The sequence below is a fragment of the Capricornis sumatraensis genome, chromosome 8 (assembly GCF_032405125.1).
Source record: "Capricornis sumatraensis isolate serow.1 chromosome 8, serow.2, whole genome shotgun sequence".
Lineage (NCBI taxonomy): Eukaryota > Metazoa > Chordata > Mammalia > Artiodactyla > Bovidae > Capricornis > Capricornis sumatraensis.
The window spans coordinates 11,623,208-11,689,137 of NC_091076.1; the positions used below are offsets into that span (position 1 = coordinate 11,623,208).

Here is a 65,930-nt window from a genome sequence, read left to right on the forward strand (position 1 = left end):
GAAAAGAAGAAGAAGGAGAAGAAAGAAGAAGAAGAAAAAAACGAAGCCATAAGAATTATTAAACAACAACAACAACCACAAAAAGAGTATATATTGTGTTTGCCTAAAAAATAGTCTTTTTTTTGAAAAGTAATAGTAAGTTATAAAAATAAAAATTAAAGGAGAAATAGAGGACTTAAAAATTTAACACGGTTACAAAAAAGAAGAGGAAAAAGCAAAGAAAAAACAATCACACAACAATATATACATATAAAAGAATGATCATAAAAATAGTAAAGATATATCTGGCCCTTTCTCTGGTTTGTGGGCAGTGTGGGGTCACTTCCAAGGCAGTTCCCTCTGTTTAAGTTCTTCTGTTTGCTGGTCTCTTCAGTGTCTGATTTCTGCCCTGTCACGGGGCGGGGGGAGGAGGGGGAACGGTGGTGGATATATATATATATATATATATATATTTTAGGCTCAGTTGTTCAGTCACGCTGTGGGGAGGGAGGGATGCTGCAAACAGGTAACACTGGCGTGTGCTTGCAGTGTCTCAGCCCTGCTGGGCCTGCCCCTGCTCACTGTGCACACTGCTCAGGCTCTACGTTGCTCCGCTGGGAACCGTCTGAGGCCGGCCCTAGGCGCATGCACCTCCCCGGTCTAAGCCACTCAGGCTTGGCGCTCAGGTAGCCCTCAGAGGCGCAGATTCTGTTGGGCCTGCATTTTGTGTCCTTTCCAGGTCCGAGTAGCTTAGGTGTTTGGTGAATGCAGTCGCTACGACTTATCACCTTTCCCATCTCTGCTGCTCAGTTTTCTGGGCATATCACTGGTGTCCCTTCTCTGGTGGCTGATGACTGTCCAAAACCCCCAGAAGTCTTAGTTAGCCAAGAATCCTGCTTGCATTTTGGTAGGTAATGTCTTTCTTGGGCTGCGATTGCCCCCTTCAGCCCTTACAGCTCTGGCTGCCAGTCACGGGAGGGGGATGGTCTGCAGCCGGCTATTTCTGTTCCATCCTTTGTTCTGTGTGCAGTCCTGGTGGTGTGTTATGCTCGAGCTTTTCACGTGGTAGCTATCCCACAGTCTGGTTTGCTAGCCCGTTAGTTTGCTCTGGTTATGCTAGGGGCGTTCCGGCCCAAATCTTACAAAGCTCTACAGCCCGTGCCTTCCGCGCCTCCCAGCCCAGCCCCCACTTGCTAGTGGTGTCTGTGCTGCTTCTCTGCTGGGGGAGTTACTGCTGGGCTTGTAATCTGTTGGTTTAAATTATTTACTTATTTTTCCTTCCTGTTATGTTGCCCTCTGTGCTTCCAAGGCTCACCACAGACTCGGCAGCGAGAATGTTTCCTGGTATTTGGAAACCTCTCTTCTTAAGATTCCCTTCCCAGGACGGAGCTCCCTCCCTACCTCCTTTGTCTCCTTTTTCATCTTTTATATTTTTCCTACCCTGGTTTTGAAGACAATGACCTGCTTTTCTGGGCGCCTGATGTCCTCTGCCAGCATTCAAAAATTGTTTTGTGAAATTTACTCAGTGTTGAAATGTTCTTTTGATGAATTTGTGAGGGAGAAAGTGGTCTCCCCATCTTATTCCTCCACCATCTTAGGACCGCCCCCAGTGCAGAAGCTTTTAATTTTAATTAGGTCCCACTTGTTTATTTTTGCTTTTATTTCCAGTATTCTGGGAGGCGGGTCATAGAGGATTCTGCTGTGATTTATGTCGGAGAGTGTTTTGCCTATGTTCTCTTCTAGGAGTTTTATAGTTTCTGGTCTTACATTTAGATCTTTAATCCATTTTGAGTTTATTTTTGTGTGTAGTCTTAGAAAGTGATCTAGTTTCATTTTCTTACAAGTGGTTGACCAGTTTTCCCAGCACCACTTGTTAAAGAGATTGTCTTTTCTCCATTGTATATTCTTGCCTCCTTTGTCAAAGATAAGGTATCCATAAGTGTGTGGATTAATCTCTGGGCTTTCTATTTTGTTCCACTGATCTATATTTCTGTCTTTGTGCCAGTACCATACTGTATTGATGAATGTGGCTTTGAAGTAGGGCCTGTAGTCAGGCCGGCTGATTCCTCCAGTTCCATTCTTCTTTCTCAAGATTGCTTTGGGTATTTGAGTTTTTTCTTTTGTTTTTTTTTTGTATTTCCATGCAAATTATGAAATTATTTGTTCTAGCTCTGTGATAAATACCATTGGTAGCTTTATAGGGATTGCATTGAAACTATAGATTGGTTTGGGTGTTATACGCATTTTCACTATATTGATTTTCTGATCCATGAACCTGGTATATTTCTCCATCTATTAGTGTCTTCTTTGATTTCTTTCACCAGTGTTTGATAGTTTTCTATATATAAGTCTTTAGTTTATTTGGTATATATGTTCCTAAGTATTTTATTCTTTTTGTTGCAATGGTGAATGGAATTTTTTCCTTAATTTGTCTTTCTATTTTCTCTTTATTAGTGTATAGTGTATACTATACATTATTAGTGTATAGGAATGCAAGACATTTCTCTGTGTTGATTTTATATCATGCAATTTTACTATATTCATTGATTAGCTCTAGTAATTTTCTGGTGGAGTCTTTAAGGTTTTCTATGTAGAGGATCATGTCATCTGCAAACAGTGAGACTTTACTTCTTCTTTTCCAATTTGGATTGCTTTTATTTCTTTTTCTCCTCTGATTGCTGTGGCCAATGCTTCCAAAACTATGTTGAATAGTAGTTGTGAAATTGGACATCCACGTCTTGTTCCTGACTTTAGGGGAAATGCTTTCAATGTTTGCTGTGGGTTTGTCATGTATAGCTTTTATTATGTTGAGGTATGTTCCTTCTCTTCCTGTTTTCTGGAGAGTTTTTTGTCATAAATGGATGTTGAATATTGTCAAAGGCTTTCTCTGCATCTATTGAGATAATCATATGACTTTTATTTTTCAATTTTTTAATGTGGTATATTACATTGATTGATTTGCAGATATTGAAGAATCTTTGCATCCCTGGGGTAAAGCCTACTTGGTCATGGTGTATGATCTTTTTCATGTGTTGTTGGATTCTGATTGCTAGAATTTTGTAAAGGATTTTTGCATGTATGTTCATCAGTGTATTGGCCTGTAGTTCTCTTTTTTTGTGTGGCAGCTTTGTCAGGTTTTGGTATTAGGGTGATGGTGGCCTCATAGAATGAGTTTGGAAGTTTACCTTCCTCTGCAATTTTCTGGAAGAGTTTGAGTAGGATAGGTGTTAGCTCTTCTCTAAATTTTTGGTAGAATTCAGCTATGAAGCCATCAGGACCTGGGTTTTTGTTTGCTGGAAGATTTCTGATTACAGTTTCAATACCTGTGCTTGTGATGGGTGTGTTAAGATTTTCTATTTCTTCCTGGTTCAGTTTTGGAAAGTTGTACTTTTCTAAGAATTAGTCCATTTCCTCCACGTTGTCCATTGTATTGGCATATAATTGCTGATGGTAGTCTCTTATGATCATTTGTATTTCTGTGTTGTCTGTTGTGATCTCTCCATTTTCATTTCTGATTTTATTGATTTGATTTTTCTCCTTTTGTTTCTTGATGAGTCTGGCTAATGGTGTGTCAATTTTATTTACCACGTCATAGAACCAGCTTTTGGGTTTGTTGATTTTTTGTATGGTCTCCTTTGTTTCTTGTGCATTTATTTCGGCCCTAATTTTGAAGATTTCTTTCCTTCTACTCACCCTGGGGTTCTTGATTTCTTCCTTTTCTAGTTGCTTTAGGTGTAGAGTTATGTTATTTGTTTGCCTTTTTTCTTGTTTCTTGAGATATGCCTGCATTGCTGTGAACTTTCCCCTTAGCACTGATTTACAGTGTCCCACAGGTTTGGGGTTGCTGTGTTTCCATTTTCATTTGTTTCTATGGATATTTTGATTTCTTTTTTTTTTTAAATTTCTTCTGTGATTTGTTGGTTATTCAGCAGCATGTTGTTCAGTGTCCATATGTTGGAATTTTTAATAATTTTTCTCCTGTGATTGAGATCTAATCTTACTGCATTGTGGTCAGAAAAGAAACTTGGAATCATTTCAATTTTTTTGAATTTACCAAGGCTAGATTTATGGCCCAGGATGTAATCTATCCTGGAGAAGATTCCGTGTTTGTTTCAGAACAAGGTGAAATTCATTGTTTTGGGGTGAAATGTCTTATAGGTATCAATTAGGTCTAACTGGTCTATTACATCATTTAAAGTTTGTGTTTCCTTGTTAATTTTCTGTTTAGTTGATCTATCCATACGTGTGAGTGTGGTATTAAAATCTCCCACTATTATTGTGTTATTGTTAATTTCCCCTTTCATACTTGTTAGCATTTGTCTTACATTTTATGGTGCTCCTATGTTGGTTGAACATATATTTATAATTGTTATATCTTCTTCTTGGGTTGATCCTTTGATCATTATGTAGTGTCTTTCTTTGGCTCTTTTTCACAGCCTTTGTTTTAACATCTATTTTATCTGATATGAGTATTGCTACTCCTGCTTTCTTTTGGTCTCTATTTGCATAGAATATCTTTTTCAAGCCCTTCACTTTCAGTCTGAATGTGTCCCTTGTTTTGAGGTGGGTCTCTTGTAGACAACATATATAGGGGTCTAGTTTTTATATCCATTCAGCCAGTCTTTGTCTTTTGGTTGGGGCATTCAACCCATTTACATTTAAGGGAATTATTGATAAGTATTATAACATTGCCATTTGCTTTATTGTTTGGGGTTTGAGTTTATACACCCTTTGTGTGTTTCCTGTCTAGATAATATCCTTTAACATTTGTTGGAGAGCTGTTTTGGTGGCGCTGAATTCTCTCAACTTTTGCCTGTCTGTAAAGCTTTTGATTTCTCCTTCACATTTGAATGAGATCCTTGCTGGGTTTCCCTATCCATCACCAACTCCCGGAGCTTGCTCAAGCTCATGTCCATTGACTTGGTGATGCTATCCAAGCATCTCATCCTTTGTCTTCTGCTTCTCCTCCTGCCTTCCATCTTTCCTAATATCAGGGTCTTTTCCAATGAGTCAGCATGTTTAGTGTGCATTCAGTCTCTTTTTAAATCAACCGACATGAATTAAATTTCTCTCTGTCTCTACTACACTCCCAACTGTAGACCAGAAACAAAAAATTGCAGAGAGTGAAGGCTGATTCCAGCACATCACTCTGGAGATTTCATTCCCACTATTTTTTCAGGAAAAGAAAATTAGTTGTGAACATTAAAATCAGTAGATTGTACATAAATATCCAGACTTTGATTCTCTTGAAAACATGGCCAACTTGCCTGCTTTCCAGCATGGCTGAAGTGGAGAAAAGGCTGCTCCCAGAGATAAGGCCTGTGCTGCCCAGATTCCAACATGATCACCTAGTCCTAGTATCATATCTCCTGCCCCCTGGGGCCATGAGCTTGCGAGAACTACACTTCTTGCTCACTTAAGATAAAGACTTTTTTTGTTGTTTTGATCAACTTTGACTTTGAAGCCTTTAACCCAGAACCTAACACAGTTCTTCCTTGTACAGTTGTTGGATGATAGTACTGCTCTGCCCTAAATCTTTGATGCAGACTGGCATCATAGGTGCCACTGATGTCTGCCATTAGACCCACTACCTAAAGCCAGTTGTATGTTCCTGGGCTGTTCCTGAAGTCTTCACTTTGCCATTTGACAACTTATCCTCTTAGCAATCTCCCCTCCAATGAAGACAGCAATGCATATCTCATGAAGTGGCTAGGAAGATGACATGAAACCATGAATGTCGAGCATGGCCCCTAGTATCCATTTTCATGGTGTTCTTAGCAGGTTTTTCTCCATGTAGGCAACGTTCTCTGTCTTCTTAGATGTCCATGCAGATCAGTTTGATTTTCCAGCCAAGCTTCAAGGTAGAGATTACAGTTCAATTCTCTGTATTTTGAGAAGCTTCAAAGGCCACTGACCAAGTACACTGATCAAAGTAAAGATTTAATCAAAAGCTTTGTGTTTTTTTTTTTCTTCAGATCTTTTAGTGGCTTAAAGGGGAAAACTTGGGTAGGTCAGAGCATATATAACTAGGGGTTCCTGGTCACCACTACATGCTAAGAACCCAAACTTCCCTGAGTACGTGAATGCAGGAAAGAAGCATGAAGTGGCTTGTGCTCCTCGGGCTAGTGTCCATCTCAGAGTGCATAGTCAAGTAAGTATGGGGACTGTAAGTCTCATCATATTCCTTTCTCGAATTTTTCTTTGCATCTGATTATTTTTCCACCCATCAGGTTCAGAAGGGAATTAAATATATCCCTAAGAGTCTTAAAGCTCCACTCTTACTTATTGATACGTAACTTGCTATAGGAACTGTGGATCCCAAGGTCTTGGCTGGGTTGCACAAATCTTGGGGTCCAGTCATGTCATGACCTCTTCAAAATGCAACTCCTTGTAACAGTTCAGTGCACAGTCTATGCAGATGTCAATGTGGTCCTGAGGAAGAGCACTTTCTACATTTTATTCAACATGCCCTCTTTTTTCCCTGTCTACTTCAGTGTATATATGCTTAGGTCTGCATCTTTGTATCACTGTCATTTATCTCTCCATCTCTTTGGAAGTCACAGGGAGTGTATTTCACTTTGTGTTATTTTCTTTTTATTTTTCGTTTGACTCGTCCTTCCTTCTCAAACCTTTGAATTTCCCTTACTTGTTTCCTATATCTTGGATTGTTCCTTCAATTCTCTCTTCTTTGTCAACTTGGAGAAAGATGCACTGTTCTATATATACTGTTTTATATCTGACAAGCAGTGTGACCACAGCCAACTCAGAAACCTCCTCCATTTCAAATTGCTACTTTGTAAAAGAGATGAGCCCCCCTTCTACCTACATCCTTGAGGATTTATGAGAAAGAATGAGTGAGATAGCAACACTAATGATAATGGCTGTCATTGTTGTGACTGGAAAATCCCCTGGAGAAACAAATGGCAATCCACTCCAGTATTCTTGCCTGGAAAATCCCATGGATGGAGGTGCCTGGTAGGCTACAGTCCATGTGGTCACAAGGAGTTGGACACGACTGAATGACTCCACTTTCACTTTATATACATCACTTCTCTTATCCCCAAGATATCCTATTTGGAGTGTTTGTATTGTTACATTCTACATTTTTACGGAAGGGGAGACTGAGACATCACATGGTCATATGGCTTACCCAAGATTGCAGAACAGAACCAGTATTGAAATCTATGTCTTTGCCACAGTATATGCATAAAATTCTGATAATAATGTGCCTCATAAAAGTGGTTAGAAAATACACTGGGCCAATACAATGACAGTTATATCTTAACACTGACATCTAATTGTAGCATCTTCTTTGTTTTCTTTGTCAAATGCTCGGTGAAAGAATACCTCTAAGGAGAGTGAAGACCATGAGAAAAACCCTCAGTGAAAAAAACATGCTGAACAATTTCCTGAAGGAGCATGCTTACAGACTGTCCCAGATTTCTTTTCGTGGCTCAAATCTAACTATTCACCCACTGAGAAACACCAAGGATGTAAGTATTTTGGGAGGATGGTGCTCCAAAACGCCCCCTGGTGCTCTAGCCTAGCACTGAGGCTCATCTGGAGGTGCCAGGTGGGATGATGGGGATGGGTTTCCTGCAGGAGGCAGGGACACTGGAAAACAGGGACCCCCAACCAGAGGAGAAGGCAGTCTCATCCTCAACTGTTGGTCTTTGTGACTGGGCCTGGAAATTACCAGGTGGCAGGTAAATATCCATTTCTGTGTCAAAGATGTGTCATTTGTTTGAGGGTGATTGTTCCTTCTGAACTAAGGGAGCTCCTCAGTTACAGATGAAGAGTGAACCATCACTGATCAAAAGGTAGAACCAACTGCAGAGCAATTGTGACTCCCCAGGCAAAGAAATTCAGTTTCCACAGATGCAAGAACGATAGCACTAAAAAGTTACTGAACCTGTATTCCATGTATGGCCATAAGAATCACTGTGGTTACTGTTTTTAGATTAGACAAATGGCTTATTTTGTCTTCAAGAATGCCCATGCCAGCCTGAGAGATAGGCAAAGAGTAAATACATGTCAAATGAAAGGGTCACCTGTGTGGTGTTGACTGGATGTGGTCTGAGTTTGGAGGGAGTGGCTGGGGTTGATCAAGAAGGACCTCCTGGAGAAGCGGGTGCTAAAGCTGGGTTTGAAGAGACTACAGAGCTTCTCAAATGAAGGCACCAGGACTTCCCTGGGTGTCCAGTGGTCCTGGAGGCCCGGTGTTTTTGCCTATGGGATTCCCATGAAGGAAGAACCACAGCAACACCTAGGCATAGAGTCAACATCCTGCATATAATGTAGCATAGGAAAAATATATCAAATGCAGATACCTCTGTGGCCAAAGTCTGTGAGCTGCATGGTGATTAGAAAGTAATCTCAAGAGATATGTGACACCCAGAGGGAGGCAGCAGTTTGGGAATAGAGGGCAGCCAGTTCTGCACTAACCCACTCCCTGCATTTCCCTATAGTTGGTCTACCTGGGTAACATCACCATTGGAACACCCCCTCAGGAATTCCAGGTTGTCTTTGACACAGGCTCATCTGACTTGTGGGTGCCCTCCAACTTTTGTGCCATTGAAGCCTGTTGTGAGTACAGATACCTTGTACCCGGACCATCCTTCACTTGCCCTGCCACTCTGTTTCCATCCTTGGCACCAGATGACACTCATCTCTTGTGTCTACAGCTCTACACACTAGGTTCAGACATCTTCAGTCTTCCACCTTCCGGCCTACCAATAAGACCTTCAGCATCACCTATGGATGTGGAAGAATGAAAGGAATTGTTGTTCATGACACAGTTCGGGTAACAGTGTAACATATGCTGAGTTAGGACTGCCTATGGAGTGACCACTGCTTGCAAAACAGATGCAGGACCATCTGGCAGGACCCTTCCAAGCCTATCTCCCATAGATATTGGCCATCTTATCCACAGGATCATGTCTCTGGGGAGGCAGTGCCTGTGATGACACACAAACAGATTAGCTAACCCAGAGAGTGGTTTGAGGTGTGGGCTTGCAGCTCCTCTGCCCATGAGCAATTCAAGGTTCATTTTGCTGGGAGCAAAAAAAAAAAAAAAAAGGATAAAAGCACCCATTTTTATATTCACAGACTGTTTCAGGCACTTTCAGGTGATAACTGGTTTAATCCTGCAACAACCCCACACAGCAGTTACTCTGATTAGCTCATGAGACATATGAGGAAACTGAGATGTAGGCAGCAAGGTCCTTGCTGAGGGCACACACGTGGTTAAAGGTGGAGTTAGGATGGCTTTTCAAGACTGAATATGCTGTGGGGTGTTTGTAGACAGGATAAAACTGATCTGAGGACCTTGGGAGCAGTCAAGGTATCCAGAGTGGGAAACTGGTCACCTGAGAAGTCAAGGGGACTGATAAATGATTTCTCACTCAAGAGGACCCTTGAGAGTCTAATAAACCTATGGCCTGCCTCCCGCAAATACTTGAGTAGTTCCTCTCTCACTTTTCTCTCATACACACTCACAGGAATATACACATATCCCCAAAAGTGATTTCCATAGGCAGTAATTTCATAGATCCCTGCAAGCAAGATTGTGTTTTTGACTTCTGTCTTCCTGGAGAGATGCAGAATCCACAGTACCTTACAGAGAATGCAGTCCATTCCTGTCATGAGGTCACAGTGATGCCAAAGAGAAGACTATCTTGCTCTTGATTGCTTTGTCTATAAGGTGGCACCAATGGGACCTGGCCTGACTCTTGGTTGCCCCACCTGTACAGAAGCCACGAGGCCAAAATGTCTCACTCAGGTGGTGTTTTTCAGAGGGGCAGAGGTTATAAAATTCACAGCCTCTTTCAAATCGAACCCAAATTCTCCTCCCAGCTTGATTTCACTGTCTGTCGGCCACCAAAAACAGAACCCAGCCTCAATTCTTCTCTGAGGATCTAATGGCAATGCATCCAGCCCAGTCCTAGCCCCACTTCACGTATCTGTAAGTGGGAACACTCTTATTTCCCACAGATTGGGGACCTTGTGAGCACTGACCAGCCGTTCGGTCTAAGCACGGCAGAATACGGGTTTAGGCGTATACCTTTTGATGGCGTCTTGGGCTTGAACTACCCCAACATATCCTCTTCTGGAGCAATCCCCATCTTTGACAAGCTGAAGAATGAAGGTGCCATTTCTGAGCCTGTTTTTGCCTTCTACTTGAGCAAGTAAGTCTGAGATGGACAATCCCTTTCACCAAATTAGCTGTAAGATGCTTTCAGTTACACAAAAATTATAGAACACTTCATAAAGAAGTATCCTGAGAGATAATCTAACCCAGGATAACTATGGACCCAGGACCCCACCTGGCTTCACCCCTGGCTTTTAGAAATAAAAGTTTATTGGAACACAAGCCTACTCCTGGGCTCAAGACCAGTAATTTGTCTAGGGAGGTGAGGAGGAAGGCTAATGGAAGGCCACAGGAAACAAGTTGAAGCATTAGGATTTGCTTATGAATTTGATAAGGAAGGAAGGAGAAGGATGGTGGATATCTTTCCTTCCTCATTAGCATTTCACTGGGAGCCCAGGACCAGCTACCCAATTTGTAGGAGCCAGTGAGAAATGAAAGAGTAGGACACAAAAGTGTGGGACCCCTTGTTTAAGAATATGAGGCATTTCAAGACAGGGAGAGCAGAGGTTGGGTCCCTTCTGAGTGTGGGGCCCTTTTGGCAGTAGAGGTCACAGGCCAGTGAAGCCAAATCTGGGTGACCTGAACCAATACCCTTAGAACTCCCAGGCCTTGATTTTCCTGAAAAATGACAAGGTGGACAAGGGGAAAGTCCAAACACTTCAGCACCCTGTCCTCTGAGGGTGTCTGAGCACTCAGGTGGCTGGAGGTCCAGGATGTCTTCAGAAGACATAGTGGGTGGAGCCCATCCAAGTGGGTTCAGCTTCTAACCTCTGTGCCACTCATTAGCCAGTAACAGACCTCAGTCTGGATCTCAATCTCTCCTAGCCTCGATTTCTGCATCTGTACATGGGGACCTTATTAGGGCCTTGATGGGTGGACAAGCACAGCTCTCAGACAGTGCTGTTGTTACTGTCCTCCAAGGATCACCCCCTCATTTCTGTCTACAGAGATGGGCAGGAGGGCAGTGTGGTGATGTTTGGTGGGGTGGACCACCGCTACTACAAGGGAGAGCTCAACTGGGTACCATTGATCCCAGAGGGCAACTGGATTGTACACATGGACCGGTAAGCCTCTCCCTCTGAGGGTCAGCCCAAGTGATGCTCCCACTACTGTACATGGACACAGGCAGACACACACAAATGCATTCTCAGACACACAGTCACAGAGACATATACACCACTCACAACGACATAGACAGACACACAGAAACATGGAAACACACAAGCAGACACATAAAAACATACACAGCAACACATAAAAACATGCATAGCTAGTCAGGGACACACAAGCACACATAAAGAAACATGCAAATACAGATAGAAACAAACACACAAGCACAGAGATACACAAAGAACCCCGGAGTTCATAATCCCCAGGCCTTCTGAGCATAGCTCTGATCAGGGTCCTAAAAGGCACCAGAGAGGTCTGTGTAGCTGGGAGAAGACTGCACCCACTGCGCTTTGAGTTGGGGAGCATGGTTAGAGGACTCCACAGTGTGGTGAACAGAGGATCAGGGAGAATTTCACCAGCCTGAACAGAGTTATGATAAGATGACCGACTGTCCAGGGCTACCTAGGACATAGGAAATTCTCAGTCCAGATAAATGTCTGTTTAAAAACAGGGACAGTCCTGATAAAATGGGGACAACTTGTCTTCTCAGGGAGCAGCTACCCAGCAGTGGAGAGAAGTTGCCTGCAGTCTTAAGACATGAAAGCAACTAATAGAAAAGACATGCCAAGTTCTTGGGCACACGTGCGACAGGGGCTATTACAGAGGATCAGGAAGGTGGGATCCAGCAGTGACCTGAGGACAAGAGGCATAATTGAAAGGATTCTGTGTGATACCCTCAGGCAAATGTTGACCTGTCCTTTGGAGTTTCTATGGGCTAGTCACGTATTTCCTGGCCAGGGTCTCAGGGTCTGAGCTGGTTGTAGGAGCAGTGCTGAGAGACACCCTCTCCCAGGGAAGCCCCTCTCTCCCCCTACTATGAGAATCTGCTGTCCCTGCGAATTTCCATCTTCACTCTGTGTGCTAGTTGTTATTTGTTCCCCACCAGATACAGCTCTCTGGAGGTTACTTATTGTTTTCTTAGTTTTCATACACTCATTGAACAGACAATATTGGGCATCCACTGTGTGCGAGGCACTTTAGGGAGGCAAGGAGCATAAAACTCCCCCTCACATCTAAGAAGGCAGATGTACATGAAGTGACTTGCCCACATAGTGAATTGTGACTTTGGTACATGCTAGACATGAGGAGGAGAAGGCAATGGCAACTCACTCCAGTACTCTTGCCTGGACAATCCCAGGGATGGCAGAGTCTGGTGGGCTGCCCTCTATGAGGTCACACAGAGTCAGATATGACTGAAGTGAGTTAGCAGCTGTAGCAGCAGCAGACATGAAGAAGGTTCTACAGAGAGTGACTAAGACAGGAGACTCATAAATACCAGGGGAAAGACTTCCCAAAAACAATAAAATTAAGCTGGAATCTGGAAGATGAGAAGAAATTTGCTAGTCAAAATGGAGTGGCGTCTTCTAGGAAGGAAGACCAGATTGGGTCAAGGTACAAAAGATCCTGGTATATTCAAGTACTGGATTCAAGGATGTCAAGAAAGGTACTGTGTCGAGAGCAAAGGAAAAGAAGGAAAGAGACCAAGGGCTGTTTCGGAGACAGACGGGAAGAGGACAACTCTGGGGAGGCTCAGAGTGACCTTGATGCCCACTTTCTTCCTTTGTCTCTCAGCATCTCCATTGAAAGAAAGGTTATTGCTTGTTCTGCTGGCTGCAAGGCCGTTGTTGACACCGGGGCACCATTCATCGAAGGCCCCAAATCACAGGTTGATAACATGCAGAAGCTCATCGGCGCCAGGCCACGGGGTTCCAAGGTGAAGGGTCATGCCCCAGGGTCACTCCCAGTCTCCACACACAACAAGGATCACCAGTGTCAACCTCTCACCCTCTCTCTCTAACAGTACTACGTTCCATGTTCTTCAGTCAATACCCTGCCCTCTATTATCTTCACCATCAACAGCATCGACTACCCAGTGCCAGGTCGAGCCTACATCATCAAGGTGAGGCGACAATATTGAGCACTGGTTCTCAAGCTGGAGCTTGCAGAAATCCTTGGGTTGCTGCTAGGAGGAGGCCGCCCTCTGGAGGTCATGTCAAAGCATTGCAGATGCTGCTGAGCCCTGTGGCTGGGTCAGTGACTCCCACAAAACCAATCACTTGAGAGTAAAGGGCCGTGTGGGACACTGACCTTCCTGAAATAAGTGTGGAGAGGCCTCACCATATGGCATGGTGGGAGTCAAGGAGAGGGGAACACTGAGGTCCTCAGTCCTCAAAGAGCTTCAATTCAATCTGAACCCTTAGGTGCGTGAGCATGAAATTCAGCACCAGCAGTCCCTGAAATAGGCCATGTTACAAGGAGAATGGCTGGGGACAGTTCCAGTGTGATGTCCCAGCATACATTAACAGGCTCCCTTCCCTTCTCAAGGTTTTCATGGTTTGGATGATAAATTACATGGTCAGCCTTGTTCTCCGCTGTATCTTCCCCTTGCTCTGGCCAGGTGCCTCCTTTGTGAGTTCGAGTACCCAGCAACTCTGTGGGGAGGTTGGATGCTAATGTGAATAAAGGGTGCACTGCGACTGCTCAGCCGTGGCACAGGGTGGAGGTTCATGTCAGCACCATAGGGAGTTCAGCAGGCTGATGGGCTCAAAGAAGGTTTTGAGGAAGAGGGAATTTCAGGAATTCTAAAACTACAAACTCATTGAGCCATATGGAGGGTTGCTTGATTCTAGGCAAAACTGCACTGGATTCCATGCAAATGGCATCACAAGATGATCTGCATTGGGGCACTGGGGATTTACTAGGGGTGATGAAGGCTACGGACAGACCAGTGGGGATGGGTAACAAGAGTATGTTACCCAACCAAGCCTGGAGTGGCCAGAGAGGGTGAGTGTGGGCTGAAGGAGGCTTTGCAGCGTCCTGAGTTAAAGCTTCAAGAAAGTGTTGTGGGCACTGCTCTACTTAAGATGGATAACCAACAACAAGTTGCTGTGTAGTACAGGGGACTCCGCTCAGTTATATGACAGCCTGGATGTGAGGGGTGTCTTTGGGACCAGGATACCCAGATACATATGGTTGAGTCCCTTTACTGTCCATCTGAAACTCAGAATATTGTTAATCAGCTATACTCAAATACAATATAAAGTTTTTAAATGAAGTACAGATTATGGGGATGCAGGAGGAGAACCAGCATTCTCTGCAGAGAAAACAAGGAGGAAGAGTCAGAAGGAAAGAAATAGGGAGTGAGAAGAGCTATGGACACATTTGTTCTTTTTGAAAAAAAAAATTATTTTGAAATGTGGATAATCTTCATTGTGGCATTAAGTTCTGTTGCACAGCAGTGACTCAGTTATACACATAAAAAATATATTTTAAAATTCCTTTTCATGTGGTTTATCACTGAATGTTGAATATAGTTCCTTATGCTCTACAGGAGGACTTTGTTGTTTTTCATTCCTCTGTTTCCCCAACTCCCAGTCCTCCACTCACCACACCCTTCCTCATGGCAACCTCATGTCTTGGCCCTCTTTGACTGATGAACTCTCATATCCCCTGCTGCTGAGAAAACCCCTAGATACTTACCAAAAGAGGGAAATAAAACAAAGAATTGTGCTGAGTCTGGATATTGGAGGGAGTCACCGGTAAGGGCTCATGCTGACTGGTGTGTGTTTATGATTCCCCCAGAATTCTAGAGGTCGCTGCTATACCACCTTTAGAGAGAACCAATGGAGTCCATCTACAGAGATCTGGATCCTGGGTGATGCCTTTCTGAGGCTGTATTTCTCAGTCTTTGATCGAGGACATGACAGGATTGGCCTCGCACAGGCAGTATAAATGCTTGGAGTGGTTCAGGAATCAATAAGGCCGCTCCTAACACACACTCACTCACACGGGCACTGCTGCCCACGATGCTGGTGAAGTGTGTTTGATAGTCTGCACAGCCTATTCTCAGTAAAGAATAAAGGGTATCACTCTTAATGGTGCTGAAACAAATGGTTGCCTCTTTTTTTTTTTTTTTTTTGGTCTGGGATTGCAGTATCTAGAACAAAATCTGAATCAAAATTGAGAGGAGCCCTCCTCCACCTGCCTTCAAGGAAAAGGGGGACTCATTGAAATGATTATGGGAATCGAGGATTCAAGAATCAGAGCAAATACAAAGATCTCTGTGACTGGATCCAAGAAATCAGAAGTCATCAGTTCTCTCTTTTTCTCCCTTGGCCTTTCCCTTCCCTCTTCTTTGATGGTCTTAGCCTGACAACTTTCTTCCTTAAGGCTTCTACACCTAGTGAGGGAGTCCAAGCTACCTGCCCTAGGGTTTTATATCCTGAAGGCATTTCCTAGTAAAGAAAGAAGCTGGGAGCCATTAGAGTTCAAGGGTATTCTCTGAATGATGCACCTCAGTTCACATGTACAGCCCTAGATCAGCCATCCTGGCAGGGCCATGTGGTCCTATGATGGGCTTTACGTGGTCATTGGCCCTGACCCAGCAGCACACATGATTGTCAATTTCCTTCAAAACTACATGATGAAGCTGGGGAGAGGCAGCCCCAAGGACAGCGACTGGGGGATGGTCTAGGCCATGGAAGAGTCTGTGATGTCCCACCAACTCTACCACCTCCTCGTTCAGAGGAATTATAAGGGGTAATGAAACAGACTCTCTTCATCCCATCTCAGATGATTTTATCTCTGGACTTCTCTTCCAGCGGATTTTGGGTGAGGTACTTCATGCAGAGCTGGTTCCCTCTTATTCCCACTCCTCAGTCACAAGCTCTCTGCGAGATATGCCTGCTCTGTCCTTTCTAGGCCTACTTGGTAAGTGGTGACCCCAGTAGATCCCTGAGCCATCTCCCACCTCCAGGGCCCAGAATATCCCTTCCTTGGCTTCCAATGCTGCTGTGAAGAATGAAACGCATGTATTGGGGGACCCAGGGTACACAGAGCCTTCTGCCTTTCTGAGCTTCCTCCATGGGCGGAGCTACAAACTATTTGATTGGAGCTGCCATGGTCAGGCAATTTTGCAATGGAAACATCCATTCTTTACACCTGGAAACCCTCAGTAGATGCCTCAGCTAAGACAGCAGTGGTCAGAGGTTGATTTCCTTTCAGATTGACTGGGTTGATCTCCTTGTTGTATAAGGGACTCTCAAGAATCTTCTCAAGCACCAAAGTTCAAAAGCTCAGTTCTTTGGCATTCACCCATTCTTATGGTCCAGATCGCACATCTGTACATGATTACTGGAAAACCATAGCTGTGACACTGCAGACCTCTGTAGCAAAGTGAGTCTCTGCTTTTTAATACACTGTACAGGTTTTTCATAGCCTTTCTTCCTTCCAAGGAGCAAGTGTCTTTTAATTTTGTGGCTGCAGTCAAGGTCCATAGTGATTCTGGAGCCCAAGAAAATAAAATCTGCCACTGTTTCCACTTCTCCCTCATCTATATGTCATGAAGTGGTGGGACTGGATGTCATGAATGTTGAGTATCTTTTGGTCAATATTTTTTTGAATGTTGAGTTTTAAGTAAGCTTTATTCATCTCCTCTCCTTATCAATTGGTCTTTAGTTGTTTGCTTTCTGCTATTAGGGTGGGGTCATCTTCATATCTGTGGATGTTGATATTTCTCCCAGCAGTTTTGATTCCATCTTGGGATTTATGCAGTCCAGCATATCGAATGATCTTTCCTACATACAAGTTCAATGATCAGAGTGACAATGTATACCTTGTCATGTTCCTTTCCCAATTTTAAATCTTTTATTTGTTCTATGTCTGATTCTACCTGCCACTTTTTGACCTCCATACAGACTTTCAGGAGACAGGTAAGGTGATCTGCTACTCCTATTCTCTTAAGAATTTTCCTCAGTTTGTTGTGGTCCACACAGTGAAAGGCTTTAGCATAGTCAGTGAAGCAGATGCAGATGTTTGCCTGGAATCCACTTGGTTTCTCTATGATCCACTGGATGTTGGCAATTTTATCTCTGGTTCCTCAAACCAGTTTGTACATCTGGAAGTTCTCACTTCATGTATTGTGAAGTTTAGCTTGAAGGATTTTGAGCATTACCTTGTTAGCAAGTGAGATGAGCACAATTGCATGATAGGTTGAACATTCTTGGGAATTACCTTTCTTTTGGATTGGAATGAAAACTGACCTTTTCCAGCATGGTGGCCACTGCTGCATTTTCCAAATTTGCTGCCACATTGAATGCAACACTGTTACAGCCTCATTCTTTAGGATGTTTTAAACAGCTCAGCTGGAATTCCATCACCTCCGCTAGCTTTGCTTGTAGTGATACTACCTAAGATACACTTGATGTTGTGCTCTAGTATATCTGGCTTTACATAAGTGACCCCAAAATCATCTATATCCAGGTCATTATGATCGTTTTTGTATAGTTTTTCTATGCATTCTTGCTACCTCTTCTTAATCTCATCTGCTTCTGTTAGGTCTTTGACTTTTCTGTCCTTTACTGTGCCCATCTTGCATGAAGTATTCCTATGGTATCTCCAATTTTCTGGAAGAGATATATACTCTTTACAATTTGTTATTTTCCTCTAATTCTTACACTTTTCACTTATGAAGACTTTCTTATTTCTCCTTGCTATTCTCTGGAAGTCTGCATTTCATTGAGTATATCTTTCCCTTTCTTGTTTGCTGTTCGCTTCTCTTCTTTTCTCAGCTGTTTTCAAGGCCTCCTCAGGCAAGCGCTTTGCATTCTCACATTTGTTTTTCTTGGGGATGGTTTTCGCCACCACTTCCCATACAACATTACACTCCATCCATAGTTCTTCAGGCTACCAGACCTAATCCCTTGAATCTATTTTTCATCTCCACTGTATAATCATAAGGGATTTGATTTCAGTCATAGCTTAATGGTCTAGTGGTTTTCCTTACTTTCTTCAATTGAAGCCTGAATATTGCTTGCTTCTGCGTAAGCAATAGTGCCAGATGACCACCACTCCCTGTCGGTATGGAACAAAAAACACAATTTGAGGACTATACAGTGGAAGTCAGAAATAGATTTAAGGGAGAAATCTGATAGACAGAGTGCCTGATGAACTATGGATGGAAGTTCGTGACATTGTGTGCATGTACCACAGTTTTCTTATCCAAATTTTATTTATTTATTTTTTATTATGGGGAAATTAACAATAACACAAGAATTGTGGGAGACTTTAATATCCCACTCACAATTATGGATAGATCAACTAAACAAAAATAACAAGGGAACACAAACTTTAAATGATACAATAGCCCAATTAGACCTAATTGATATGTATAGGACATTTCACCCACAAAACAATGAATTTCACCATTTTTGCAAGTGCACATAGAACCTTCTCTGGAATAGATCACATCCTGGGCCATAAATTTAGCCTTGGCAAATTCAAAATAATTGAAATAATTCCAAACATCTTTTCTGGTCACAATGCAGTAAGATTAGAGTCAATTACAGGAGAAAAACTATTAAAAATTCCAACATATGGAGGCTGAACAGCACGCTGCTGAATAACCAACAATCCACAGAAGAAATAAAAAAGGAAATTAAAATATGCCTAGAAACAAATAAAAGTGAAAACCCGAAAACTATGGAACACTGTAAAAGCAGTGTTAAGGGGAAAGTTCATATAAATACAGCCTTACCTCAAGAAACAAGAGAAAAGTCAAATAAATAACCTAACTCTACACCTAAAGCCACTGGAAAAGGAAGAAATGAAGCACCCCAGAGTTAGTAGAAAGAAAGAAAACTTAAAAAGTAGGACATTAATAAATGCAAAAGAAACAAAGGAGACCATAAGAAAAATCAACAAAGCCAAAACCTGTTCTTTGAGAGGATAAATAAAATTGACAAACCATTAGTTTGTCATAAAGAAACAAAGAGAGAAGAATCAAATCAACAAAATTAGAAATGAAAATGGAGAGATCACAACAGACAACACGGAAATACAAAGGATCATAAAAGACTACTCTCAGCAACTATATGCCAATAAAATGGACAACTTGGAAGAAATGGACAAATTCTTCAAAAAATAACTTTCCAAAACTGAACCAGGAAGAAATAGAAAATTTTAACAGACCCATTACAAGCACAGAAATTGAAACTGTAATCAGATCTTCCAGCAAACAAAAGCCCAGGACCAGATGGCTTCACAGCTGAATTCTATGAAAAATTTAGGGAAGAGCTAACACCTATCCTACTCAAACTATTTCAGAAAATTGCAGATGAAGACAAACTACCAAACTCATTCAATGAGGCCACCATCACCCTAATACCAAAATCAAACAAAGATGCCATATATAGGCCAATATCACTGATAATCATAGATGCAAAAATCCTTAACAAAATTCTAGCAAACAGAATCCAACAACATATTAAAAAGATCATACATCATGACCAAGTGGGCTTTAACCCAGGGATGCAAGGATTCTTCTCTATCTGCAAATCAATCAACATAATAATACACCACATTAACAAATTGAAAGATAAGAACCATATGATAATCTCAATAGATGCAGAGAAAGCCTTTGACAAAATTCAACATCCAGTTATGATAAAGCCTTCTAATAAGCAGGAATAGAAGGAACATACTTCAACATAACAAAAGCTATATATGACAAACCCACAGCGAACATTATCCTCAATGGTGAAACAATGAAAGCATTTCCCCTAAAGTCAGGAATAAGACAAGGGTGCCCCCTGTCATCATTACTGTTAAACATAGTTTTTGAAGTATTGGCCACAGCAAACAGAGCAGAAAAAAGAAAGAAAACAATCCAGACTGGAAAAGAAGGAAAACTCTCACTGTTTGCAGATGACATGATCCTCTACAAAGAAAACCCTAAAGACTCCACCAGAAAATTACTAGAGCTAATCAATGCATATAGTAAAGTTGCAGGATATAAAATCAACGTGGATAAATCCCTTTCATTCCTATACACTAATAATGAGAAAATAGAAAAGAAATTAAGAAAACAATTCCATTCACCATTGCAATGAAAAGAATAAAATACATAGGAATATATCTACCTAAAGAAACAAAAGACTTATATATAAAAAACTATAAATCACTGGTGAAAGAAATCAAAGAGGACACTAATAGATGGAGAAATATACCATGTTCATGGATAAGAAGAATCAGTATAGTTGAACTGAGTATATTACCCAAAGGAATCTATAGATTGAATGCAATCCCTATCAGGCTACCAATGGTATTTTTCACGGAACTAGAACAAATAATTTCTGAATGTGTATGGAAATACAAAAAACCTTGAAAAGTCAAAGTAATCTTGAGAAAGAAGTGTGGAACTGGAGGAATCATCCTGCCTGATTTCAGGCTCTACTACAAAGCTACAGTCATGAAGAGAGCATGGTACTGAAACAAAGACAGAAATATAGATCAGTGAAACAAAATAGAAAACCCAGAGATAAATCCATGGATCTATGGACACCTTATCTTTGACAAAGGAGGCAAGAATATACAATGGAGAAAAGACAACTCTTTAACAAGTGTTGCTGGGAAAACAGGTCAACCACTTTTAAAAGACTGAGACTAAAACGCACTGTAATGGCATACACAAAAATATACTCAAAATGGATTAAATATCTAAACATGAGACCAGAAACTATAAAACTCCTAGAGGAAAATATAGGCAAAACACTCTGTGACATAAATCACAGCAGGATCCTCTGTGACCCAACTCCCAGAGTATTAGAAATAAAAGCAAAAATCAACAAATTGCACCTAATTAAACTTAAAAGCTTTGGCACAATTAAGGAAACTATAAGCAAGGTGAAAACACAGCCTTCAGAATGGGAGAAAATAATTGCAAATGAAGCAACGGACAAAGAATTAATCTCAAAAATATACAAGCAACTCCTTCAGCTCAATTCCAGAAAAATTAAATGACCCAAACAAAAAATGGGCCAAAGAACTAAATAGATACTTCTCCAAAGAAGACATACAGATGGCTAACAAATACATGAAAAGTTGGTCAAGATCACTCATTATCCGGGAAATGCAAATCAAAAACACAATGAAGTACCATTTCATGCCAGTCAGAATGGCTGCTATCCAAAAGTCTGCAAACAATAAATGCTGGAGAGGATGTGGAGAAAAGGGAACCCTCTTACGTTGTTGGTGGGAATGCACACTAGTACAGCCACTCTGGAGAACAGCATGGAGATTCCTTAAAAAACTGGAAATAGAACTGCCATATGACCCAACAATCCCACTGCTGGGCATAAGAAACCAGAATTGAAAGAGACACATGTATCCCAATGTTCATAACAGTCCTTTTTACAATATCCAGGACATAGAAGCAATCTATATGTCCATCATCAAACACATGGATGAAAAACCTGTTGTACATATACACAATGGAGTATTACTCAGCCATTAAAAAGAATGCATTTGAATCAGTTCTAATGAGGTGGGCGAAACTGCAGCCTATTATACAGCGTGAAGTAAGCCAGAAAGTAAAACACCAATACAGTATACTAACACATATATATGGAATTTAGAAAGATGGTAATGATAACCCTATATGCAAGACAGCAAAAGAGACACAGATGTATAGAACAGTCTTTTGGACTCTGTGGAAGAGAGTGAGGGTGGGAGGATTTTGGAGAAAGGCATTGAAACATGTATATTATCATAAGTGAAATGGATCACCAGTCCATGTTTGATCAATGAGGCGGGGTGCTTGGGGACAATGCACTGGGATGACTGAGAGGGATATGATGGGGAGGTGGGTGGGAAGGGGGGTTAAGGATGGGGAACAGGTGTACACCTGTGTCAGATTCATGTCAATGTATGGCAAAACCACTAGCATATTGTAAAGTAACTAGCCTCCAATTGAAGTAAATAAATTTATATTAAAAATATTTTCATCAAGAAATCGTGAAGTCTAAGGGGAAGCTCACACATGAAAAAGGATGAATCAATCTGGGTCTGATATCATGCAAGTCTTGGAGAGGAAAGCTACAGCCTGTTTTCATAGGGAACTTGGGACATAAGTTGTGTCTCAAACGTGCCCCAACCCAAGACTAGGGAGCTGGGATTTCACTCTCCCACTAGCACCTCCCTCTCATCCTTCAACTACACTGAACTGGTGTCTCAGAGCCTTTGTATTAGATCCTCCAAAGACAAATCAAAGGTGATACTAGAAGCAAAAATACACCAGAGCTCAGGAAAATGCAACCTCAGATAATGTCTCAATTTCTGCACCCACGCTGCCATCTCCAGCATCATATCTGGAATCCTGCGAGTCTAAAGAACTCTATGAGTCTCTCGACATATGCATTTTTCAAACTTCAGAGTTTAATTTATATAGGAGTATACTTAATTTACAGTATTGTATTAATATTGGTTATATGGAAAATTGATTCCCTTATACATACACATGTATCCATTCTTTCTTAAGTTTTTTTTTTCCCCCATACAGGTTATTACAGACTATTAAGCAGAATTCCTTTGCTGTACAATAGGTTTTTGTTGATTATTTATTAAACAAACTAGTATACAGATATTAATCTCAAACTCTCAATTTATCCCTCTCCCACCTTTCCCCTTTCGTAACTATAATTATTTTTTTGATGGAGGGAAGTGTCTATAGGCAATTTTTGGATCAGGGTCTGTGCATGTGAGAGTGGAGTGGCCAGGGAAAGCAAGCCTGAGAGAAACTCATTTGAGATAATGGTAAAAGTTGAGAAGGACCTAGCCAAGCAAAACCTGGGAGAGAAATATTGTAGATGTGGGAAGTATACACTGCTAAGAACCAAGGTAACCAAGCTTAATACATGGCTACCCTTCTACTACCAACCTTCCTTCCATGTTGGAACTTGGCCTACAGGTCAACCACCATGACCTCATCCCATGCTTCAGTTGTGAGTTAGCAGCAATGAGCCATGTCAGCCTACACAAGAAGGGAGAACCTGGGGCTATCATGAGGCTGATTATGCTCTGGACTCAGGGAAGTGTCCACAAACTGGTTATCCCCAGGAGCATCAGGTGCAAGGTGTACCACCAATGCCTCTGACTATCTCCATATACTTGTTCTCAGGAGTAGGAACACCAAGTAAATGACAGAGCAAAGAAACAAGTAATGACTCTTGTTTCATCTTGCCCTGGGTGATTCCCATGGCTCTTTGAACACACTGCTCTTTGCCCCAAAACCCTTTCCTCTATTCCTTCTTCAAAGGTGGCTTGTGAATAACATCAGCACCTGACTGTGAAGCCTGGTGGCTGGAACTCAACTCACAATCAGCTGGGACCCAGAGATGTCCAGCCTTGTCCTGTGTTTCTGTCCTTTTTCTCCAACCATTTTCATAAAGTTCTGAAAAAACATAACTGTGATTGTAACCCTTTCAAGGCCTTTGAATCTCCATAGTCTATTTTGAGCATCAAAGAGGGAACAGATATGTTTCATGCAGGCTAGACTCAGATCCATGCCTTTTTTACCAGGGGTTCCCTGAGGAAACATAAGACACATACCTAAGTTACCGGAAGGCTGAGAAAGGAATGCTTCTCGCTTGAATGCAGGTACATGTTATCCAGTCATTCAGGGTCTGTGTTGTGTGAATGAGGAGCGGGAACTCTAGAGATTCTGAGTTGGGAGTGAGTCAGTCACCACCTGCAGGACTGCCTACTGGGATCACTACAGCTGGGGCTCCCCCACTGTGCCTGGAACCCAGAAAAACAGCCCTGAATATTGCTTTCCTGCTGCTACATGGAGGCAGGTCTGTTGATAAAAGCAGAACCAGACTTGAGGGGCAAAGGGAAAGGAACTTCCACTCTGGTGCTTGCAGACATCTGAGAGCTACACAGCAGTGGATGCAATTGAGCTTTCTCTCATCTTTCTCTTCCTTGAAGTCTCCTAGCCTGGGAACCAGAGTTCCTGGGTCCCAAGTCTCCACTAACTTACCTGCAGCCTTAAGGTGAATCATACACCCGAAGGTTCAGTTTCCCATCTCTTAGATGAGGGAGACTGGACTAGCTCCAGAACACTTTTTCCAGACTGAAGCTCAGTGCTAATCAGTGGACACGTGGCTCAGAGGTGGGTGTTGATGAGGATTCTGAGGCTGCCTCTGGTGGGCAGAGGGCTGTAACTGTCTGGTGATGTTCATGTGTCCTGGGCTCAGGACTGGGAGTGGTAAACCACTTGGCACAGAGATGCTGTGACACCGAGGACCTTAGAGGCCTTGCCCCCTGGAACCTACCATCATTTGGGTTCTATGGGATGAGATCAGGTAGTTATAAGTCAGAAGTTATCAATGGAGAAGCTTGTAGAATCCTCAGCAGAACTCAAATTAGACTAAGGAGTCATCTCTCCTAAAAACACTGGGAACAAGATATGCCAGGACTCTTAGACAAATTGTGTAGTATTTAAAATACTATTTAAAGTAGGTCATCTTTTGGATGACCTGCCATTTGCTCTCTGGCTTGGGATAATACCCAGAGTTAGAGTGGAATCAAATCCTTCCCAGGGGGAGGCTGTCCCTCTCCCCGTGACTCATTAGCAGTGAGTACAGCTCTACCCCTTCCACATCTGGAGCAGAAATTAAAGCAGGAAGGAGGCGACCTCCAAGTTTAATAAGAAGACTCAGGTAGGTCTGGGACTCAGGTAGGCACTATTCTTTCCCCAGTGCTTCTTCCTTCCCTCCTGGGTCCTGTGCAAGCTGCCCACCTCCTGGTTATTGGGTTGTGAATTTCTCCTCCCTTCTCTTGCAAATATACATGCAGTCTCACTTGTGGCTTCCTCTCTACCCAGGCCCTATCCCTCACCCGCAGATGGCACTAAAGAAGGGAAAACCAAGGAGGGGTCTGCCCAGATCTTTCTTTCTAAAAATGTCTGCATTCCTTCTCCTTCCAGACCCTGTCTTGAATCATCAAGATCTCCAACTAGATGACTCAGTAGCTTAGCATGGGAGTGGAGATACAGATAGGGTTGGATGTAAGGTTGTCAGGTATGAGGGGGATGGTTTTCAGATGACAAGAGAAGAGTTGGGGTAAGGAGCGTGTGGCTCTCCAACCACTCACTCATCAGGGACCTCCCTGAATCTGCTATCTTGGGCCCCTCAGGGTATCACTAAAACAGAAACTTCATTTTATAACTTCTCACTACAAAATGATTTCAAACATAAGAAATATAAGAAAGAAGAGGGTCATGAACCCTGTATTTCATCATTCGGCATCAATAACTACAAAACTAACCTCTTAGTCCCACAGGTTGTCATAGACCAGAGATTATGTAACACCAAAGTAGTGGACAATTGAGTTCCCATTGAAGACATTCTTGACTTGCATCAGGTCTTTCTCTTCTTGCTATGTTCTCATTTGTGGTGGGGAAGGGATGGAGGAAGAGAGAGAATAAGAGAGAAAAAGAGGGAGAGGCTCCCTCCCATCATGAGGGATCACCATCAAAACCCCATGTCATCTTGCGTACCTCCCAAAGGTCCTACTTCCTAATACCATCACATTGGGAGTCAAGGGTGGACACAATTCAATCCACAGAAGCCATGCAGATCTGTTTTTAAATAGAGACAGACCCTCATTTCATTCTCTCTTTTACCCCTTGTTCATTTTTTCCTGAAGGGTTTTAGGGATGAGATGAACATTTCACAAAATATACATAATGAGTATTTGGGGTAAAATGATAGAATGTGAAAAAAATGCTCTTTTGTTCCCAATAAAATTAACATGTAACATCCAGTCCATGTACAAATTTCCCTGATTTTCAAAAAGCAGTTTTCATAGTTTATTAAAAGAATGTGTCATATGTTGCACTTGGTTATTCTACTTTAAGACTAAATAAATTTATCCAGAAACTGACGCAAGCAGGGTGGTTTGTCTTACAAAATGTCCCACTGTTGGGTTTAGAGTAGGAGTCCACAAAACGGGCACAGTGGGTCAGAACCAGTACCAGTCCTTGGTCTATTAGGAACCAGACCTCCACAGCAGGAGGTGAGCTGCAGGCCAGTGAGTGAGGCTTCATCTATATTATAGCTGCTCCCCATCACTCTCTCATCATCTCCAGAAGGGATAGTCTAGCTTGTTTTCCTGGAACTGTTTGTAGTTACATAAAATATGCATAATATAAACAAAAATAGCATAAACATTGATGATTATTTTCCTTTCTCAATGCTCAGAATGGTGAGTTGGTGCCCTAGCAATCTATCACAGTGACAAATTAGATGTTGCCTACTAACATTTGGACACATTCAGCCAGCTTAAAGTAAAATCTTAAAAAACTAAGATCATGGGTTCCAGCCCCATCCTTCATGGCAAATAGGAGAAAAGGTGGAAGCAGTGACAGATTTCTTCATCTCAGCCTCTAAGACCACTGTGGATAGTGACTGCAGCCATGAAATCACAGGACGTTTGCCTCTTGGCAGGAAAGCTGTGAGAAACATAAACAGTGTGTTGAGAAGCAGAAACATCATTTTGCCCAACAAACTGGTAGATGTTTGGACTTTTCATTTGGATTCATAAAATTTCTGTCCAGGCCTCATTGGGCTTTGAAGTGTCTTAGCTTTCTGGTCCTTCATGATTCCCGAGATTATTTTGTGCATTTCTTTACCCAGTCCTGAAATCAGCCATTTCTTTAAGAATCCATGCATCGTCTGATGGGAAATGTATTTAGAAGCTACATGTTAGATATCAGAATAGTCACTGTTATCAAATTGTCATTGCTGTAGGCTTTACATTGGTGAGAGTAGAAAGTACACATTTTCTTTAAAAAATAAAATAAAAATGAATATAATTAGTTGGTACAAACTTATGCTTTCAGTTCAAGATTTAAGACAGCAGGGTTTGAATTAAAGTTCTTTGTCATGTGTGAACTTCTTTTTGTAGCCACTGAAAGGCTTACTTTAGAACATTAGTTTTAATTATTGTCTTGCTTTTATCTGTTAACATGCATATGATTCTGTCACAGTAACAGAAGTTATAAGGGACAATAAGTTGTTGAATATGATTGCAGATTTCTTTCCTGTTTTTCTTTTGATTTTCTTTGTTTTTTTTTTAATTTTTTTTTATGGATGGGCTGTATTTTTGTTTTTCCCTAGAAGATATTCCACTCTGAATATAGTCATAATTCTGAATTTTAATGTGTTGTTATGGGCAGCTAGCCACTAACTTGATGCAATTAGATTTACCAGTCTCTTTTTTCCAGAGAAGGCAATGGCACCCCACTCCAGTACTCTTGCCTGGAAAATCCCATGGGTGGAGGAGCCTGGTAAGCTGCAGTCCATGTGGTCGCACAGAGTCAGACACGACTGAGTGACTTCACTTTGACTTTTCACTTTCATGCATTGGAGAAGGAAATGGCAACCCACTCCAGAGTTCTTGCCTGGAAAATCCCAGGGATGGAGGAGCCTGGTAGGCTGCCATCTATGGGGTTGCACAGAGTCAGACAAGACTGAAGCGACTTAGCAGCAGCAGCAGCAGCAGCATTCTCTTTGTTCTCAATTTGTTCACTTCACTTCAGTCCTTTCAGTCATGTCCATCTGTTTGCAACGCCATGGACTGCACGATGCCAGTTTTCCCTATCCATCACCAACTTCCAAACCTTACTCAAGCTCATGTCCATCGACTTGGTGATGCCATCCGACTGTCTCATCCTGTCTTTCCCTTCTCTTCCTGCCTTGACTCTTTCCTAATATCAGGGTCTTTTCCAATGAGTCAGTTCTTCCCATCAGGTGGGCAAATAATCGGAGCTTCAGCTTCAGCATCAATCCTTCCAGTGAATATTCAGGACTGATTTTTTTTTTAGGATGGACTGGTTTGATCTCCTTGCAGTCCAAGGGACTCTCAAGAGTCTTCTCCAACACCATATTTCAAAGGGCATATGTGTGTGTCATTTGTCAGTGATGTCATATTTCCCCCGTTGGGATTTAACCACCAGAACTGAATTTAAACAACATACAAAAATGAGAATTAAGTCACAGTGCCCCATCTAAACACATCTGGGAACAAGAGAGGCTCCTGATGTATTCAAGGGACAGGCATGGATAGACCTCATGCAGGAATAGGCCCTGGGAGTCCTGGATGAGTCATTAAACATGATTGTCTTTCCTTTTGGTGCCACTGTTCTTTTTTTTTTTCTTCTTCTTCTTTGATTGGAAAGACATCTCAAAATTATTTTTTTGTATGTTTGGCTTAGCAGACAAAAATTTTCATAGCATAGACCCTATGGGGAAATTATATCAGAAATATATCCATTTATCTTCAGCAGTTAAATTTTGAGGGTTTGTATGTTCTTGATGATCTTTCTTTATACATAGAAAGGAAACACACATGTTCAGTATGCACTCAATCTCTTTTTACATCAACCAACATGAATTAAATTCCTCTCTTTCCCCACTGCACTCCCAACTGTAGGCAAGAAATAAAAACCTGCGGAGACTGAAGGCAGATGGCAGCACATCGCTGTGGAGATTTCGTTCTCACTGTTCTTTTGGGGCAAAAAAAAATTAGTTGCTAACATTAAAATTGGTAGATTGTACAGAAATATCCAAACTTCCGATTCTCTTGAAAACATGGCCAACTGGCCTGCTTCCCAGCATGGGTGAAGTGGAGGAAAGGCTGCTCCCAGTGGTAAGGCCTGTGTGGCCCAGGGTTCAACATGGCCACCTAGTCCTAGTATCATATCTCTTGCCTCCGGGGGCCATGACTTTGTGAGAACTAGACTGCTAGCTGTCTTAAGATAAAGGCTACTTTTGTCTTGATCAACTTTGACTTTGAAGCCTTTAACCCAGAACCTAGCACACAGTTCTTCCTTGAATGTTTGTTGGATGATATAAAATAGCTTGTGGATGCATATGACATTTCTACCAATACTGAAAGCATACAATTGAAGTACTGCTCTGCCCTAAATCTTTGATGCAGCCTGGCACGATAGGTGCCCCTGATGTCTGCCATCAGACCCACTACCTAAAGCCAGTTGTATGTCCCTGGGCTGTCCCTGAAGTATTCATTTTGCCTTTTGACAACTTATCTTCCTAGCAATCTCTTCTCCAATGAAGACAGCAATGCATATCTCACGAAGTGTCTATGACACCACGAATGTTGAGCATGGCCCTTAATATCCATTATTATGATGTTCTTAGAGGGTTTTTTCCTCCACGTTGGCAAGGTTCTCCATCTTCTTAGAATCCATGCAGATCAATTTGATTTTCCAGCCAAGCTTCAAGGAACAGATTACAGTTCAGTTCTCTGTATTCTGTGAAGCTTTAAAGTCCACTCGCCAAGGACACTGATGAAGGTAAAGATTTTATCGAGAACTTTGTGTTTTTTTCAGACCTATTATTGTCCTAAAGGGCTAAACTAGGGCATGTCAGGGCATATATAACTAGGGGCTCCCAGTCACCACTATATGCTAAGAACCTGAAATTCCCTGAGTCCTTGGAGCCAGGATAGAAACATGAAGTGCCTTGTGCACCTTAGGCTGGTAGCCTTCTCAAATTGCAGAGTCATTCAAGTATGGAGACTGTAAGCCACATCATCTTACTTTCTGTGATTTTTCTTTTCATCTGATTATTCTTCTACTCATCAGGTTTAGAACAGAATGGAATATTTCCCTGACAATCTTAGAGTTCCACCCTTACCTTGCTATATGAACCGTGGGACCCAAGATTCTTGATGTAGATTTGCATAGTTGCACAACTCTTGGGGTTCAGTCATGTCATGGCCTATTGAAATTGGAATTCCTTGCAATTGTTCAGTGCACAGTCAGTGTTGATGTAGGTGTGGTCCTGTTGAATAGCCCTTTTCCACCTTTTATTTAATGTGTCTTCTTTGTTCCCTCTCTACTTCAGTGTGTATATGTCTATGCATCTCTGTATCACTATCATTTATCTCTCCATCCCTTTGGAAGTCTCTGTGAGTGGATTTCTCTCTGTGGTGTTTTCTTTTAACTTTTCTTTTCATTTTCTACATTTCCTGAACTTGTTCCCTGTCTCCTGGATTCCTCTTTCAACTCTCTCTTCTCTTTCCACTTGGAGAAAGATTGGGAGAGCTACTTATACACTCTTTTATATCTGACAGGCAGTGTGATCACAGCCAAGTCTCAAGCCTCTTATATTTCGAATTTCTCCCTTGTAAAAGAGGAGAGGAATCCCCTTTTACCTCCTTCCCTGAGCTTCTATGAGAAGGATACAGTGGGGTGGCAACAACAATGCTAATGGCTGTCATTATTGAGACTTCCTATTTATCAGGCACCTTCTCCATCACTTCACTTATCCCCAAGATATTTTATTTGGAGGGTTTGAATTGTTACATTCCACCATTTTACCCGAAGGGGAGACTGACACCCTACATGGTCATATGGCTTACCCATCATTATACAACAGACTCTTTATTTAAACCTATGTCTTTGCCATGGAATATGCATAAAATTCTTATAATAAGGTGACTCATAAAAATGATTAGAAAATACACAGTGCCATTACAATGACAGTTATCCCTTAACACTGACAGGTAATTGGAGCATCTCTTTGTTTTCTTTGCAAAATATTCGGTGAAAGAATACCTCTAAAGAAAGTGAAGACCACAAGAAATACCTTCAGTGATAAAAACATGCTGAACAATTTCCTGAAGGAACGTGCTTACAGACTGTCTCAGATTTCTTCTCATGGCTCAAATAAAATTATTCACCCCCTGAGGAACATCATGGATGTGAGTGTTTGGGAAGGATGGTGCTCCACAGAGCCTCCTGGTGCTCTAGCTTAGCACTGGGGCTTATCTGGAGATGCTGCGTGGCATGTTGGGGCAGGAGCTCCTGCAGGAGGCAGAAACACTGGGCAAAAGGGGCCCCATGCAGAGGAGAAGGCACTATCGTCCTCAACTCTTGTCTTGGTGACTGGGCTCAGAAATTACCAGGTGGCAGGTAAACATCCATTTCTGTGTCAAAGATGTGTCATTAGTTTGAGGGAGATTGTTCCTTCTGAGCAGAAGGCAATGACGACAGTACTTGTGCCTGGAAAAATCCAAGGACGGAGAGGCCTGGTAGGCTGCAGTCCATGGGGTTGCTAAGAGTTGGACACGACTGAGAGACTTCACATTCACTTTTCACTTTCCTGAATTGGAAAAGGAAATTGCAACCCGCTCCAGTGTTCCTGCCTGGAGAATCCCAGGGACAGTGGAGCTGGTGAGCAGCTGTCTATGGGTTTGCACAAAAACAAACATGACTGAATCGACTTAGCAGCAGCAGCAGCAGCAGCAGCAGCAGCAGCCATTCCTTCTGAACTAAGGCAGTTAACTAGTCACAGATGAAGAGTGAACCATCTCTGATCAGAAGGTAGAACCAACTGCAAAGCAATTGTGAATAACCAGGCAGAAGAATTCAGTTTCCACAGATGCAAGAACCACAGCAGCAAAAAGTTACTGAACCCGTATTCCATGTAAGGCCATCAGAATCTAACACAGTGCTTACTGTTTTTAGATTAGAAAAAGGGCTTATTTTGTCTTCAAGAATGCCAATGCCAGCCTGAGAGATATGCAAAGAGTAAATACATGTCAAATGAAAGGGTCAGCTTCTAACCTCCTCTGTGCCACTCATTAGTCAGTAACCGACCTCAGTCTGGATCACAATCTCTCCTAGCCTCAATTTCTGCAACTGTATATGGGGGCCTTAGTAGGGCCTTGATGGGTGGACAAGCACATTTCTCAGACAGTGCTCTTGTAACTGTCCTCCAAGGAAGCCCCCATCTCTTCTCTTTACACATGCAGGGCGAAAGGCAGTGTGGTGATATTTGGTGGGGTGGATAAATCCTACTACCAGGGAACACTCAACTGGGTACCATTAATTTGCAGTGACTGGAGTATACACATGGACTGGTAAGCCTCTCCTTCTGAGGATCAGCCTAAGTGATGCTCCTGCTACTGTACATGGACACAGACAGACACACACAAATACATTCTCAGACAAACAGCTACACAGACATATACACCACCCACAAAGACACAGACACATAACACATGGAAACACACAAGCAGACACATATAAACATACACAGAGACACATATAAACATGCATAGCTAGTCACAGACACACAAGCACTCACAGAGACACATAGAAACACACATACAAACACATATACAAACAAACACACAAGGAGATAGATATGCAAAAAACCAATGGGTTCATAATCCCCAGACCTTCTGACCAGGGCTCTGACAAGGGTCCTAAAAGGGTCCGGAGAGGTCTGTGCAACTGGGAGACGATTGCACCCACTGCCCTGTGAGGTGTGGAGCATGATTAGAGGACTCTACAGTGTGGTGAACAGAGGATCAGGGGGAATTTCTCCAGCCTGAACAGAGGTATAAGATGACCAACTGTCCGGGGCTACCTGGGACCAAGGACGTTATCAGTACAGATAAATGTCAGTTTAAAACAGGGAAAGTTCTGAGCAAATGGGGAGAACTGGTCTCCTAAGAAAGCAACTACTGAGCAGTGTAGAGAGATTTACTGAAATCTTACGATGTGAAAGCAACTAATAAAAAAGACACCTCAAGTTCATGGGCACACAGTGGGGCAGGGGCTATAAAAGAGAATCAGGAAGGTGGGATCCAGGAGTGACCTGAGGACAAGAGGCATAACTGACAGGATTCTGTATGATACCCTCTGACAAAAGCTGACCTGTCCTTTGGAGATTCTGTGGGCTAGTCATGTATTTCCTGGCCAGGGTCTCAGGGTCTGAGCTGGTTGTAGGAGCAGTTCTCGGAGACACTTTCTCCCAGAGGAGCCCCTCTCTCCCACCACTATGAGTATCTGCTGCCCTCATGAATCTCCATCTTCACTCTGCAATTGACCCATTATTTGTTCCCCACCAGATACAGCTCTCTGGATGTTTCTCATTCATTATTTTCACAGTCTTCATTCACTCACTAAACAGACAAGCCTTGGGCATCCACTGTATTTCAGGCACTTTAGGGAGACAATGAGAATAAAACTCGCCTTCACATCTAAGAAGGCAGATGCACAGGTAATGAGACACATACATAGTGATTTGCGACTTTGGTACATGCCAGACATGAGGAAGTGTCTGTAGAGACTGTCAAGAAAGGAGACTGATAAACACCAAGGGAAAGATTTCCCTGAAACCATGACTATTAAGCTGGAATCTGGACCATGAGAAGAAATTTGCTAGTAAAAGGGGAGGGAACTCCTCTAGAAAGGAAGACCAGCTTGTGTCAAGGTGCAAATGAGCCTGGTGTATTCAAGTACTGCATTGAAGAATTTCAAGGAAGGTGCTGTGTTGAGAGCAAAGGACAAAGGGCTGTTTAGAAGACAGTCAGGAAGGCGCAGCTCTGGGAGACTCAGAGTGACCTTGATGTCTGCTTTGTCAAACTGTCTCTCAGCATCTCCATGAAAAGAAAGGCTATTGCTTGATCTGTCTGCTGCAAGACCCTTGTGAATACCGGGGCATCACTAATCCTTGGCCCAGGAACACTGGTCAATAACATCCAGAAGCTCATCGGCGCCACACCATGGGGTTCCAAGGTGAAGGGTCATGCCCCAGGCTCACTCCCAATCTCCACACACAAGAAGGATCTCCACGGCCAACCTCTGTCCCTCTCTCTCTAACAGCACTACTTTTCAAGTTTTGTGGTCAATATTCTGTCCTCTATATCTTCACTATCAATGGCATCAGCTATCCAGTCCCAGCTCAAGCCTATATCCTCAAGGTGAAGGAAACTTCCACTCTGGTGCTTACAGACATCTTAGAGCTACCCAGCAACGGATGCAATTGAACTTTCTCTCATCTTTCCCTTCTTGGAAGTCTCCTAGCCTGGGAACCAGAGTTCCTGGATCCCAAGTCTTCACTAACTTACTTGCAGCCTTAAGGTGAGTCATACACCCCAGGGTTCAGTTTCCCATCTCTTGGATTAGGGAGACTGGACTTGCTCCAGAACACTTGATCCAGACTGAGGCTCAATGCCAATCAGTGGACAAGTGGATCAGAGGTGCAAGTTTCTGAGTATGCTGAGGCTGCCTCTGGTGGGCAGGGGGCTTTAACTTATCTGTTGATGTTCATGTGTTCTGGACTCGGGACCAGGAATGGCAGATCACTTGGCACACAGCTGCTGTGACACGGAGGACCTTAGAGGCCTTGCCCACTGGGACTTACCATCATTTGGGTTCCGTGGGATGAGATCAGGTATTTATAAGTCAGAAATTACCAGTGGGGAAGCTTGTAGATTCCTCAGCAGAAACCCAAAATAGACTAACGACTCATCTGTCCTAAAAAACTCTGGGAACTAGATATGCCAGGACTCTTAGACAAATTTTGTGATATTTTAAATACTATTTAAAGTAGGTCATTTTTGGATGATCTGCCATTTTCTCTGTGGCTTGGGATGATACCCACAGTTAGAATTGAATCAAAGGGCCTCTGGGGGAGGCTGTCCTTCTCCCTGTGAGTCATTAGGAGTGAGGACAGCTCTCTCCCCTCCACCTCTGGAGCAGGAATTCCAGCAGGAAGGACGTGACCTCCAAGTTTAACCGAACTACTCAAGAAGGTCTGGCCCTCAGGTAGGCACTATTCTTTCCCCAGTGCTTCTTCTTTCCCTCCTGGGTCCTGTGCAAGCTGCCCACCTCCTGGTTACTGGGTTCTTAATTCCTACTCCCTTCGCTTGTAGATATCTATGCAGTCCCACCTGTGGCTCCCCCCACCCAGGCCCAATCCCTCACCTGCAGATGACACTAAAGAAGGGAAAACCAAGATGGGTCTGCCCAGTTCATTCTTTCTAAAAATATCTGCATTCCTTCTATTTACAGGCCCTGTCCTGAATCATCAACATCTCCTGCTGGATGACTCAGCTTAGCAGAGGAATGGAGGAGAGGCAGATGGTGGAGCGGGGGACGTTAAGGGTGTCAGGTGTGGGGGACAGTTTTCAGATGATAAGAGATGAGTTGGAGTAAGGAGCATGTGGTCCTCCAACCATGCATTCATTGGGAACCTGCCTGAATCTGCTATCTTGGGCTCCTCAGGGTATCACTAAGACAGAGACGCTTTATAAACTTCTCACTGCAAAACAATTTCAAACATAACAAATATAAGAAAGAAGAGTGTCATGAACCCTACATTTCATCATTCAGCATCAGTAACTACAAAACTAACCTCTTAGTCCCACAGGTTGTCATAGACTGCAGACTATGCAACATCAAGGTGATGGCCAATTGAGTTCCCGGTGAAGATATTCTTAACTTGCATCAGTCTTTCTCTTCTTGCTATGTTTTCACATGTGGTGGCTGAAGGGAAGGAAGAAGAGGGAGAATAAGAGAGAAAAAGAGGGAGAGGCTATTCCCATCATGAGGGACCACCATCAAAACCCCATGTCAACCTAGGTACCTCCCAAAGGCCCTACTTCCTAATACCATCGCATTGGGAGTCAAGGATGGACACAATTCATCCATAGCAGCTATGCATCGTGTAGCAGGTATCTCTTTTTAATTCAAGACAGACCATCATTTCATACTCTCTTTTACCCCTTATTCATTTTTCCTGATGTATTTTGGGAAAATAAAACATTCCACTAAATGTATATAATGAGTATTTTTCGTAGAATGATAGGATATGAAAAAATGCTCTTTTTTCCCAATAAAGTGAATATTTTATATCCAGTCCATGTGCAAATTTCCCTGATTCTAAAAAAGCAGATGTCTTTTCACAATTTATTGAAAGAATGTACTCATATGATGCACTTGGTTTTTCTCTTTTAAGACAAAATAACTGTTCCTCTCCCAATTTTAATGCCATTTGTTTGTTCAGAAACTGGGCAGAAGCAGGGTGGTTTGTCTTACAGAATGTCCCACTATTGGGTTTACAGCAGGAGTCCACAATACCAGCACAGGGGGTCGGGACCAGTACCAGTCCTTGGTCTATTAGGAACCAGACCTCCACAGCGGGAGGTGAGCTGCAGGCCAGTGAGTGAGGCTCCATCTGTATTATTGCTGCTCTCCATCACTCTCTCATCACCCCCAGAAGGGACAGTCTAGCTTGTTTTCCTGGAACGGATTGTAGTTACATACCTATGCTTAACAGAAACAAAAATAGCATAAATATTGGTGATTATTTTCCTTTCTCAGTGCTCAGAATGGTGAGTTGGTGTCCTGGCAATCTATCACACTGACAAATTAAATTGCTTATTAACATTTAAACACATTTGGACAGCTTAAAATTTAATAGTAAAAAACTAAGATCATGGGATCCAGCCCCATCCTTCATGGCAAATAGAAGGAGAAAAGGTGGAAGCAGTGTCAGATTTCTTCATCTTAGCCTCTAAAACCACTATGGAGGGTGTCTGCATCCATGAAATCAGAAGGTGTTTGCTTCTTGGCAGGAAAGCTATGAAAACATAAACAGTGTGTTGAGAAGCAGAAACATCATTCTGCCCAACAAACTGGTAGATGTTTGGCCTTTTCATTTGGAGACCTAAACTTTCTGTCCAGGCCCCCTTGGTCTTTGATGTCCCTCAGCTTTCTCGTCCTTCAAGATTCCCAAGATTATTCTGTGCATTTCTTTACCCAGTCCTGAAATCAGCCATCTCTTTAAGAAACCATGCATTGTCTGATAGGAAATGTATTTAGAAGCTAGATGTTAGACCTCAGAATAGTCACTGTTATCAAGTTGTCATTGCTTCTAGGCTTTACAGTGGTCAGTGTAGCAAGTACACATTTTCCTTAAAAATTAAAAAGGAGTATAATTAGTTGGTACAAACTTATGCTTTCAGTTCAAATTTAAGACAGCATGGTTTGAATTAAACTTCTTTATGTTATGAGTGAACCTCTTTTTCTAGCCACTGAAAAAGTCTTACTTCAGAACATTAGTTTTTATTATTGTCTAGCTTTTACTTGTTAACATACAAATGACTAAGTCACAATAACAGAAACAATATGAGGAACAATAAGTTGTTGAAATATTGCTCTCCTCAGCTACGATGGTGGTGCAAATGCATGGCAGCTGCCATGGCAGTGCAGAAGCTCGGTGAAGAGGAACTACCCCATGTCCAAATCAGGGGCAGCAGCCGAGAGGAGCTACCCTACTTCCAAGGTATGGAGCAGTGGCTACACTTTGTAGGAGCAGCTGTGAAGACATACCCCATGTCCAAGGTAAGAGAAACCCAAGTAAGAGGGTAGGCACTGAGAGAGGGCATCAGAGGGCAGACAGACTGAAACCACAATCACAGACAACAATCCAATCTGTCACACGGATCATAGCCTTGTCTAACTCAATGAAACTAAGCCATGCCCTGTGGGGGCCACCCAAGATGGATGGGTCATGGTGGAGTGAATGTGGTCCACTGGAGAAGGGAATGGCAAATCACTTCAATATTCTTGCCTTGAGAACCCAATGAACAGTTTGATAAGGCAAAAAGATAGAACACTGAAAGATGAACTCCCCAGGTCGGTAGGTGCCCAATATGCTACTGGAGACTGGTGGAGAAATAACTCCAGAAAGAATGAAGGGATGGAGCCAAAGCAAAGACAACACCCAGTTGAGGGTGGGACTGGTGATTGAAGCAAGATAAGAGAGCAATATTTCATAGGAACCTGGATTGTTAGGTCCATGAATCAAGGCAAATTGGAAGTGGTCAAACAGGAGATGACAAGAATGAACATAGACATTAAAGGAATCTAAGAACTAAAATGGACTGGAATCGGTGAATTTAACTCAGATGACCGTTATATCTACTACTGTGGGCAGGAATCCCTTAGAAGAAATGGAGTAGACATCATAGTCAACAAAAGAGTCTGAAATGCAGTACTTGAATGCTATCTAAAAAGTGACAGTATGATCTCTGTTCGTTTCCAAGGCAAACCATTCATTATCATGGTAATCCAAGTCTATGCCCTGATCAGTAATGCTGAAGAAGCTGAAGTTGAACAGTTCTATGAAGACCTTAAAGACCTTCTAGAACTAACACGCGAAAAAGATGTCATTTTTTAAATAGGGGACTGGAATGCAAAAGCAGGAGTCAAGAAACACCAGGAATAACACGCAAATTTGGCCTTGGAGTACAGAATGAAGCAGGACAAAGGCTAATAGAGTTCTGCCAAGAGAATGCACTGGTCATAGCAAACACCGTCTTCCAACAACCCAAGAGAAGACTCTACACATGGACATCACCAGATGGTCGACACGAAAATCAGGTTGATTATATTCTTTGTTGCCGAAGATGGAGAAGCTCTATACAGTCAGCAAAAACAAGACTGGGAGCTGAGGGTGGCTCAGAACATGAACACATTATTGGCAAATTCAGACTGAAAGTGAAGAAAGTGGAGCAAAGCACTAGACCATTCAGGTATGACCTAAATCAAATCCCTCAGGACTATACAGTGGAAGTGAGAAATAGATTTAAGGGACTAGATCTAATAGACAGAGTGCCTGATGAACTATGGACAGAGGTTCATGACATTGTACAGGAGGCAGGAATCAAGACCATCCTCAGAAAAAGAAAGGCAAAAGAGCAAAATGGCTGTCTGAGGAGGCCTTACAGATAGCTGGGAAAAGAAGGGAAGAAAAAAGCAAAGCAGAAAAGCAAAGATATACCGATTTTAATGCAGAGTTCCAAAGAATAGCAAGGGGAGATAAGAAAGCCTTTCTCAGTGATCAATGCAAAGAAATGGAGGAAAATAACAGAATGGGAAAGACTAGAGATCTCTTCAGGAAAATTAGAGATACCAAGGGAATATTCCATGCAAAGATGAGCTCAATAAAGGACAGAAATGGTATGGACCTAATAGAAGCAGAAGATATTAAGAAGAAGTGGCAAGCATACACAGAAGAACTGTACAAAAAAGATCTTCATGACCCAGATAATCATGATGGTGTGATCACTCACCTAGAGCCAGACATCCTGGAATATGAAGTCAAATGGGCCATAGGAAGCATCACTACGAACAAAGCTAGTGGAGGTGATGGAATTCCAGTTGAGCTATTTCAAATCCTGAAAGATAATGCTGTGAAGGTGCTGTACTCAATATGCCAGCAAATTTGGAAAACCCAGCAATGGCCACAGGACTGGAAAAGGTCAGTTTTCATTCCAATCCCAAAGAAAGGCAGTGCCAAAGAATGCTCAAACTACAGCACAATTGCACTCATCTCACACGCTAGTAAAGTAATGCTTAAAATTATCCAAGCCAGGCTTCAGCAGTACATGAACTGTGAACTTCCAGATGCTCAAGCTGGTTTTAGAAAAGTCAGAGGAACCAGAGATCATATTGGCAACATCTGATGGATTATCAAAACAGCAAGAGAATTCCAGAAAATCACCTTCTTCTGCTTTAGTGACTATGCCAAAGCCTTTGTCTGTGTGGATCACAATAAAATGTGGAAAATTCTGAAAGAGATGGGAATACCAGACCAACGGACCTCCCTCTTGAGAAACCTGTATGCATATCAGGAATCAACAGCTAGAACTGGACATGGAACAACAGACTGGTTCCAAATAGGAAGGGGTATGTCATGGATGTATATTTTCACCCTGCTTATTTAACTTATATGCTGCATACATCATGAAAACACTGTGCTGGAGGAAGCACAGGCTGGAATCAAGATTGCCAGGAGAAATTTCTATAACCTCAGATATGCAGATGACACCACCCTTATGGCAGAAAGTGAAGAAGAACTAAAGAACCTCTTGATAAAGGTGAAAGAGGAGAGTGAAAAAGTTGGCTTAAGCTCAGCATTTCTAAAACTAAGATCATGGCATCCATTCCCATCACTTTATGGCCAATAAATGGGGAAACAGTGGAGACAGTGGTTGACTTCATTTTTCTGGGCTCAAAAATCACTGCAGATGTTGATTGCAGCCATGAGATTAAAGTGCACTTACACCTTGGAAGGCAAGTTGTGACCAACCTAGAAAGCATATTGAAAAGCAGAGACATTACTATGTCAACAAACATCCATGTAGTCAAGGCTATGGTTTTTCCAGTGGTCATGTATGGTTGTGAGAGTTAGGATATAAAGAAAGCTGAGCCCTGAAGAATTGATGCTTTTGAACTGTGGTGTTGGAGAAGACTCTTGAGCATCCCTTGGACTGCAAAGAGATGCAACCAATCCATCCTAAAGGAAATCAGTCCTGAATGTTCACTGGAAGGACTGATGCTGAAGCTGAAACCCCAATACTTTGGTCACCTGATGTGAAGAGCTGACTCGTTTGAAAAGACCCTGATGTTGGGAAAGATGCAGGGCAGGAGGAGAAGGGGATGACAGAGGATGATATGGTTGGATGGCATCACCAACTCAATGGACATGAGTATGTGTGGACTCTGGTAGCTGGTGGCAGACAGGGAGGCCTTGTGTGCTGCCGTTGATGGGCTCATAAAGAATTGGACACGACTGAGTAACTGAACTGAACTGAAGTTGTTGAATATAGTTTCAGATTTCTTTCCTTTTTCCCTTTTGGTTTTCTTTGGTTTTGTTTTTGATGGGATGTATTTTTTGTTTTTCCTTAGAAGATATTCCACTCTGAATGTAGAGTCATAAGTCTGAATTTTAAAGCCACGTAAGTAATGTGTTGTTATAGGTAGCTAGTCAACAACTTGATGCAATTAGATTTATTAGTTTTTGTTCTCAATTTGTTCAGTTCAGTTCAGTCCTTCCATTGTGTCCATCTCTTTGCAATACCATAGATTGCAGCATGCCAGCTTCTTGGCCTTTTGACTAAGATCAAGTGGTGGCTCAGACGGAAAGCGTCTGTCTACAATGTGGGAGACCTGAGTTCGATACTTAGGTCGGGAAGTTCTCTGGAGAAGGAAACGGCAACCCACTCCAGTACTCTTGCCTAGAAAATCCCATGGACGGAGGAGCCTGGTGTCTGTGGGGTCGCGAAGAGTTGGACATGACTGAGCGACTTCCCTTTCCCTTTTAGGCTTCTCTATCCATCACCAACACCTGTAGCTTGCTGAAGCTCATGTTCATCAACTTGGTGATGCCATCCAACCATTTCATCCTCTATCTTCCGCTTCTCCTCCTCCCTTCAATCTTTCTTAATATCAGGGTTTTTTTCCAATGAGTCAGCATGTTTAGTATGCATTCAGTCTCTTTTTAAATCAACCAACATGAGTTAAATTCCTCTCTGTCCCTACTGCACTCCCAACTCTAGGCTGGAAACAAAAACCTACAGAGACTGAAGGCTGATTCCAGCACATCACTGTGGAGATTTCGTTTGCACTGTTTTTTCAGGGAAAAAAATTAGTTGCTAACATTAAAATCAGTAGATTGTACATAAATATCCAAACTTCTGATTCTCCTGAAAACATAGGCAACTGGCATGCTTTCCAGCATGGCTGAAGTGGAGGAAAGGGTGCTCCCAGTGGTAAGGCCTGTGCTGCTGAGGGTCCAACATGGCCAACTAGTCCTAGTATCATATTTCCTGCCTCCTGGGGCCATGACTTTGTGAGAACTAGACTGCTAGCTCTCTTAAGATAAACACTACTTTTGTCTTGATCAACTTTGACTTCGAATCCTTTAACCCAGAACCTAGCACACAGTTCTTACTTGTATGTTTGCTGGATGATGTAAAACGTCTTGTGGATGTATATGACATTTCTTCCAATACTGAAGCCATGCCACTGAAGTACTGTTCTGTCCTAATTCTTTGATACAGACTGGCATCATAGATGACCCTGATGTCTGCCAATAGACTCACTACCTAAAGCCAGTTGTATGTCCCAGGGCTGTCCCTGAAGTCTTCACTTTGCCATTTGACAACTTATCTTCCTAGCAATCTCCTTTCCAATGAAGACAGCAATGCATATCTCATGAAGTGGCTAGGAAGATGACCTGAAACCACGAATGTTGAGCATGGCCCCTAGTATCCATTTTCATAATGTTCTTAGCAATTTTTTTTCTCCACGTAGGCAAGGTTCTCCATCTTCTTAAATGTCCATGCAGATCAATTCTGATTTTCCAGCCAAGCTACAAGGAAGAGATTACAATTCAATTCTCTGTATTCTGAGAAGCTTCAAAGGCCACTCGTGAAGGACACTGATGAAGGTAAAGATTTTATCAAGACCTTTGTGTTATTTTTTCAGATCTTTCAGTGGCCCAAAGGGGGAAACTAGGGTAGGTCAGAGCATATATAACTAGGGGCTGCTAGTCACCACTACATGCTAAGAACCCAAACTTCCCTGAGTACCTGGAGCCAGGAAAGAAGCATGAAATGGATTGTGCTCCTTGGGCTGGTGGCCTTCTCAGAGTGCATAGTCAAGTAAGTATGGGGACTGTAAGCCTCATCATGTTCCTTTCTCGGATTTTTCTTTTCATCTGATTATTCCACCCATCAGGTTTAGAAGGGAATGGAATCTTTCCCTAAGAGTCTTAAAGTTCAAATCTTTATTGTTGATAAGTAACTTAATCTAGGAACTGTAGATCCCAAGGTCTTATGTAGATTTGCATGGTTGCACAATTATTGGCATCCAGTCATGTCATGACCTATTGAAAATGCAACTCCTTGCAACTGTTCAGGGCACAGTCTATGCAGATGTCAATGTGGTCCTGTGGAATAGCACTTTCTACATTTTATTTAACACGTCCTCTTTTTTCCCTGTCTACTTCAGTGTGTATATGCCTATGTCTGCATCTCTGTATCACTGTCATTATCTCTCCATCTGTTTGGAAGTCACTGGGAGTGTATTTCTCTCTGTGTTGTTTTCTTTTAATTTTTCATTTGATACATCCTTCCTTCTCAAGCCTCTGAGTTTCCTTACTTGTTCCCTATATCTTGGATTCTTTTTCCAACTCTCCTTCTCTTTCAAAGTGGAGAAAGATGCACTGTTTTATATACACTGTTTTATATCTGACAAGCAGTGTGACCACAGCCAACTCAGAAACCTCTTGCATTTCAAATTGCTCCCTTGTATAAGAGGATAAGAGTCCCCCTTCTACCTCCTTCCCTGAGGTTCTATGAGAAGGATAGTGTGGGATGGCAACAGCAATGCTAATGGCTGTCATGTTGAGACTTCCTATTTATCAGGTACCTTATATCCATCACTTCACTTATCCCCAAGATATTCTATTTGGAGGGTTTGTATTGTTACATTCCACCATTTTACTGAAGGGAAGACTGAGACAGCACACGGTCATATGGCTTACCCAAGATTGCAGAACAGAACCTGTATTCAAAGTGATGTCTTTGTCATCATATATGCATAAAATTCTGATAATAATGTTCCTCATAAAGATGATTAGAAAATACACAGGGCCATTGCAGTGACAGTTATACCTTAACACTGACAGTTTGTTGTAGCATCTTCTTTGTTTTCTTTGTCAAATGCTCGGTGAAAGAATACCTCTAAGGAGAATGAAGACCATGAGAAACACAGTCAGTGGAAAAAACATGCTGAACAGTTTCCTGAAAGAACATACTTATAGTCTGTCCCAGATTTCTTCTCGTGTCTCAAATCTAACTATCCACCCACTGAGAAACATCATGGATGTGAGTATTTGGGGAGGATGGTGCTCCACAGCGCCCCCTGGTGCTCTAGTTTAGTACTGAGGCTCATCTGGAGGTGCCTGGTGGGATGTTGGAACTGGGGTTCCTGCAGGAGGCAGAGACACTGGAAAACAGGGACCCCACCCAGAGGAGAAGGCACTCTCGTCCTCAACTGTTGGTCTTGGTGACGGCCTGGCAATTACCAGGTGGTAGATAAACATCCATTTCTGTGTCAAAGATGTGTCATTAGTTTGAGGGCAATTGTTCCTTAGGAACCAGGTGAGCCGCTCAGTTACAGATGAACAGTGAGCCATCACTGATCAAAAGGTAGAACCAACTGCAAAGCAACTGTGACTCCCCTGGCAGAGGAATTCAGTTTGCACAGATGCAAGAACCACAGCAGTAAAAAGTTACTGAACCCATATTCCATGTAAGGCCATAAGAATCTAACACTGTGGTTACTGTTTTTAGATTAGACAAAGGGTTTATTTTGTCTTCAAGAATGCCCATGCCAGCCTGAGAGATAGGCAAAGAGTATATACATGTCGAGTGAAAGTGTCACCTGTGTGGAGTTGATTGGATGTGGTCTGATAGAGGGAGTGGCTGGGGTGGATCCAGAAGGACCTCCTGGAGAAGGGGGCGCTGAGGCTGGGATTGAAGAGACTCCAGACCTTCTCAAATGAAGGCACCAGGACTTCCCTGGGTGTCCAGCAGTCCTGGAGGCCCAGTGATCATGCCTCTACGCTTCCAATGCAGGAGGTACCACTTCAATGCCTGGTCATAGAATCAATATACTGCATACAACATAGAACAGGAAAAATATATCAAATGGCAGACACCTCTGTGACCAAAGTCTGTGAGCTGCCTGGTGGTTAGAAAGCGATCTCAAGAGATATGTGACACCCAGAGGGAGGCAATAGTGTGGGAATAGAGGGTAGCCAGTTCTGCACTAACCCACTCCCTCCTTTTCACTGTAGATGCTCTACGTGGGTAACATCACCATTGGAACACCCCCTCAGGAATTCCAGGTTGTCTTTGACACAGGCTCATCTGACTTGTGGGTACCCTCTGTCTTTTGCCAAAGTCTAGCCTGTGGTGAGTACCGACACCCCCTACCCGGACCATCCTTCACTTGCCCTGTTGCCCTGTTTCTACCCTTGGCACCTGATGACACTCATCTCTTGTGTCTGCAGCTACAAAGGTTATGTTCATACATCTTCTGTCTTCCACCTTCCGGCCTACCCAAAAGGTCTTCAACATCAAGTACAATCCTGGAAGGATGAAAGGACTTCTTGTATATGACACAGTTCGGGTAACAAATGCTGAGTCAGGACTGGCTATGGAGTGACCCCGGCTTGCAAAACAGATGCAGGACCCTTCTTAGCCTAACTCCCATAGAATTGGCCATCTTACCCACAGGATTCTGCATCTGGGGAGACAGTGCATGTGGTGACACATGAGCAAACAGATTAGCTAACCCAGAGAGTGGCTTGAGGTGTGGACTTGCAGCTCCTCTGCCCATGAGCAGTTCAAGGCTCATTTTGCTGGGAGTGAGAAGAGGGGAAAAAAGCACCCACTTATATATTCACAGACTGTTCCAGGCGCTTTCAGGTTTAGTCCTGCAACAACCCCACAGAGCAGTTACTCTGATTAGCTCATGAGACATAAGAGGAAACTGAGGTGCAGACAGCAAGGGCCTTGCTGAGGGCACACATGTGGTAAAAGGTGGAGTTAGGCTGGCTTTTCAGGACTGAAGTTGCTGTGGGGTGTTTGGGGACAGGATAAAACTGATCTGAGGACCCTGGGGGCAGTCAAGGGCTTCAGGTATCCATAGTGGGAAACTGGAGGCCTGAGAAGTCTAGGGGCCTATAAATGAGTTCTCACTCTAGAAGACCTTTGAGAGTCTAATTAACCTATGGCCTGCCTCCTCCAAATTATTTGAGTAGTTCCGCTCTCTCACTTTCTCTCTCATACACACTCACACAAATACACACATATCCCCAAAGGTGAATTCGTCAGGCAGTAATTTCATAGAACCCTGCAAGCAAGATTGTGTTTTCAGCTTCTATCTTCCTGGACAGATGCAGAATCCACAGTGCATTACAGAGAATGCAGTCCATTCCTGTCAGTAGGTCAGTGATGCCAAAGAGGAGGCTCTCTTGCTCTCCACTCAGTTTGTCCATAAGGTGGCGCCAATGGGTCCTGGCCTGACTTGATTGCCACACCTGTACAGAAGCCACGAGGCCAACTTGACTCACTCAGGTGGTGTTTTTCAGAGGGGCAGATGTTTTAAATTTATAGCCTCTCTCAAGTGGAACCCAAATTCCCCTCCCAGCTTGGTCTAACCATCTGTGGGCCACCAAAGACAGAGCCCAGCCTCAATTCTTCTCTGAGGATCTAATGGAAATACAGTTCAGCCCAGTCCTAGCCTCACTTCATGTATCTGTAAGTGGGAACACTCTTCTCTCCCACAGATTGGGGACCTTGTAAGTACTGACCAGCCTTTCTGTATAAGCCTGTTGGAAACCGGATTTGAGAGTATACCTTTTGATGGCATCTTGGGCTTGAACTACCCAAACATATCCGTCTCTGGAGCCATCCCCATCTTTGACAACCTGAAGAATGAAGGTGCCATTTCTGAGCCCGTTTTTGCCTTCTACTTGAGCAAGTAAGTCTGAGATGGACAATCACTTTATCCAAATTAGCAGTAAGATACTTTCAATGCTTTCAGATGCACGAAAAGTATAGAACACTTGGTAAAAAGTATCCTGAGAGATAATCTAACCTAGGATAAATATGGCCCCAGGGCCCTATCTGGCTTCACCAGCGGCTTTTATAAGTAACGTTTTATTGGAACACACCCTGTTCCTGATCAGTCATTGCTCTCCGCAGGTGAGTGAGGAGGAAGACTAATGGAAAGCAACAGGAAGCACGTTGAATAAAAGGCATTAGGATTTGCTTATGTATTTGATAAGGAAATAAGGAGAAGGATGGTGGATATCTTTCCTTCCTCATTAGCATTTCCTTGTGGAGCCAGTGAAAAACGAAAGGGTGGGACACAAAACTCTGCAACTCTTGTTCAAGAAATATGAGGCATTTCAAGACAGGGAGAGCAGAGGTGGGGTCACTTCTGAGTGTGGGGACCTTTGGACAGTAGAGGTCACAGGCCAGTGGAGCCAACGCTTGGTGACCTGAACCCACACCCTTAGAACTCCCAGGCCTTGATTTTCCTGAAAAATGACAAGGTGGATAAGGGGGAAGCCAAACACTTCAGCACCCTGCCCTCTGAGTGTGTCTGAGCACTCAGGTCCCTGGAGGCCCAGGGCATCTTCAGAAGACATAGTGGGTGGAGCCCACCAAGTGATTCAGCTTCTGACCTCCTCTGTGCCACTCACTAGCCAGTTACAGACCTCAGTCTGGATCTCAATCGCCCCCCGATGTTATTTCTGCATCTGTATGTGGGGACCTTATTAGGGCTTTGATTGGTAGACAAGCACAGCTCTCAGACAGTGCTGTTGTTACTGTCCTCCAAGGATCGCCCCCTCACTTCTCTCTACAGAAACAAGCGGGAGGGCAGTGTGGTGATGTTTGGTGGGGTGGACCACCGCTACTACAAGGGAGAGCTCAACTGGATACCATTGATCCAAGCGGGCAACTGGATTGTAAACATGGACCGGTAAGCCTCTCCCTGTGAGGTTCAGCCCAAGTGATGCTCCCAATTCTGTACATGGACACAGGCAGACACACACAAATACATTCTCAGACTCACAGTCCCACAGACATATACACCACCCACAATGACACAGACAGACACACAGGCACATGGAAACACACAAGCTGACACACATAAACATACAGAGAGACACATATAAACATTCATAGCTAGTTAGAAACACAAGCACACACAGAGATACATACAAACACACATACAAACAAACACACAAGCACACAGATACACGAACAACCCATGGGTTCATAATCCCCAGGCCTTCTGAGCATGGCTCTGACCCGGGTCCTAAAAGGGTCCAGAGAGGTCTGTGCAGCTGGGAGAGAGCTGCATCCACTGCCCTTTGAGGTGGGGAGCATGGTTAGAGGACTCTACAGTGTGGTGAACAGAGGATCAGGGAGAATTTCAGCAGCCTGAACAGAGTTATGATAAGATGACCAACAGTCCAGGGCTATCAGTCCAGGGCTATAGGAAGTTCTCAGTACAGATAAATGTCTGTTTAAGAACAGGGAAAGTTCTAAGCAAATGGGGAAAACTGGTCTCCTTAGGGAGCAGCTACCCAGCAATGGAGAGAGGTTGGCTGCAGTCTTCAGACGTGAAAGCAACTAATAAAAAAGACACCCCACGTACCTTGGCACACAGTGGGGGGGCTATAAGAGAGAATCAGGAAGGTGGGATCCAGGAGTGACCTGAGGACAAGAGCCATAATTGATAGGTTTCTGTGTGAGACCCACAGACAAAAGCTGACCTGTCCTTTAGAGTTTCTGTGGGCTAGTCATGTATTTCCTGGTCAGGGTCTCAGGGTCTGATCTGGTTGTAGGAGCAGTGCTGGGAGACACCGTCTCCCAGAGGAGCCCCTTTCTCCCCCTACTGTGAGAATCTTCTGCCCTGGTTAATCTCCTTCTTCACTCTGTGTGCTACCCATTATTTGTTCCCCACCAGATACAGCTCTCTGGATGTTTCTTATTGTTTTCTCAGTCTTCATTCAGTCATTGAACAGACAAGCATTGGGCATCCACCATGTGCCAGGCAGACAATGAGAATAAAACTTGCCCTCACATCTAAGATGGCAGATGTACATGAAGTGACTCGCCCACATAGCGAATTGTGACTTTGGTACATGCTAGACATGAGGAGGAGAAGGCAATGGCAACCCACTTCAGTACTCTTGCCTGGAAAATCCCAGGGTCGGCGGAGCCTGGTGGGCTGCTGTCTATGGGGTTGCACAGAGTCAGACACAACTGAAGTGAGTTAGCAGCAGCAGCAGCAGCAGCAGCAGCAGCAGACATGAGGAAGGGTCTACAGACAGTGACCAAGACAGGAGATTGATAAACACGGGGGGAAAGACTTCCCGAAAACGGTACCGTTAAGGTGGAATCTGGAAGATGAGAAAAATTTGCTAGTCAAAGTGGGGTGGAATCTTCTAGGAATGGAAGACCAGCCTGTGTCAAGGTGCAAAAGATCCTGGTGTGTTCAAGTACTGCATTCAAGGATGTCAAGAAGGGTGCTGTATCGAGAGTAAAGGAAAAGAAGGCAAGAGACAAAGGGCTGTTTAGGAGACAGTGAGGAAGGGGGCAGCTCTGGTGAGACTCAGAGTGACCTTGATGCCCACTTTCTTCCACTATCTCTCAGCATCTCCATGAAAAGAAAGATTATTGCTTGTTCTGGAGGCTGCGAGGCCCTTGTGGACACTGGAACAGCACTGATCAAAGGCCCAAGAAGACTGGTCAATAACATACAGAAGCTCATCGACGCCACGCCACGGGATTCCAAGGTGAAGGGTCGTGCCCCAGGGTCACTCCCAGTCTCCACACAAAACATGGATCTCCAAGGCCAACCTCTCTCCCTCTCTCTCTAACAGCACTACGTTTCATGTTCTGCGGTCAATACCCTGCCCTCAGTTATCTTCACCATCAACGGCATCAACTACCCGGTGCCAGCACGAGCCTACATCCTCAAGGTGAGGGGACAATACTGAGGGGTGATTCTCAAACTGGGGCTTGCAGCAACCGACACGGTGCTGCTGGGAGGAGACGCCCTCTACAGGCCATCTCACACCATTGCAGATGCTGATGAGCCCTGTGGCTCGGTCAGCGACTGCCAGAAAACCAACCATTTGAGATTAAAGGGCCGTCTGGGATACTGATCTTCCTGAAGTAAATATGGAGATGCCACACAATGCTGGCATGGTGGGAATTACAAGGAGAGGGGAACACTAAGGTCCTCAGTCCTCAAAGAGCTTCAATTCAATCTGAACCCTTAGCTGTATGAACATGGAAGTCAGCTCTAGCAGTCCCTGAAATAGGCCATGTTACAAGGAGAATGGCTGGGGAAAGTCCCAGTGTGATGTCCCAGCATAAGTTAACAGGCTCCCTTCCATTCTCAAGTTTTTTCTGGTTTGGATGATAAATTGCATGGTCAGCCTAGTACTCGGCTGCATCTTCCCCTTGCTCTGGCCAGTTGCCTCTCTGTGAGTTGGGATACCCGGCCCCTCTGTGGGGAGGTTGGATACTAAAGTGAATAAAGGGTGCACAGTGACTGCTCAGCCCCGCCACAGGGTGGAGGCTTCATGTCAGCTCCCTGTGGGAGTTCAGATCAGGCTGATGGGCTCAAAGAAGGCTTTGAGGAAGAGAGGGAATTTCAGGGATTCTAAAACCACAAACTCATTGAGCCATATGGAGGGTTGCTTGGTTCTAGGCAGAACTGCACTGGATTCCATGCAAATGGCATCTCACGGTGGTCTAACTGAGGACTAACCAGGGGTGATGAGGGCTAGGGACTGACCAGTGGGGATGGGGAACCAAGGTATGTTACCCAACCAAGCCTGGAGTGGCCAAGGAGGGTGAGTGTGGGCTAAAGGAGGCTTCACAGAGTTCCTGAGTTAATGTGTTGTTCACACTGCTCTATTTAAGATGGATAACCAACAACGAATTGCTGTGTAGCACAGGGAACTCCGCTCAGTTATATGACAACCTGGTTGGGAGGGATATCTTTGGGACCAGGGTACCCAGATACATATGGCTGAGTCCCTTTACTGTCCACCTGAAACTCAGAATATTGTTAATCAGCTATACTCAATATAAAATAAAATTTTTAAATGAAGTATGGATTGTGGGGACGCAGGAGGAGAACCAGCGTTCTCTGCAGAGAAAACAAGGAGCAGAACTCAGAAGGAAGGAAACAGGAAGTGAGGAGAACTATGGACACACTTGTTCTTTTCTAAAAAATTATATTGATGTGTGGCTAATCTTCAGTGTTGTGTTAAGTTCTGCTGCATTGCAATGTGATACACATAAAAAGTGTGTTATACACATAAAAATACTTTTCCTTATCCTTTTTCATGTGGTTTATCACTGAATGTTGAATATAGTTCCTTACGCTCTACAGTAGGACTTTGTGGTTTTTCATTCCTCTGTTTCTCCAACTCCCAGTCCTCCACTTACCACACCCTTCCTCATGGCAACCTCATGTCTTGCCCCTGTTTGGTTTTGGTTGAACTCTCATATCCCCTGCTGCTGAGAAAACCCCTTGATACCAAAAGAGGGAAATAAAACAAACTGTGCTGGTTCTGGGTATTGGGGGGAGTCACCGGTAAGGGCTCATGCTGACTGGTATATGTCTCTGACTCTCCCAGGATTCTAGAGGCAACTGCTATACAGCTTTTAAAGAGAACACAGTGAGAACATCTAGAGAGACCTGGATCCTGGGTGACGTCTTCCTGAGGCTGTATTTCTCAGTCTTTGATCGAGGAAATGACAGGATTGGCCTGGCACGGGCAGTGTAAATGCTTAGAGTGGTTCAGGAATCAGAAAGGCCTCTCCGAACATATACTCACTCATCCTTTGAGCACTCCTTCCCAGGATGCTGGTGAACTGTATTTGGTGGTCTGCACACCCTATTCTCAGTACAGAATAAAGGATTTCACTCGTAATGGTGCTGAAACAAATGGGTGCATCTGTTTGTGTCTGGGAGGTATACAATGATCTGGGAGGTTTTAAAACCAAGTCTGAATCAAAATTGAGAGTAGCCCTACTCCAGCTGGCTTCCAGAAAAGGAAAACTCATTGAAATGATTCTGGGAATCCAGGACACAAGAATCACAGCAAATGCAAAGATCTCAGTGACTGGACCCAAGAAATCAGAAGTCATCAGTTCTCTCTCACTCTCGCTCTTTCCCTTCACACTTCTTTGTTGGTCTTAGCCTGGGAACTTTCTTCCTTAAGGCTTCTACACCTAGTGAGGGGGTCCAAGCTACCTGCCCTAGGGTTTAAAATCCCGAAGGCATCACCTAGTAAGGAAAGAAGATTGCAGACATCAGAGTTAAAGGTGTTCTCTGAATGACCCACCTCAGATCACATGTACAGCCCCAGATCTGCCATCCTGGCAGGGACATGGGGACTTATAACAGGCTTTACATGATAGGCTTATGATAGGCTTTGCTTATGATAGGCTTTTTGGCCCTGACCCAGCAGTACACATGATTGTCAATTTCCTGTGGAATTAGATGCCTGAAGCTGGGAAGAGGCAGCCCCAAGGACAGCAACTGGCAGATGGTCTAGGCCAGGGAAGAGTTTTTGATGACTCACCTACGCCACCACATCCTCATTCAGAGGAATTATAAGGGGTAATGAAATAGACTCTCTTCATCCCATCTCAGATGACCTTATCACTGGGCTTCTCCTCCAGGGAATTTTGGGTGAGGTACTTCATGCAGAGCTGGTTCCTTCTTGTTCCCACACCCCTGTCACCAGCTCTCTGCCACATATGTCTGCTCTGTCCCTTCCAGTCCTACTTGGTAAGTGGTGGCCCCAGTGGATCCCTGAGCCATCCCCCTCCCCCAGGGCCCAGAATGCCCCTTCCTTGGCCTCCAGTGCTGCTGGGGAGAATGCAATGCATGTATCGGGTACCCAGGGTACATATTGACTTCAGCCTTTCTGAGCTTCCTCCAGATGTGGAGCTACAAAATATTTGCTTGGAGCTGCCATGGTTAGGCAGTTTTGCAGTGGAAGCATCCATTCTTTCCACCTTGAAGCCCTCAGGAGATGCCTCAGCTAAGACAGCAGGGGTTAGAGGTTGACTGCCTTTCAGATTGACTGCTTTGATCTCCTTGTTGTATAAGGGACTCTCAAGAATCTTCTCAAGCACCACAGTTCAAAAGCTCAATTTTTAGCCATTTCTCCTTTCTTATGGTCCAGATTGCACATCTGTACCTGGTTACTGGAAAAACCATAGTTTTGACACTACAGCCCTCTGTAGCAAAGTGAGTCTCTGCTTTTTAGTACACTGTGCAGGTTTTTCATATCCTTTCTTCCTTCCAGGAGCAAGTGTCTTTTCATTTTGTGGCTGCAGTCAAGGTCCATAGTGGTTTTGGGGCCCAAGAAAATAAAATCTGCCACTGTTTCCACTTTTCCCTCATCGATAAGCCATGAAGTGCTATGACAGCATGCCATGAATGTTGAGTGTCTTTTTGTGAATAGTTTTTTGAATGTTGAGTTTAAGCCAGTTTTTGCATCTCCTCTCTTTATGAAGAGGCTCTTTAGTTCTTCTTTGCTTTCTGCTATTAGGGCAATGTCATCTTCATATCTGTGGATGTTGATATTCCTCCCAACAATCTTTATTCCATCTTGTGAATTATGCAGTCCAGCATATTGAATGATGTATCCTATATAGAAGTTAAATAACCAGAGTGAGAATGTACACGTTGTCACGCTGCTTTCCCACTTTTAAATCTTTCAGTTGTTCTGTGTCTTATTCTAACTGCTGCTTTTTGAGCTATATACAGGCTTTTAAGGAGACAGGAAAGATGATCCGGTACTCCCATTTCCTTAAGAATTTTCCACAGTTTGTTGTGGTCTACACAGTGAAAGGCTTTAGCATAGTCAGCGAAGCATACAAAAATATTTTCTGGGATTCCCTTTCTCTAAGATCCAATGGATGTCGGCAATTTGATCTCTTGTTCCTCAAACCAGTATGTACATCTGGAAGTTTTCAGTTCATGTATTGTTGAAGCTTAGCTTGAAGGATTTTGAACATTACCTTGCTAGTAAGTGAGATGAGAGCAATTGCATGATAATTTAAACATTCTTTGGAATTGCCTTTCTTTTGGATTGGAATGAAAACTGACCTTTTCCAGCACTGTGGTCACTGCTGAGTATTCCAAATTTGCTGACATACTGAATACAGCACTTTTAGAGTCTCATTCTTTTGGTTGTTTTAATCAGCTCAGCTGGAATTCCATCACCTCTCCTAACATTGTTTGTAGTGATGCTTCCTATGGCCACTTGACTTCACACTCCAGTGTATCTGGCTTTACATGAATGATGAGGGCTTTACCCAAACATCATCACTATGCCAATCATTATGATGGTTTTCGTACAGTTCTGTGCATTCTTTCCACCTCTTCTTAACCTCGTCTGCTTCTGTTAGGTCTTTGACTTTTCTGACCTTTATTGTGCCCATCCTTTTATGAGGTGTTCCTCTGGTAGCTCTAATTTTCCTGAAGCGATCTATACTCTTTACAATTCTATTATTTTTCTCTAATTCTTGCAGTGTTCACTTATGAAGACTTTCTTATCTTTCCTTGCTATTCTCCAGAACTCTGCATTCCATTGGGTATATCTTTCCTTTTCTCTTTGCCTTTCACTTCTCTTATTTTCTCAGCTGTTTTAAGGCCTCCTCAGGCAACCCCCCCTTTTTTTTTCCTCTCACATTTGTTTTTCTTGGGAATGGTTTTGGTGACCACCTCCCATACAATGTTACAAACCTCCAACCATAGTTCTTCAGGCTACCAGACCTAATCCCTTGAATCTATTTTTCATCTCCACTATAAATTCATAAAGGATTTGATTTAGGTCATAGCTTAATGGTCTAGTGGTTTTCCTCACTACTTCAATTTAAGCATGAATACTGCTTGCTTCTGCCTAAGTTTGGTGCCAGATCACCACCCACCACTCCCAGTGTGTGTGGAGCAAAAACACACAATTTGAGCACTGTTACCCTGGGTTTGTGCTTGGCTTTTCACGTGCTTAGCAGTGTGACCCTGATCAAGTTGCTTAACCTCAGTTTTCTCATCTAGAAAATGGGCACCATGATGATAGTTCCACCTTCTAGATTGCATGTGTACCTGCTGAGAACAAGTAGCCCTGAGAGGGCTTTCTGGGTTCCTGAGTCTGGAACAAATATGAATTATGCTGCCACCTGGGGAGAAGGAAATCTTCTGTTTAGAGGTTATGGCTACCATTCCCAAGGCTAAATATTGATTCAAGCCAAATGACATCTATCTCTGAATCATGACACAGAATTCTGACTGAGCCGATGCTTCTGTTTTCTGGGCTCCCACAAAAGTTAATGATTACTGGCTCAGATTACTCCCTTCCTAAGCCTTACTAGTCAGCCTTTCCTTGCCAACTAGTTCTAGCCTGAAATCACACTGCAAGGAGAGTTGTAAGGTTTTTGGTTTCTTTTCCATTTCGCACATCTCCAGCATGGCAACAACTAGTTGTGATGGCTTCTTGTCATAGCAACAACTATGGCAACCTGTACAGTCCAATCTCAGCCTGTTAAACGAAACTGTCCCCATTTGGCCCCTCATGTTTAAATTACCTACAGTTGCCTTAGAAACCTTCCTATGCTTGCTGTTTAACTACCAAATATGTGTGGACTTGATCTAGTTTTCTTTCTCAAGCATGATTTCAACCATGCAATGAAGTAACCAGACATTTAGTCATCTGACTACCCACAGGAATTGACAAAAGCACACCATGCATCGTCCATTTCTAGCTTGCCCCAAAACAACATTGAAGTGATCTGCTGAAATAATGTGATACATTGGCATGTACACGCCAGAAGGGACACTTTTTCTGGATTCGTTTTCCACCTAGTGCAGAATGTCTACCACAAGCCTTGCCCTCCAACAGCTGGTCACCTGGTTTTTGCAGACTCAGCCCGCCCCCAATCCCTTTCAAATCCCTCAGTAAAATCTAGAGTACAAACTTAGTCAAAGCTCTCTCTCCTGCAGAAAACACTTTTTGTGCTTTTGGAAAACAATATTTGGTAAAACATTCATAATCTTGTGCTCCTTGTCTTGGATTCAAGGACCTGCACCAGAGAATGGGAAGCCTCCCCTTCCGCTCAAGTCTTTCTCCACTCCAACCAGGACCAGAGCCTTCAGTGGACTCTGTGTCCTCATTGGTATTGTTCAGTTGCTAAGTCATGTCTGACTCTTTGTGATTACATGTTCGGCAACAAAATAGGCTTCCCTGTCTTTCACTATTTTGCAGAGTTTCCTCAAACTCATGTCTTTGAGTCGGTGATGCCATCTCACAATCTCATCCTTTCATTCCCTCTCCTTCTACCCACAATCTTTCCCAGCATCAGGGTCTCTTCCAATGAGCTGGGTCTTCACATCATTGGCCTAAGTGTTGGAGCTTCATCTTCAGCATCAGTTCTTCCATTGAATATTACTCTACCACTTCCAAAACAAAACTCACGTTTCCAAACACCTAACAATTTTGAACATTGATAAAGTTTAGTAGAACAGGGATCTAGTTCTCTGGGAAGTTCCAGCATTGCCACCCTGCCTTTCTCTTACCATTCTCTCCACCTGGCATATAATTGGTTCCCTACAGTTTCTCCAGCTTGAAACCACTTGCAGACCCATCATTGTCAGCTATCCAGGAATAGTTCCTTCCTCCTTCCTTAAAGACTTCTGCCTGCTCCCTGATTGTCCTCTGTACATCAGTTCAGTTCAGTCTCTCAGTCATGTCCATCTCTTTGCTGTATCATAGGGTGCAGCACGCCAGGCTTCCCTGTCCATCACTAACTCCCAGAGCTTGCTCAAACTCATGTTTATCAAGTTGGTGATGCCATCAAACAATTTTGTCTTCTGTCTTCCCCTTTGCCTCCTGCATTTAATCTTTCCCAGCATTGGGGCCTTTTATAATGAATCAGTTCAACCTATCAACTGACCAAAGTAATGGAGGTTCAGCCTCAGCATTTGTCCTTCCAATGAATATTCAGGACTGATTTCCTTTAGGATGGTCTGGTTGGATCTCCATTGCAGTTCAAGGGACTCTCAAGAATCTTGTCCAACACTGCAGTACAAAAGCATCAGTTCTTTGGTGCTCAGCTTTCTTTATGGTCCAACTCTCACATCTTCTCACTACTTCTGGAAAAACCATGGCTTTCAGTGTACAGACTTTTGCTGGTAAAGTAATGTCTCTGCTCTTTAGTATGCTGTCAAGATTTTTCATAGCTTTTCTTCCAAGGAGCAAGCGTCTTTTTTTTCACAGCTGCTGTCACTATCTGAAGTGACTTTGGAGCCCAGGAAAATAAAGCCTGTCACTGTTTTCATTGTTTCTCCATGTATTTGCCATGGAGTAATGGGACTGCATGCAGTGATCTTCGTTTTTTTGATCTGTACATACCTCATCAAGACCATCTCCAAGAAAATGAAATGCAAAAATGCAAAATGGTTGTCTGAGGATGCCTTAGAACTAACTTAGAAAAGAAGAGAAGTAAAGACAAATGAGAAAAGAAAGACCTATCCATCTGAATGCAGAGTTCCAAAGAATAGCAAGAAGAGATTTTAAAAAAGCCTTCCTACGTGATCAGTGCAAAGAAATAGAGGAAAACAATAGAATGGGAAAGACCAGAGATCTACTCAAGAATATTAGAGGTAGGGAAGGATCATTTCATTCAAAGATGGGCCAAATAAAAGACAGAAATGGCGTGGACCTAAAAAAGCAGAATATATTAAGAAGAGGTTGAAAGGATATATAGAAGAACTATACAAAAAAGATATTAATGACCCAGATAACCATGATGGTGTCTCACTTAAAGCTGCTACTGGTGGTAAGTCACTTCAGTTGTGTCCGACTCTGTGTGACCCCATAGACGGCAGCCCAGCAGGCTCCCCTGTCCCTGGGATTCTCCAGGCAAGAACACTGGAGTGGGTTGCCATTTCCTTCTCCAATACATGAAAGTGAAAAGTGAAAGTGAAGTTGCTCAGTCGTGTCCAACCCTCAGCGATCCCATGGACTGCACCTTCCAGGCTCCTCCATCAATGGAATTTTCTAGGCAAGAGTACTGGAGTGGGGTGCCACTGGCTTCTCCACACTTAGAGCTAGACATCCTGAATGTGAAGTCCAGAGGGACTTAAGAAGCATAACTATGTGCAAAACTAGTGGGGGTGATGGAATTGCCGTTGAGCTATTTCAAATCCTAAAAGATGAAGCTGTTAAAGTGCTGCATTCAATATGCTAGCAAATTTGGAAAACTCAGCAGTGGCCATAGGACTGGAAAGGTCATTTTCATTGTAATTCCAAAGAAAGGCAATTTCAAAGAATGTTCAGCTACCACACAGTTGCACTTATCTCACATGCTACCAAAGTAATTTCTCCAAGCAAGTCTTCAACAGTACATGAACTGTGAAATTCCATATGTTCAAGCTGGATTTAGAAAAGGCAGAAGAACCACAGATCAAATTGCCATCATTTGTTGGATCTTCGAAAAAGCAAGAGAAATCCAGAAATATACCTACTTCTGCTTTATTGACCATGCAAAAGCATTTGGCTGTGTGGATCACAACAAATTGTGGAAAACTTACAGAGATTGGAATACCATCTTACATGCCTTCTGAGAAATCTGTATGCAGGTCAAGAAGCAACAGTTAGAACTGAACTTGGAACAGCAGACTGGTTCTAAATCGAGAAAGGAGTACATAAAGGTTGTGTATTGTCACCCTGCTTATTTAAATTATATGCTGAGTAAGTCATGCAAAATGCCCAACTGGCTGAAGCACAAGTTGGAATCACAGTTGCTGTGAGAAATATCAATAATCACAGATATGCAGAAGACACATGGCAGAACGTGAAGAGAAACTAAAGAGCCTCTTGATGAATGTGAAAGAGGAGAGTGAAATATTTGGCTTAAACTCCACATTCAGAAAATGAAGATCACGGCATTTCATCCCACCACTTTACAGCAAATAGATGGAGGAACAATGGAAACAGTGAGAGACTTTACTTTGGGGTGCTCCAAAATCACAGCAGACGATAACTGCAGCCATGAAATTAAAACTTGATTGCTTATTTGACAAACCTAGCAGCATTTTTAAAAGCAGATATTACTTTGCTGAAAAAGTTCAATATAATCAAAACTATGATGTTTCCAATTGTCATGTATGGATGTGAGAGTTGGACCATAAAGAATGGTGAGCGATGAAGAACTGATGGTTTTGAACTGTCGTATTGGACAAGACTCTTGAGAGTCCCTTGGACTACAAGGAGGTCCAACAAATCAATGCTAAAGGAAATCAACCTTGACTATTCACTGGACAGACCGATGCTGAAGCTGAAGCTCCAATACTTTGGCCAACTGATGTGAAGAACTTACTCATTAGAAAAGGCCCTATTACTGGGAAAGATTGAAGGCAGGAGGAGAAGAGGACGACAGAGGATGGGAAGGCTGGATGGCATCACCGACTCGATGAACAGGAGTTTGAGCAAGCTCCAGGAGTTGGTGAAGGACAGGGAAGCCTGGCGTGCTGCAGTCCATGGGGTTGCAAAGAGTAGGACATGACTGAGCAACTGAACTGAACTGAACATACCCCATAGCAAATGCTAGTTATAATTGTCATGTTTCTCCCGCAAACCAGGGCTCCCCAAGGCCCCAACACATATCCCTGGTCAAGTTTGCACCCATGCACAGTGCCTAGAATTCACAAGACATTCAGTGAGTTCTGATTGCAGGGGGATCTCCATTTTGATAAACATAAAGGAGCAAAGGACACATTTATCCTCCTGTCCCAAACAACTTGAAAGTAGAAGAGATAAAAGAAAGAGAACTTTTTTACATCAAAAGTCAGGCAGTAGAGTATGGATTCCTGAGGCGGGAAACAAGCAAGGTGAGTTCTACAATTGCTCCAACTCTAGAAACAGTTTCCAATACATACATGGAAGGGGTATCTAGGCAGAGACAAATGGTCACCTCAAGAAGAGAAACTTGAGACTCTAGAGAGTTAGGGTTCACAGGAGAGAGCTACACACAGAGAACTCTGGGAGTGTGCAGGTGATACCCCTTCAGTTTTCAGCAGAAAACTGAAGTTGATAGTACTGGTCAGTATTATAGAGAACAATCCTTGAGTCTCAAATTGAGCCAAGTCTAATGGTATCCCCACCCACCAGCATGGAAATTACTCATAATTCCCATGACATCAGTATGGTCCTGAAGAAAATATTGCCTTACTAGTGGGGGATAGTAAACCTGGTCTAATTGCTGGTCTCATATCAGCTAAAAATAAAAACAAAAACAAACAAAAAAACAAACAAAAAACTGAACCGCAAGCCTTCCAAAAATACAACTGTTTCCGAGATATTAACAGTGTTTTCAAACAGTACCAGGAATAATTTATAAAAATTAAAAAATATCCAGCATCCAAAGGGTAAAATTTACCATATCCAATATCCAATTTAAAATTTCCATATGAATTGTGAAAATATTTGTCCTAGGTCAATCATAATATTGTAAAGAAATTTTCCTCTAATTAAGACACATACATAAATTTAAAAAGAAAAACATTCCAGATGTATATATAAGGAAGCAAGAAAATATCCATAATGCGGGAAAAATCAATTAGTAAAAACACAGTTAAAATATACATTATGTCATTAGCAGGGAAGGACATTAAAATGCTTACTACATTAATAATCCTTATATTCATGAAGCTGAAGAATACTGAGTATGTTAAATACAGACATGGAAAATAGAAATGGAAATACTGTGGGAAAAAATTAATTGTGCATCACAGAGGTTTGAAGCAACTTTAAGAATACTAAAATATATGTAAATGGATTCCTACAGGAAGTGAAAAAAGGAGAATAGAGAACAGAACTTCATAATTATTGGCTGAAAAATTACCTGATATGTTGAAAGCTTTAAACCCATTAACACAGAAGCTCAATTAATTCAAGGACAAGAAATATGACAACTATTCAGAGGTGCATGATAATTCATTGTTTAAAACAACCAACCAAGGAAATGTAACCAGAAGGAAAAAGAGACAGTTGAACAAAAATGGGAAAGACAGCAGATAAGGCATATGAAACAATGTTAGCCAGAGGACACTGGCACCACATCTTAAAATGCTGAGAGAAATATAATTGACTCAGAATTCTATACCCAAGAAAAATACATATCAAAAACAAGGTAATATACTTTATCAGACTTAGAACAACTATGAGACTGCATCACCACCAACAGACCAATGTAACAAGAAATATTTTTTAAAAGGCCTCAAACGTGAGATCTCCATAATTCTAGCCATCTCAGTCCTTCAGAAGACCTTGATAAAGACAAACAAATACTAAAGTAGAAATAGTCATCGTGTTTCTACCCACTTCTAGAAAGTGTTGCTAACTCCTCAGTACTGGATCTTGCAATGCTGGTGGACTAGATGGATAAGCGATGTGAACAGAAATAAGGAAGGTGAGACAGGTAGGTCAGAATGTGAGGTAACAAAGACAAGGTATTTAGAGGCTGAAGAATGGAGAGAAATTTGGGACCTGGGTTGGAAAAGCAGTTTTCAAAACAAATTGTGTCATGTGGTGTGTATAATTCTCACTTCAATCCTTAGAAGATCTCTACTGACCAGTCTGCCTCTTTTTTCTTGAGCACAGTTCAAGTCCATCTAGCTGTTTCTCATTACTGTTCCTTTCTCCTGGCTCCCACACTGTGCCCAGACGTTTATCCTAATCCATTCAGAAAAGATTGTTCTTTAAGGCAGGTGCTGCAGGCTCCCTACAAAATGATCTATTCCCTGCTTCTCTTTCAAAACTGAAAATAGTTTGTTATATAGACATGAGGCCAGTAGCTACAGGAATGCATTTCCTGCCCACCTGTTCTCTTAGTCACGAGAAGTGACTTAGAGATGCAAGCAGATATGTAAGAGGGATTTCTTGGAAGACTGCTTTCAAGGAGCTGATTTAGCTGAGAGATGGGACTCTTCCCTTCCCTACTTTCTTCCTAACTGTTGTCTGGATTTTAGTTGTGATGGCTGGAACTCCTGTAGTTGTATTGGACAATCATGTAAACTGGGAGATAGATACCACCCAAGCTCTGGCTGGCCCACCTATAGCTTTGTTCCAGTGGGAGAGAAAATCAAGTTTATCTTGCTAAAGATATAGTTGTTCTAGTTTTTGCAATGTGCATCCAAACTTAATCCTGACACTGCTATGTGTTTAATATGATACAGCCTTATTATTTTGTTGGGTTTAGTGAATATATTTATATTTTACATTTCTCTAATTTTTATTTTATAAATTGATTCATCAACCATTATGCCTAAATTGTATAAATGCAAAATTATTATTTTAACCATGCTTTCCTTTAGATTTTGCATTTTTATACTTTCTTTTAAATTATTTATTTATTTATTTATTATGATTATTTTTTATTTTACTTTATTTTACTTTGCAATACTGTATTGGTTTTGCCATACATCAACATGAATCCACCATGGGTGTACACATGTTCCCAATCCTGAACCCCCCTCCCACCTCCCTCCCCATACCATCTCTCTGTGTCATCCCAGTGCACCAGCCACAACTGTCCTGTATTCTGCATTGAATCTAGACTGGCGATTCATTTCTTATATGATATTATATATGTTTCAATGCCATTTTCCCAAATCATCCCACCCTCTCCTTCTCCCACAGAGTCCAAATGTCTGTTCTATACATTTGTGTCTCTTTTCCTGTCACATACAGGGTTATTGTTAGCATCTTTCTAAATTCCATATATATGTGCTAGTATACTGTATTGGTGTTTTTCTTTCTGGCTTACTTCACTCAGTATAATCGGCTCCAGTTTCATCTACCTCATTAGAACTGATTCAAATATATTGTTTTTAACGGCTGAGTAATACTCCATTGTGTATATGTACCACAGCTTTCTTTTTTTTCTTTTTTTTTTTTAATTTTAAAATCTTTAATTCTTACATGTGTTCCCAAACATGAACCCCCCTCCCACCTCCCTCCCCATAACATCTCTCTGGGTCATCCCCATGCACCAGCCCCAAGCATGCTGTATCCTGCGTCAGACACAGACTGGCAATTCGATTCTTACATGATAGTATACATGTTAGAATGCCATTCTCCCAAATCATCCCACCCGCTCCCTCTCCCTCTGAGTCCAAAAGTCCGTTATACACAGCTGTGTCTTTTTTGCTGTCTTGCATACAGGGTTGTCATTGCCATCTTTCTAAATTCCATATATATGTGTTAGTATACTGTATTGGTGTTTTTCTTTCTGGCTTTCTTCACTCTGTATCATCGGCTCCAGTTTCATCCATCTCATCAGAACTGATTCAAATGAATTCTTTTTAATGGCTGAGTAATACTCCATAGTGTATATGTACCACAGCTTTCTTATCCATTCATCTGTTGATGGACATCTAGGTTGCTTCCATGTCTTGGCTATTATAAACAGTGCTGCGATGAACATTGGGGTACACGTGTCTCTTTCAATTCTGGTTTCCTCGGTGTGTATGCCCAGCAGTGGGATTGCTGGGTCATAAGGCAGTGCTATTTCCAGTTTTTTAAGGAATCTCCACACTGTTCTCCACAGTGGCTGTAATAGTTTGCATTCTCCCAACAGTGTTAGAGGGTTCCCTTTTCTCCACACCCTCTCCAGCATTTATTGCTTGTAGACTTTTGGATCGCAGCCATTCTGAGTGGTGTGAAATGGTACCTCATTGTGGTTTTAATTTGCATTTCTCTGATAATGAGTGATGTTGAGCATCTTTTCATGTGTTTGTTAGCCATCCATAAGTCTTCTTTGGAGAAATGTCTATTTAGTTCTTTGGCCCATTTTTTGATTGGATCATTTATTTTTCTGGAATTGAGTTGCAGGAGTTGCTTGTATATTTTTGAGATTAGTTCTTTATTAGTTGCTTTATTTGCTATTATTTTCTCACATTCTGAAGGTTGTCTTTTCACCTTGCTTATATTTTCCTTTGTTGTGCAGAAGCTTTTAATTTTAATTAGGTTCCATTTGTTTTTGCTTTTATTTACAGTATTCTGGGAGGTGAGTCATAGAGGATCCTGCTGTGATTATGTCGGAGAGCGTTTTGCCTATGTTCTCCTCTAGGAGTTTTATAGTTTCTGGTCTTGCATTTATTTTTATTTATTTATTTATTTATTTTTTGGTCTTGCATTTAGATCTTTAATCCATTTTGAGTTTATTTTTGTGTATGGTGTTAGAAAGTGTTCTAGTTTCATTCTTTTATAAGTGATTGACCAGTTTTCCCAGCACCACTTGTTAAAGAGATTGTCTTTAAACCATTGTACATTCTTGCCTCCTTTGTCAAAGATAAGGTGTCCATAGGTGTGTGGATTTATCTCTGGGCTTTCTATTTTGTTTCACTGATCTATATTTCTGTCTTTGTGCCAGTACCATACTGTCTTGATGACTGTGGCTTTGTAGTAGAGCCTGAAGTCAGGCAGGTTGATACCTCCAGTTCCATTCTTCTTTCTCAAGATTGCTTTGGCTATTCGAGTTTTTTTTTTTTTTTTTGTATTTCAATAATTTTGAAATTATTTGTTCTAGTTCTGTGAGAAATGCCCCTGATAGCTTGATAGGGATATCATTGAATCTGTAGATTGCTTTGGGTAGTATAATCACTTTCACTATATTAATTCTTCCGATCCATGAACATGGTATATTTCTCCATCTATTAGTGTCCTCTTTGATTTCTTTCACCAGAGTTTTATAGTTTTTTTATATATAGGTCTTTAGTTTCTTTAGGTAGATATATTCCTAAGTAGTTTATTCTTTTTGTTGCAATGGTGAATGGAATTGTTTCCTTAATTTCCTTTTCTACTTTCTCATTATTAGTGTATAGGAATGCAAGGAATTACTGTGTATTGATTTTATATCCTGCAACTTGATTATGTTCATTGATTAGCTCTAGTAATTTTCTGGTGGAGTCTTTAGGGTTTTCTATATAGAGGATCATGCCATCTGCAAACAGTGAGAGTTTTACTTCTTCTTTTCCAATTTGGATTGCTTTTATTTCTTTTTCTGCTCTGTTTGCTGTGGCCAATACATCCAGAACTATGTTGAATAGTAGTGGTAAAAGTGGGCACCCTGAACTCAGCAACATACACAAGATGAAAACACAGAGGAATGCCCAGAAGGTAAAGGAACAGGATAAATGCCCACAAAACCAAACAAAAGAGGAAGAGATAGGGAATCTACCTGATAAAGAATTCCAATTAATGATAGTGAAAATGATCCAAAATCTTGAAATAAAAATGGAATCACAGATAAATAGCTTGGAGACAAGGTTTGAGAAGATGCAAGAAAGGTTTAACAAGGACCTAGAAGAAATAAAAAAGTATATATCTATCTATATATATATAGTGAATAATGCAATAAAAGAGATCAAAAACACCCTGGAGGCAACAGATAGTAGAATAAGGGAGGCAAAAGATTGGATTAGTGAAACAGAAGATAGAATGGTAGAAATAAATGAATCAGAGAGGAAAAAAGAAAAACGAATTAAAAGAAATGAGGAAAATCTCAGAGACCTCCAGGACAGTATGAAACGCTCCAACATTTGAATTATAGGAGTCCCAGAAGAAGAAGACAAAAAGAAAGACCATGAGAAAATACTTGAGGAGATAATAGTTGAAAACTTCCCTAAAATGGGGAAGGAAATAATCACCCAAGTCCAAGAAACTCACAGAGTCTCAAACAGGATAAATCCAAGGTGAAACACTCCAAGACACATATTAATCAATTAAAAAAGATCAGACACAAAGAACAAGTATTAAAAGCAGCAAGGGAAAAACAACAAATAGCACACAAGGGGATTCCCATAAGGAAAACAGCTTATTTTTCAATAGAAACTCTTCAGGCCAGGTGGGAATGGCAGGACATACTTAAAGTGATGAAAGAAAATAACCTACAGCCCAGGTTTCTGTATCCAGCAAGGATCTCATTCAAATATGAAGGAGAAATCAAAAGCTTTACAGACAAGCAAAAGCTGAGAGAATTCAGCACCACCAAACCAGCTCTCCAACAAATGCTAACGGATATTCTCTAGACAGGTAAAACAAAAAGGGTGTATCAACCTGAACTCAAAACAATAAAGTAAATGGCAACGGAATCATACTTATCAATAATTACCTTAAATGTAAATGGGTTGAGTGCCCCAACCAAAAGACAAAGACTGGCTGAATGGATACAAAAACAAGACCCCTATATATGTTGTCTACAAGAGACCCACCTCAAAACAAGGGACACATACAGACTGAAAGTGAAGGGCTGGAAAAAGATATCTCACGCAAATAGAGACCAAAAGAAAGCAGGAGTAGCAATCCTCATATCAGATAAAATAGACTTTAAAACAAAGGCTGTGAAAAGAGCCAAAGAAGGACACTACATAATGATCAAAGGATCAATCCAAGAAGAAGATATACCAATTATAAATACATATGCACCCAACATAGGAGCACCACAATATGTAAGACAAATGCTAACAAGTATGAAAGGGGAAATTAACAAT

At 42.4% G+C, this 65,930-nt stretch overlaps 3 protein-coding genes across 3 annotated transcripts; all 3 read left to right on the forward strand.

Moving 5' to 3' along the window:
* The first annotated feature begins 6,029 nt into the window (after positions 1-6,029).
* LOC138082831 (pregnancy-associated glycoprotein 6-like) lies at positions 6,030-15,031 on the forward strand. Its single transcript, XM_068976230.1, is given in 9 exon segments — positions 6,030-6,130; positions 7,322-7,472; positions 8,448-8,565; positions 8,664-8,782; positions 9,973-10,166; positions 11,077-11,193; positions 12,872-13,013; positions 13,101-13,199; positions 14,882-15,031. Coding segments are annotated over 9 exon segments (1,191 nt in total).
* Positions 15,032-29,612: 14,581 nt separating this feature from the next.
* LOC138083435 (pregnancy-associated glycoprotein 1-like) lies at positions 29,613-30,919 on the forward strand. Its single transcript, XM_068977319.1, has 2 exons — positions 29,613-29,669; positions 30,668-30,919. The coding sequence occupies exons 1-2, from the start codon at positions 29,613-29,615 to the stop codon at positions 30,917-30,919; spliced, it is 309 nt and encodes a 102-aa protein (XP_068833420.1).
* Positions 30,920-42,311: 11,392 nt separating this feature from the next.
* LOC138082844 (pregnancy-associated glycoprotein 1-like) lies at positions 42,312-51,147 on the forward strand. Its single transcript, XM_068976251.1, has 9 exons — positions 42,312-42,412; positions 43,489-43,639; positions 44,614-44,731; positions 44,830-44,948; positions 46,111-46,304; positions 47,196-47,312; positions 48,996-49,137; positions 49,225-49,323; positions 50,998-51,147. Exons 1-9 carry the CDS (start codon positions 42,312-42,314, stop codon positions 51,145-51,147), a joined length of 1,191 nt encoding a protein of 396 aa, XP_068832352.1.
* Positions 51,148-65,930: the final 14,783 nt, after the last annotated feature.

Bases quoted from the DNA above. Each gene is read 5' to 3' on its own strand.
- LOC138082844 (XM_068976251.1), top strand. From the start codon at position 42,312: ATGCTAAGAACCCAAACTTCCCTGAGTACCTGGAGCCAGGAAAGAAGC. The intron at 43,640-44,613 runs GTGAGTATTTGG...TTTTCACTGTAG, and splicing joins CACTGAGAAACATCATGGAT to ATGCTCTACGTGGGTAACAT. The intron at 46,305-47,195 runs GTAAGTCTGAGA...TTCTCTCTACAG, and splicing joins TTTGCCTTCTACTTGAGCAA to AAACAAGCGGGAGGGCAGTG.
- LOC138083435 (XM_068977319.1), top strand. From the start codon at position 29,613: ATGAAGTGCCTTGTGCACCTTAGGCTGGTAGCCTTCTCAAATTGCAGA. The intron at 29,670-30,667 runs GTATGGAGACTG...TAACACTGACAG, and splicing joins CAAATTGCAGAGTCATTCAA to GTAATTGGAGCATCTCTTTG.